Source organism: Choloepus didactylus, chromosome 14 (assembly GCF_015220235.1).
Source record: "Choloepus didactylus isolate mChoDid1 chromosome 14, mChoDid1.pri, whole genome shotgun sequence".
NCBI classification, from domain to species: Eukaryota; Metazoa; Chordata; class Mammalia; order Pilosa; family Megalonychidae; genus Choloepus; species Choloepus didactylus.
This window is the reverse complement of record NC_051320.1, coordinates 49,062,324-49,123,271: the sequence shown is the minus strand read 5'-3', so window position 1 is coordinate 49,123,271 and position 60,948 is coordinate 49,062,324. Positions and strand designations below refer to the sequence as shown.

Here is a 60,948-nt window from a genome sequence, read left to right as displayed (position 1 = left end):
AAATTTTTAGAGAATTTTTAATGGTTTATGACATTCCATGTGTGCTTTTAATGTTTCTTAGGCAATGTTCCACCAAATTACTAGCTTTCCAAAAGTTGTGGTACCATGTGTAATACTTCAGTGTGAGAGCAGTTTTTGTTTTAAAACTAGAATTCAGGTTGAATGTGACTTTTAAAAAGCAAAATGCATATTTGTAAAACAATACCATGGTGTCCCATTTCCTTGATTCTGTTTGATTACATTTTTGTTAAAAAGTAAATTTACAGAGCAAATGATGACACTTTAGCTTTTAGTAAAACTTTTTAAAAAAAGGACGCTTGTCTTTTTACTCGAGGCTTCACAAGAACAGAATTTGTATTAAACAGAATGACTATATAGGACCCCTTCTCATGATGAAAGCATGGCATCTTAACCTAAAAGAAGAAAAGTAGAATAGTTAGGTCTTTTGGTTTTTGTCATTCAATTACTATAGCAACCTGAAATAGGCACAGTGCATTAATATGAAATACTTTGAATTACATACCTTAAAAAAAATGAAACTTACACAAAAAGGTCACATACCACTACACAGAATGTTGAAATGACTGGTATGTAATAGTTTTTAATACCTTCATTATTGGTCAGCATACATTTTAATTATCTTTCCATTTTCAGGAACGTTTCACTTTGAGGTTTAATGTATCAAGCCAGTATAAGTTTTACAATTTAGTAATCCTGAATTGTCAGTCATTTTAAGATGGAAATGGAAAGCATACTTAAAACTAATTTTCTTCTTCTGTACCATCTAACTCTTCATCGTCATCATCATCATCATTTGCTTGTTGATCCTTTCTTAGTCGACAGGTGGATAACTGTTAGAAGATCATACATTTTTAAAAATTAAAAAAAAATACTAACTTAAAAAGTATTTTAGTTGCTTATCATCATTTTATATGTCCTTTCAGGAAGGGGCACAGAATATTTCAAAAAATGCCCATATGTAATAACTTTTAGTAATGAAAATTCCCAATGGACTTATATTTTAGGGTTGGAAATAGTTTTTTTTTTTTTAATTTATTTATCATATATTATCTTTTACATAAAATGTGCAGTTAACTATTTGATTCCAGTTGGATAGCCACCAATACTTCAAAATATAAAATACTATAAAATACTTCCAGAGAAAAGCGTAGTATCTTAGTATATTAAGAATGTCAGAAATTAATATTAAGCAATTCTTGGGTAAAAAACAAAACAAAAACAGGTATGTATTTGAATGAGAATCACCAAAGTGATGGCAGAAACTCAAGGATATTTCAACTTGGCAGAGAGACAAATACTGATTAAAAGTATTGTGATTTACATGAATGAGTTGAGGCTATGAATTTATCACTTGGTTTTAAGTGTGAAGTCCTGACTTGCCACTTGGGCCATCTTGCTTAAAACCTCTCTGAGGGTGATTATGTATTTCCCAGGGAGCTTTCGCAATGTCTGGAGGCACTGTCACAACTGGGGTGTGGGCGTGTGCTACTGGCATCTTCTGGGTAGAGGCCAGGGATGCTATTCAACATCTTTACAATGCACAGCAGCCCACTTCCCATCCCCAAACAGTTATCTGGCCCAAAATATTAACAGTGCTGAGGTTGAGAACCCCAGGATAATGTGCCATACAAATGTCAGCTAATTTAGGTAACACTGTTAGCTCTAAATAGTTAATCAAAACTCTATGTACTATAATACTAAATTTATGGAATCCATTTACTACTGGAATAAAAATATAGTTCAGTTTGGGGGTGAAATACGTACATATAAAAAGTAATTATTTAGAGGAGAATCATAGAGAAGGTATTGGGTCAAATTTACCCACAAGTTGTGTTTTGAAAATACTTTCTTTAGCTTTACATTGTGAAGGCCAGTATGAAAAGGACCACAGCTTTCTAGATCAGGGTTTGACAAGCTATGTCCCTTAGGCCAAATCCAGTCTATCTACTGTTTTCGTAAGACAGCCACACTATCTGCTTATGTATTGTTTGTGGCTACTCTTAGTTGCAACAGAGACCGTGTACCTTGCAAAGCTTAAAATATTTACTGTCTGGACCCTTACAGAAAGAGGTTGTCAACCCCTGCTCTAGATAACAGGTAACTCAGGCTCTCTGTATGTAGAAGAAATGAGAAAATTGGCTCTTCTGAACTTATGAATATGGTCCATGTAAAAGCCCTCTTGAAACCCTTTTGAGCTTTTCTGGGTAGAGCCAATTAGTTGTGAAAGAGATTTAAACAACTAAGTAGTCTGACTTCAAAATCTGTGCTCTTCGTTTTATACCAGATAACAAACGTAGATTAGTATTTTCTTGTCTTTTCCACCTGTGCTCTCAAGTGTTCTATTTTGGAGAGTAATATGTGATTATAATATAAAAGGTACTGAATATAAGAAATAACATACACTAGAGCGCATTTAATACAACCTTCCATTGTTTTACAGAAGAAATAAGCCCAGAGAGGATGTTACATGAGTTCAGATGGCTGAAGGGAAACATTTTTACTATTGAACAATTCAAAGGCATCAGCCCAGATTCCATTAAATTATGATTTGTAGCTCACCTGTCCTGTTCCAGACACACACTTTGCTGACAGTGATCTCTGAAGAGGTGACTTTGAATTTGCTCTTACAATATCTAAACGAGATGAATAGTCTGGTGGATACAGAGAGTTTCGGAAAACCTATTGCAATGATAAAGCATTTATTATAAGGTAGATACTAAACAGAAATTCAGAAAGCCAAATTAAATTTCTTTTAGCTAGTGTTTTTTTAAAGCAACCCCACCAAAATGGACAAAATTACACTTACTGTAAAGTTAAAGGAAAAAAATACAAAAATAGTTCAACTTGGAAAGATGAAAGCAAAAAAATTCTATTTAAACCATGTAAAACTGAATCAGAAATTAAATCAGGAAACAATCACTTGAGTGCTTTTACCAGGGAAATGCAAAGGGTAAATATGAGAGAATGTCTACTCCTCAAAGAGTTTGCAAGCTAGTAGGAAAGTTCTTATTCGTATCTTGGATTCTTTGTTCTGCCAGTTTTCAACTCATCAATTTACTTCATGGCAACAGAAAATCAAATAATAGTAAATTAGAGCCACTATAATTTTATGGATTCCTACCTCATCTGGAGCACAAATTACCACCTATCAATCCTCTTTCCTTAAAGCAGTGTTCCAAATCTTAGCACTCTCTTAAGGCTCCTTATCTCTTCTCGTCTCCCATTTTTCAAGCATATAGACTTAAATAGGTAAGGTTATCAGCCATGAGTTTCTTCAGCTTCCCTCCATTTTCTCTCAAACTCCTCACACCACCCTTCCCTCTTCTATTATTTTTTTTAAAAGTAAATGTCATTCTGATCCCTTCAAGGTCCATTTTCCCTTTGTGTAAAACTTGGACACCAAACCATACCAACAAACAAGCTTTCTTTTTCCACAGGTTCCCTTCCTCAGCCTACACAAAATCTTTTTTTTTTAAATTACCTCAAGGTATAAATTTACTCCTTAAAGCCTTCTCATTCATCCTCAACAAACTTAAATCTGGCCTTCACCTTTCAATGAAATTGCTCGTTAAAATCACCCAACTAATCTTCATTCTCACTGACCCTGTCCACCTTCAATATTTGAAAAGGGTTTCCCTCTTAGGCCACTTTTCTCCTTTTACATGTTCTCTGAAGATTTTACCCCTATGCACAGTGTTTAATGGCTACCCTTCAACCTCTGTCTACCATATACTCTCTTCTGATAGCCATATTCATGTTCCCAACTACCTTCTGTTCCCCTTGACCAGTACTGTCCAATAGAACTTCCTGAGATGATGGAAATGCTTGCTATTTTGTGCTGTACAAAAAGGTGGCCAATAGCCAAATGTAGTTACTGAGCACTTCAAATGTGGCATATGTGACCAAGGAACTGAATTTTTATTTTAATTAATTTAAACTACACAGCTACACATCCCTAAAGGCTTCTTTATTGGACAGTGCAGCTAGATTCACTTTTATTATTAAAGGCACTACTATACACCTACTAGACTGAACTAGAAGCCTGGGCATTCTACCTAAATTTCTCACCTGAGGAACTTCTGTTTTCATTTATTGACTTCACACACACATAGCTTTACTTAGAATTATCTTACTAAAGACCAAAAGCTGATGCTGTTTCTCTATTCACAAGCTTTTTGTGGTTCCCAATTACCCAGAATCCAAATGCCTTAGGTGACATACAAGGCTTAACATCACTCCAACCTACCCACCACTCTTCACTTATAGTCTCCATACCTATATGCAGAACTTCTGTGCCTTTGCAATGGTTGTTCTTTAGCCTAGAATTCCTGCAAACTTACCTATCTTTTAAAAGTCAAGACAAATACTGTCTTTCGCTAGCTGTTGCCGTTCTCTAGGCAGTAGCTCCTACTGTTCATACCCTAAGTACAGCTTTATCTCACTGTTTTGTAATTGATTACAACTGTCTCTACAATTAGTTTTATGTTTTAGAGCAAGGAGCTGTTTTACCTTGCAACTCTGCCCAGCTTAAGATAGTAATTTAGCAAGTTAATTAAATTCATGTTAGCTAAATGATGTTATTAACATGAACTTAATCCCCATGCTGGGGTAAATAAAAGGAGACTGAAACTGGGGTATGCCTGTGCACATTGCTTTAAACTTTAGAGAACTGCAGGACAAAATGGATCAAGGGACAAACTTGATTGACTCAAGAAGTGAGAGCTGTGTTTTAGGGCAATTCAGGGATGTTAATAGGTTAACAGGTTACTGAGGAACAAATTCTATTTTGGTGCCAGACATGGAACACCAGCATCCTAGTATGATAAAAAAAAAACTGGAAAACTCATTAGTTGAAGCAACTGATATTTGGAGGGATATGTTACTTTGGTTAGAAGACTATTCTTTTTTTTTTTTTTTTTCTGCTAGCAAAGATAAAGTTTGAAGTAGAAAACTGGAAGACAATCTATAATCCTTGGGTTAGAAGTCTAAACCAATTAAATATTTATTAAAATTAACCACTTCCTGCAAAACAGTGAGTTTACAGGAATATTAATTTATTGGCAATAGTGCATTTTCCAGCATGGTCCAAGATCTCTTCTAGGAATGAATCTGAAGATATGAGTATGCTCTAAAGCAGTTGCACAAAGGTGATCTTTTGAGGAGAAAATGGACCTTTTTATGTGAAGAACAAATAAGGTAAGATGGTCATGATATAACTAGGGTGCCTAACCAAAAGAAAAAAAAAAATTGGCTACTGCCTGAATAAATCTCAGCCATTCTCACAAAGCATGGACTACTTAGAAGGACAGCAAATTATTCCTCTGTTCCTCTGCATATTCTCTGTACTCATTCCCAGTAAGCCTTATGTTTACAGGCTCTCTCCTCCCCTTGGCACTTGTTTGATATAATTTTACTTCCCCTGGTCCCAAAATTCTCCCTAGACTGCTTTCCTCTATAGATTACTGTATAGTAAAATAGTAATAGTTTATGCTTACAGTTCATTGAACACTTGCTTTGTGGTTGGTCTGACTGCTTTGTATACATTTCTGTTCACAACAGTGTTGCCTCAAGACCTTAGTGTATCTATACCCTCTGTCTGAAAGTTTTTGCTGGGTGTCCTACTCAGCCCTCAACCCTCTACTTAAAAAATTCCTTGGTTCACCAGTCTTAAACTCACAGCATGCTATATACTTTTTCTTTATTGCACTGGTCACATAAAAATTATATAGTTATATTAGCACTTGTCTTTTAAATGCCTGAACTCCCTGGTCAATTTTTAAGCTTCTACTTTTGACAACTTGGATCATTTCTAAATTATAATGCTAAATCCTTGGCATTTAGAATAGTGCCTGGCATATAAAAGGTGCTCAATGAACAGTTATTAAATGACACGTTTTCAAGGAAGTACTATAAATATCTCAATTTTAGAGATGAGGAAGGTGAAGTGTGAAGAAGTTAACTTGCTCAATATTAGCCCATTAGAAAGTAGGGGAGCTGACATTCCAAAACATATCTACCAAACAGCTCTGAAACCTTTATTTTTCATGGATCTCTCCTACAAGCTACGTAGCTGGCTGATTAAGAACACTGGTAAGGGAAGTTGTTAAGTTAGTGGTGTGTCAAAAAAAAAAAAAAAAAAAAAAAAATCTTATCTAGGACCTTTGAAATGAACTGGGGGCCAATAGGCTGGAAGAAACTTTAGTATCAGCTAACAAACAGTCTGTCAAGGGTATCAGAAAAAAGAATGAAAAGACAAGTGGAGGTTCATTTTTGAACCTGCTACTCAATGCAGTGTTGTTTCTTGCAGGAAACTGTTCATGTCACTCATCTAAAAACATATTTCTGGCATTAGAATATAGCGAGGATACAAACACAGCGTCTGTACTCAGACTTCTGGGTTTGGATCCCAGCTCTGCTACTATGGGAACTTGGGAAAGTTTCTTAACCTCACTGCCTCAGTTTTCTCATCCACAGACATAAGGACAATATGTACTTTTATCAGAATTAATGGGAGGATTAAATAAATTAGTATAATTTAAATTCTTAGGTCAGTAGCTGGCCCAAAGAGCACTATATATGCATTTACTCTTATTATTATATAAATTATATTAATATAATTTTATTATATTACAAATGACAGATATAAGCTTGATAATTATTAAAAAACAACAGGACATGAAAAGGATTGAAAATAGCTTCAGTAATTGGAAGGAAAAGACACCTAGGAAGTCATCTGTTGACAAAGAGATAAATAATAAATATGATGTATGCATAATTGATAGAAAACTAAAATCAGATTTTGGCATTGGAAGCACATATACACAGACATGTACCTTTCATCATTTTAGAGTCAAGCTATTTTCTGGCTTTACTGAATTAAATTTCCTGGAATTAGCATAGTGGGAAGAGAAGACCCAAAGTATCTCTATGGATAGTTAGATTAAAAAAAAAAAAAAAAAAAAAAAGAATCTTCAAAATTGCTGAATGGCAGACACTCCTAAATTCTATCATTAATAGTACAGAATAATTCTGGTTACATTTGGAAGCCATGGCGATTTTCACTTACAATAGAGGTAATATGGACATAGTATTTCTTGCATAGTTTATCAATTCAACAAAAACTTTTGTGTCCCTTTTTCTCTTTTGGAAGGTAAGAGAGTTGGGTATGTACTCTTCAGAACTGCATACTGAAGACTAGGCTTTGATATTTAATTTCTCTAAGGTTAGCTGGCCAATCAGAATTATTTGCATTTAACCAAACCCCTATCAATACAAAACAAGCCTTACATATAAACCTACATTTATTTCATAGCTTAGTTATTAAGTCATGAAACCAGTTAGAATACTAGCTAAGTTACCACAGGTAAGTTTAAGTAAAGCCTTTAAGCCAGTTTCTGTAGTTGTAAAATAAGAATAACAGCAGCACCTACCCCACAGAATTGAGTGAGGATTGAATTCATGCAGGTAAAGCTTTGGGCATTGTGCATGGCATAAACACTCAAATGTTAGCTATTATTTTTAGCATACTTCAGTGAGCTTTTATCACTACAGAAATGATATACTACTTTATTTCATGTAATGGCTTTATATAGATTATATTTTACTAGCTATTAGTAAATTAACTATTGGAATTTTACCATGGTTAATGTGAAAATGTTAAAAATAAATAGGAAATCATAAAAGTTCAGCTATTTGGGACTGCACACAATTAACATATGAACCATGGGAGTGTTCTAATTTAAAATTTTTACCCACAAAACTAATGCTGTTTTTTAAACATTTCCATATTAACAGAAGAACTGAATTTACATAGTCTTACCTCTAAATCTTCTTCCTCATCAATCTTTTGTATATTTTGGTAGGCAGTAGTGTAGACCTCTAAAGCTTTGCCATGAAATAACATTTCAATAGTGATAAATTCTGAAAATATAGTCTAGAAAAAGATTTTAATTTAAACAATCATTTAAGTTGCTTTGTGAATTTAGTAAATTTATCTTCACTATAGTCTTGGCATTTTATGAAATATATAGGTATCTTTTTTTACAGGCTAATGAAGTACAAAAGATAACTGGAATAAAAATAGTTGCAAAAGCCTTTTTCAGCAAAACCTTCAAATTTTACAGATTATTTCCTACAATACCATATACCTCTTCCTTAATATTATTTTTAGTTAGTTCACTTACTTAATGCCTAGTAATTGACATTTATCATAAAGGAAATAACTAAAACGTATGCCATTATATACCTGATACCACATGTCTGTATTAATTAGTAAAGCAGTTTTCAAGCTGGTATTTTAGGAACTCCAAGTAATATTTAAATAAAAGAATACTGATTAGATAGAATTATATCCCATCATATTTCTGACTATAAGCTATGTGTATTCTTTAACCAGAAAAGAAATACTTTGTAATAATGATTTTATCACTAATAGAACTCCATACATTTGCATAAGCATTTTAGTTTAAAAATATATGACTTGCCCAATGTTGCTCAGTGCCACAATGTTGAGAATTGGACCTGATTTTTCTAAGGTAACAGTTCTTGCCCACTGCACGGGACAGTTATTGCTAGAAGCAATCATTTCCTTTACAAATAAACTATGGGAAAGCTAATATGAGCATGATGAAAACTTGTGCCAAGGAAGGTTATGTTTAAAGAGAATGAAAATATGTATGCTGATGTAGGTGGGGCTGAGATAATCAGTAGGCAGGAAAAGGATATAAATCAGACATGTCTTCAACAAAATAGGAGCTTATTCTTTCGTTATTTTAACGCCTTATCAAAAAATAAAAAAAGCATTACTGTAGAGAGAACTAGGCAGAAGAGAACAGCAGAAAATACCCAAGATACTTAAGCACTGTCCTTAAAGAGGTAAGATGGAAGAGATTGGTTAGACTAGAAGGCAATAGTTAAATGCCTATTTCCCTTCATCCCTGCTCTCCTGAAATAAACACCCAGATAGGAGTGATCCTGCACTTTGAAAGACAGCCATATAGATGGCCATCAGTTTTCTGTGATTCTTTTTTCCGACTCTGTTTTTTCCCTAAAGGATTAGAAAAAAAAAAGTTGTAAAGGTATGAACAGGTTTCTGCTGGCTAGTGAGTGGAAACAAATATGAGGTTGAAAGTATTCCTTCTGGACTGTCAAAGCACATATATCAGTCAGACTGAGAAGAGTAAATTTGACTAACAATGACCCTTATCGTCACTTCATATATGTCACTGCAGGTTCTGGTATACTGGACTAGCAACCAACTCTCTAATAAACACCATTATGCCAAGACACGATTTTGGATTTTATACCGAGAATCTCCCAATACCCAGGAATACTGTAGAGGTGGTATGGCTTCTAACCAGGGCTGGGACTCATTCTCTTAGTCGTCAGTCTCCTTAATGCGGTTGCTACCCAGAAAGGAATGAAGTGTCCTTTTGGAGTACTGAAACTCCTAGAGGAAAAACAGCAGAACTAGGATTCAATGGCCAGCCAAAACACTGAGGATCCCTGCTTGGTTCCTTGCAGCCCATTTTAGGTAACAAGAACTCTGAATCCGGCACAGCCTTACATCTTTCTTTCCCAATGTTAAATTCAGAGATCCTCTACATTTAGTGAATAAAGAACTGTACAGAAACTATACGATATTGGTTTGACTTTCTTTTTATTCAATGCTGGCATAGAAAATTGTGTTTTTCACTTACTTAGGCTTCAGAATACAATTATTGATAGTTCCTAAAACAGTGGCACCAAACAAGTCCCTCGACATGTTTCTTTTAAGGTGAACACAGGGAGGTGGGGAATACATATTTTAGAATATCAGATAGTCAACTCCCTGTTCTAGTTTTTCTTTCTTGGGCAGAGTATTAAGAAACTTATCTGCTTATCCTTGTGTGAAGGGAGAAGGGGAAGGTATTTGTTTTACCCCATGTGCCGGTTTGAAACTTAAGGACCCTAGAAAAGCCATTATCTTTCAATCCAATCTTATTGGGTGGAACGTTTTGACTGAATGTTTCCATGGAGATGTGACCTACCCAACCATAGGTGAGACATTCTGATTAGATAATTTCCATGGAGGTGTGACCCTGCCCATTCCAGCTGGGTCTTAATTAGATCACTGGAGTTCTTTAAGAGAGGTCACTGAGACAGGGACTCAGAGAAGCTGGGAGTCAACAGAGATGCTTAGAGATGGTTGGAGATGTGGAAAGATGGATGTTTGGAGATGCTAAGCTAAGGGATGAAGCCCAGAGTTTGCACCAGAGAAGCTAAGAGAGGACCCCCAGATGTTTAGAAATGACCTGAGAGAAGGAAGCGAAGCAAGGACACACAGAAGCTGAGAGAGAAGCTAAGACAGAAGCCCAGAGACATTTTGGAGAAAGCCAGTTTGAAAAGCAAGCCGGGACGGAAGCAAAGGACCAGCAGATGCCAGCCACATGCCTTGCCACTGAAGGTATCCTCTTGTTGATGTCTTAGTTTGGACACTTTTATGGCCTTATAACTGTAAAATTTGTAACTTAATAAATCCCCTTTATAAAAAAGCCAATCTGTTTCTGGTATTTTGCATATTGGCAGCTTTAGCAAACGAACACCCCATAAAAGTACTCAAGAAATAAGGTGGATAGCCTCAAGAGCGGGATTAAGTTTAAATCACTCAAGTGAGTTAGGTATTACTCCTATTACTAAACATTTCTACAAATGGATATTCTAAATTTTTAGGAGACTGTCACACTGTTTAATAATCAGTGAAGTCCATTTAAAACTTTATTAAAACTAAATCAGTAGGTTTAGGTTTAATTCAGATCTATTCTAATCTGGTAACTGGAATATGCAGTTTAATTTAAATTTTTTTCAAATATTTGAATATAGTTATTAAGTTCCTTATGTTTAAAATCTCTGAATCTGATGCTATCTCTGAACTAACATAGCTTTTAATACTAGCATTTTATAGGAGTTACATTCCCTTTGGCTGATGAGTAAGTCCTGAAAACTAGGTAGTTAATCCACTGAAAGAAGAATCTATTACATTCTCATTTTAAAAGTCAGTGATCAGGCCATTACCACAGAACCATCAATTACCGCGCAGGCCAAGTCAGCTCCTTCCATTTGGAACTTGCACACTTGGCGCGTTTAGGGGGTTTGATTCCTATGTGCCATGTGACTTTTAGGCTTCTGAGTAGTCTCGAGTCTGAAGGCCTGAGCCACCTGCTCTAGACTTACTTGATTGATTCTGGGAATCACATGTTTCAGAAGATCATACATATGTATAATCTGGAGAACTTATGTCTACAAAAAAGCTTGCTGGACCTCTGATTGAGATTGCAATGACCCCTTAGATCAGTGTGGAGAGAACCGACATCCTAACAAGGTTGAATCTTCTGATCCATGAACAAGACTGAATGTACCCTTTAACCTGCTTCCTGTGCCTTAAGGCAGCCTGCTCTGTAATAGATACAAATGGTGAACCAGGTGTGAGATGCTGCACTGCATACACAAAACTTCCAAGTCCCTACAAAAGGTCAGGATCTGGAGGTGACATCAACAACACTGTGACATAAGACATACCATGAAAAAGCCTCCCCAGAGATTCAGTGAATAAAAGGACAAATTCCACTTGCTTAGAACTCTGGAGGATGGTAGAGACTGGAGAAGGACTCCACAAATGCTGAATAGAAGAAACAGAAAAACATCAGGTAGGAAACATCCATCTCGGACCTGCTGGCCTGTTCCCCTCCCCTCACCTGCTCCTGTGCAACTTAGGAGTTGCTCAGAGGCAGCAGCCCGGGTCTCTCCCACTGTGGACACAGACTATAGAGACACTCAGCAGCGAGTTAGAACCATATGCATATCCAGGCATAGGGACTGAAGTCCGCAGACTCCAGGGTGGAACATAAGCTGTGAGGAGTGTGGCATACAAAAGAGTCCCTCTGTGTAGGAGGTGGTGGTGGTGAGACTGGTACAATGGTTGGCAAGAGGTGTTCTCACTCAATCCAGTTTCTGTTGGCTGGACCACCTAAATGCAAAACAGACTTTTCTGGAGTGACCCACTTTACTGGACCGATGCCATCTGGTTCCCCCAGGTGGGATACCACAATAGGGATGAAACCAGAGGCAGAAAAGCCTCACAGGAATAAAAAGGGTTTTAAGCTGAACTGCTATAAGACAGAACTTAAAAGTGTAAGGAAAACAGGGCACTGAGTGAGGAAAATAAATCATAGGCACTGGGGAGAAAATTCTGCACAAAAGCAAACAGATCAAGATTCTGGGAGAAGGAAAAGAGGAAAGGAAACTTTCCTGGAGGTGAAACAATTGCACAAAAAGTGCAATCTTAAAACATGTACCACATATCCAGGGCAAGAATCAGATCAAGAACTGAGAAAATCTGAACAGTTAAACACAGGCTATTCTAAAGGTCTAGAAAAAGTTGGACCAAGCATCAAAGAAGAGCCTTAAACAACACCAATCAACAATAAAACCCTGGACAAGGGGGAGAAATGGACCTTCAGAGTTAACTCATCAAGACAATCAGATGCCTAGACATCAGCAAAAAATTACAAGCCATACTAAGAAATGGGAAGGTATGGCTCAGTCAAGGGAACAAATTAAAACTTCAGAGAAGGCAGAATTTGGAACAACTAATCAAAAAAGTTCAAACAAATCTAAATTAATTGAAGGAGATGAAGGAAAATATGGCTAAAGAGATAAAGGATATAAAGACGACAATGTGTGAGCATAAAGAAGAATTTAGAAGTTTAAAAAGAAACTGACAAATTATGGGGATGAAAGGCACAATAGTAGAGATTAAAAATGCATTACAGGCATGTAACAGCAGATCTGAACAGACAGAAAAAAGAATCAGCAAAATAGAAGACAGGAAAATCGAAATCATAGAAGAACAGAGAAAGAATAGAAAAATTTGAGCAGTGTCTCAGGGATTTGACTGACAGTATTAAGTGCACAAACGTATGTGTCATGGGTGTCCCAGAAGAGAAAAGGAGGGAAAAATGATGGAATATTTAAGGAAATAATAGCAGAAAATTTCCCAACTCTTGTGAAAGACATAAATGTACGTGTCCAAGAAGTGCAATATACTCCAAACAGAATAAATTCTAATAGACACACTGTGAGGCACATACTAATCAGAATATCAAATGACAAAGATAAAGAGATAATTCTGAAAGCAACAAGAGGAAAATGATTCCTTACATACAAGGGATTGACAATAAGACTAAGTGCTGATTTCTCATCAGAAACCATGGAGGCAAGAAGGCAGTGGTATGATATATTTAAGGTACTGAAAAAAAAAACTGCCAGCCCCCCATTTTTTATCCAGCAAAACTGTCCTTCAAAAATGAGGGAGAGTGGTAAAATATTCACAGATAATTTGTCAAGAGAAGACCTGCCTTACAAGAATTTAAGGGATTTCTGCAGGCTGAAAGAGAAAGAAGACAGTAGCCTGGAGCAGTGGGAAGAAACGAGGATCATCAGTAAGCGTAACTAAAAAGGCAAATGCAACACCCTACAGTACCGTGTCCTCAATATACAACTCTACTCTTTAATTCCTATAAGAGTAAGAGTACAATTGGGCAAGAAAAAGGCATATTTCCTGATAATGGACGTGCAAAATATAAAGTGGTAAAGTGGGACAAAAACAACATGAAGGGGGAAACAGTGATATGGAAGCAGGGAATGTGTGAGCCATTGAAGCTAAGTTGATATCTTGTAGTTTATAGATGTTGGTTGTGTAATATAAACCCCAGGGTAAGTACAAAGAAAGTATTTTAAAAATATACAGAAACAGGAATGAGAAAAGGATCAGATGCTTCACAAAAGATCAACAATACTGAAAAGAAGGCTGCAATAAAGAGAGACAAAAAGAGACAAAAAAGAGAGGCAAAAAAGATATGACATATAAAAAACCAAAGGACAAAACAGCTGACGTAAGTACTGCCTTTACTATAATGACACTGAATGTTAATGGATTAAACTACCCAATCAAAAGTCACAGATTGGCAGAATATATAAAAATCCAAGATCCAACTATATGTTGTTTACAGGAGACTTATCTTAGATCCAAAGACACGAACAGGTTGAAAGTGAAAGGATGGAAAAAGATATTGCGTGCAAATAGTAACCAAAAAACAGCCGGGGTAGCTATACTAGTATCAGACAAAATGTACTTTAAGTGAAAAGCTGTTATAAGAGACGAGGAAGGACACTATATATTAATAAAAGGGGCAATCTACTTACCGCTCTCATCAATAGAACATCTAGACAGAAGATCAATAAGGAAATAGAGAACTTGAATACTATGATAAATGAACTAGGCTTAACAGACAAATATAGAGCACTGCACCCAAAACACTAGGATATAAATTCTTCTTAAGTGCACATGGATCACTCTCCAGGATGGAGCACATGTTGGGTCACAAAACAAGTCTCAATAGATTTAAAAAGATTTAAATTATACAACACACTTTCTCTGATGATAATGGAATAATGTTGGAGATCAGTAACAGGTGGAGAACTGGAAAATCCACAAATATATGGAAGGGAAATAAGACTCTTAAACAATCAGCAGGTCAAAGGAGAAACTGCAAGGAATATCAGTAAATATCTTGAGATGTAAGAAAATGAGAACACAAGATACCAAAACTTATGGGATGCAGTGAAGGGAAAATTTAGGGAAATTTATAGCCCTAAACACCTACATTAAAAAAGAAGAAAAAGCTAAAATCAAAGACCTAACTGCACACCCAGAGGAATGAGAAAAAGAACAGCAAACTAACCCCAAAGCAGGCAGAAGGAAAGAAGTTTCAAAGGTAGAAACAAATGAAATTGAGAATAATAAAAAAAGAAAAAAAAAAGAATCAACACAAAAGTTGGTCCTTTGAAAACATGAATAAAATTGACAAACCCTTCACTAGAATGACAAAGAAAAAAAGAGAGACGACATGAATAAATACAATCAGAAATAAGGAACATTACTACTGACCCCACAGAAATATAAAGGATCATAAGAGAATACTATGAGCAACTGTACGCCAACAAATTAAGACAACTTAGATGAAATGGGCAAATTCCTAGAAATACACGAACTATCTACACTGACTCTAGAAGAAATAGAAGACCCCAACAGACCAATTATAAGAGACTGAATCAGTCATCAAAAATCTCCCAATGAAGAAAAGCCCAGGACCAGATGACTTCACATGTGAATTCTACCAAACATTCAAGAATTAGTACTCATTCTGCTCAAACTCTTCAAAAAAATTGAAGAGGAGGTAAAGCTACCTAACTCATTCTCTGAAGCCAACATCACCCTAATACCAAAGCCAGACAAAGATATTAAAAGAAAATAAAATTGCAGATCTTTTTGATTATAGATGCAAAAATCCTCAAAAAAATCCTTTCAAATTGAATCCAACAGCACAATAAAAGAATTATATACCATGATCAGGTGGGTTTTATCCCAGATATGCAAGGGTGATTCAACATAAGAAAATCAATCAAATTAAAAAACTGAAGAACCACATAATCATCTCCATTGACAAAGAAAAGGCATTTGACAAAATACAGCATCCTTTCTTGATAAAAAACACTTAGAACACTAGGAATAGAAGGCAACTTCCTCAATATGATAAACGGCATTGTTCTAGTTTGCTTATGCTACTGGAATGCAAAACACCAGAAATGGATTGGCTTCTATAAAAGGGGGTTTATTTGGTTACACAGTTACAGTCTGAAGGCCATAAAGTGTCCAAGGTAACGCATGAACAATTGGGTACCTTCACTGAAGGATGGCAATGATGTCTGGAAAACCTCTGTTAGCTGGGAAGGCACGCGGCTGGACTCTGCTCCAAGTTCTGGTTTCAAAATGGCTGTCTCCCAGGATGTTCCTCTCTAGGCTGCAGTTCTTCAAAAATGTCACTCAGTTGCTCTTGGGGCATTTGCCCTCTCTTAACTTCTCCAGAGCAAAAGTCTGCTTTAAACAGCCATCTTCAAACTGTCTCTCAGCTGCAGCTACTCTCTCAGCTTCTGAGCATTGTTCAAATTGTCCCTCTCGGCTGTAGCTCTTCTTCAAAATGTCACTCTTGGCTGCACTTGGGGCATTTGTCCTCTCTTAGCTTCTCCGGAGCAAGAGTCTGCTTTTGATGGCCATCTTCAACTGCAGCTCCTCTCTCAGCTCCTGGGCATTCTTCAGAGTGTCCCTCTTGGCTGTGGCAAGCTCACTCCTTCTGTCTGAGCTTATATACTGCTCCAGTAATCAAGGCCCATGCTGAATGGGGGGGAGGGTCACAGCTCCATGGAAATTATCTCATCAGAGTTATCACCTACAGTTGGGTGGGTCACATCTCCATGGAAACACTCATAGGATTCCAATCTGATCAGCACCAAAATGTCTGCCCCACAAGACTGCATCAAAGAATATGGCTTTTTCTGGGGGACATAATACATTCAAACCAGCACATTCCACCCTCTGGACTGCAGAAAAACATATTCTTTCCAAATACAAAATACATTCATCCCACAACAATGTCACAGAAACAAATCATTTCAGTAACAATAGTTAAGTACAAGATCCCATCAAAATCAATTATAGGCATGGGAGGTCCTAAGGCATAATTCCCCTCTGACTGTGGACCAGTAAACTTAGAACAAGTTATGTGCTTCCAATATACAAAGGAGGGACATTCATAGGATAAACATTCCCATTGCCATAAGGAGAAATTGAAAGGAAAACAGGGTTCACAGGACCAAAACTGTTCTTAAACCCAGCAGGACAAACCCCACTAGATTTCCAAGTCTGAGAGTCATTTACAGAATGACGCTGCATCCTTGGGGCTTGAGCAAGCGGGAGTCTAACCCTTTCTAAGGGCCTTTTCGGCAGCCCTTTCCTCTCCAAACGCTGGGGTGAGTTCTCCAGCATATCCACACAATGTGGAGACCACCTTTTCGGCCCCACCCTCAAATACTGGGGCAGCACCTGATTCCCTTCCATCTCTGGGGCACATGCTCAACCCCTTCAGAACAGTGTGGTGGCAGCCAGGCTCTCCCCAATTCCCTGGGAATGTGCTCCACCCTCTTTGGGGCCTGGGGTAGTAAAACTCTACCGGAGCATCGAGGCGGAAGGTCCACCCTCGACCTCTGGGGCAAACTCACCCTTTCCATGCATGTGGGCCACTCCGCTCTCCCAGCCCAAGGTCTCTTGACTCCAGGTCTCAACCTCCATAGCTCTGTCTTTGAAGAAATTTTTCCTTCAATTTGTTCCTTGTCTGTCCCTTCCAGTACAGATTGGCAGTGGCTCCATCTATAAAGATCTTGCAAAAATTCTGTTGGCTTCACATGAAGCACACAGGAGTCAAAGCCATCAGACAATAGGACTTTCCACAAATCCTTTCTGCTTAACTCCTTTTCCAATCTTGGCTTGTACTGAAATGGCGGTCAGTTTCCATGTTTGGTTAAATCTTCACGTGGGGCTGTAACTTCCGTGGTTCCACCCCCTGGAAGCCTGGAATTTTCCAAACCATCAGTTTCTAGTTTCTTTGAAACCAAGAGTTCATTTTTCAGCTTATTGCTGTCCTCTCGCATTTTACTATAAGCTGCAAGTAAAAGCCAGGCTACTTCTATATTTTGCTTGGAGATCTCATCAGCTAAATATTCCAGGCCATCGCTTTCAAATTCTGCCTTCCATCCAACACCAGGACTCAATTTTGCCAAATTCTCTGCCAATTTAAAACAAAGATCACCTTTCTTCCAGTTCACAACAACAACTTCATCATTTCTCCTCAAGGCCTCATCAAAAGTATCTTTAGAGTCCATATTTCCACAAACAGTCTCTTCAAAGCAGTTTAGGCCTTTTCTATCAAGCTCCTCACAATTCTTCCAGAATCTTCCCCTTATTCATTTAAAAAGCCATTCCAACATATTTGGTATTTGCAAACACAGCAGCACCAGCACCCCACTTATCTGGTAACAAAATCTGTTCTAGTTTGCTAATGCTGCTAGAATGCAAAACACCAGAAATGGATTGCCTTCTACAAAAAGGGGGTTATTTGATTACACAGTTACAGTCTTAAGGCCATAAAGTGTCCTAGGTAACGCATGAACAATCGGGTACCTTCACTGAAGGATGGCAATGACGTCTGGAAAACCTGTTAGCTGGGAAGGCATGTGGCTAGACTCTGCTCCAAGTTCTGGTTTCAAAATGGCTGTCTCCCAGGATGTTCCTCTCTAGGCTGCAGTTCTTCAAAAATGTCACTCAGTTGCTCTTGGGGCATTTGCCCTCTCTTAACTTCTCCGGAGCAAAAGTCTGCTTTAAACAGCCATCTTCAAACTGTCTCTCAGCTGCAGCTACTCTCTCAGCTTCTGTGCATTGTTCAAATTGTCCCTCTGGGCTGTAGCTCCTCTTCAAAATGTCACTCTCAGCTGCACTTGGGGCATTTGTCCTCTCTTAGCTTCTCTGGAGCAAGAGTCTGCTTTTGATGGCCATCTTCAAACTGCAGCTCCTCTCTCAGCTCCTGGGCATTCTTCAGAGTGTCCCTCTTGGCTGTGGCAAGCTCACTCCTTCTGTCTGAGCTTATATACTGCTCCAGTAATCAAGGCCCATGCTGAATGGGGGGGGGGGGGTCACAGCTCCATGGAAATTATCTCATCAGAGTTATCACCTACAGTTGGGCGGGTCACATCTCTATGGAAACACTCATAGGATTCCAATCTAATCAGCACCAAAATATCTGCCCCACAAGACTGCATCAAAGAATATGGCTTTTTCTGGGGGACATAATACATTCAAACTGGCAAAGGCATATCTGAAAAATCCACAGCTAATGTCATACTCAGTGGTGAAAGACTGAAAGATTTCCCTCTAAGGTATGGAACAAGACACGGATGCCCACTGTTATCACTGTTATTCAAAATTGTACTGGAAGTTCTAGCCAGAGAAGTTAGGCAAGAAAAAGAAATAAAAGGTATCCAAATTGGAAAGGAAGAAGTAAAACTTGCACTATTTTCAGATGACATGATATTATATAAAGTCCCCCCAAAAAACTAAAGCAAAGTTACTAGAGCTAATAAATTCAGCAAAGTGGCTGGGTATAAGTTCAACATCCCCAAATCAGTAGTGTTTCTACATATTAGTAATGAGCAATCTGAGGAGGAAGTCAAGAAAAAAAATCTCATTTACAACAGCAACTAAAAGAATCAAATATCTAGGAAGAAATTTAATCAAGGATATAAAGGACTTACACACAGAAAACTACAAAGCATTACAAAAAGAAATAAAAGAAGACCTAAAAAAATGGAGGAAATGCCATGTTCATGGATTGGAAGCCTAAATATCATTAAGATGTCAGTTCTACCCAAATTGATCTACAGATTCAATGGAATCCCAATCAAAATTCTAACAGCCTTCTTTGCAGAAATAGAAAATTCAATAATCAAATTTATTTGGAAGGGTGAGAGGACCCAAATAGCCAAAAGCATCTTGAGAAAGAAGATGGAAGTTGGAGTACTCACACTTCCTGACTTTAAAGAATGTTAGAAAGCCACTGTGGTTAAAACAGTGTGGTGCTGTCACAAGGAAAGATATACTGACCAATGGAATTAAATGGAGAGTTCAGAAATAGATCCTTAAACCTATGGCCAACTGATTTTTGACAAGGCTGCCAAGTCTACTCAGTTTGGAAAGAATAGTCTCTTCAACAATTGGCACTGGGAAAATTAGATATCCATATGCAAAAGAATGAAAGAGGACTCCTACCTCATATCATATAAAAAAATTAACTCAAAATGGATCAAAGACCTAAATATAAGAGTCAGGACTATAAAACTACTAGAAGAGAATGCAGGGAATCACATTCAGGATCTTGTGTAAGGCAATGGTTTTTTTAGAATTACACTCAAAGCACAAGGATTGAACGAAAAAAGTAGATAAATGATACCTCTTCAAAATTAACAACTTTAAAGCATCAAAGGACTTTATCACAAAATTGAAAAGACAACATCCTCAATGGGAGAAAATATTTGGAAACTACGTATCTGAAAAGGGTTAATAACCAGAATGTATAAAAGAATCTAAAAGTCAATGATAAAAAGACAAGCAATCCAATTATAAATTGGGCAAAAGACTTGAAAAGACATTTCTCAATAAAACCATAAGGAGATCATTTCTAGAAATGTTTTTGAAAAAAATACCTTCAGTGAGTCACCAGAAGGGTGGTGGTTTCTCAGACCCAATTATATTTAGAAATAAATTTCAAGTAAACAGAACTGATATTCAATTATCTCAGGTAATCTGCTTATCTAGAATGGGTCAATATATACAGGGATACAGGCATTAACCAGTTCTTTTTTCCCCCTTTTCAATTTTATGTTGTGTGACTGCAAGGTCATTTGTAGACATACTTAATTTTTATGGGTAGGGGGTACTAATCTGAAAGTCTGTACATTGCCACTGGTAAGTATTCTGTAAGGCAGAATAGCATAATAGTTAAGAACATCATCTATGGATTAAGACAGACCAGTGTGTAAAACATGACTGATACATACCAGCTCTGTAACGTTAAGCAGCTTATTTATCTGCTCTTTGCCTCATTTTCCTCATCTGTACAATGGGAATAACAAAATATCAACCTCACAGATTTTGATTTAAGAATTACATGAAACAATCCAAGAAAAGTAACAGTATAGTAACTGGGAAGAGAGACTAATCAACAAATCTTGGGCTATCTGTATTGCTCAAGAAGCAAACCAGCTTAAGAAAATGTTCTTTATCCACTACTTTTAAAGCTTCCATCTGGTTTGGTTAGTAAGCAAGATTCCTTAACAAGAAAATTACAGAGAAGGTCTCGTTACCATTTTGGCAAATACTGGTAGAGTTCAATAAATGATGTTAGGAGAACATCCTATCCATTTGGAAATAGTAAAATTAGATCTCTACCTCATACCATATGCAAAAAAGAATACAAAACAAACATTTGCCATATAAATAAATGTTTAAATATTTAAAATCTAAAAAAAAACATACAAAAATTCTTTAGTATAAGCAAATATTTCTATAATCTTGGGGATGAAAACTTTCTAAGCATGATGTCAAAGGCAGAAACCAAAAAGGAGACCAACAGATATTACAACTAAAATAAAACTTAACGGTGGCAAAATCTTATCATAAGCAGCAAAATGGAAAAATATACTTGTAACATATCTTCTCTTTAACATAAAGGGTTAATTTTCTCAATGTATAAGGAATTTTAAAAATCAGAAAGAAAAATGCCAACACGCAATAGAAATATAGGCTAATGACAAGTTTAAGTAATTTACTAAAGTGATAAAATTTGTCATTAAATATATTTTTAAATGTTCTACCTCAACAGTAATAACAATGCAAATTTTTTGACTTATCATAATGGCTTTTATTAAAAATATTTACTATTGTTGCACTGGAGCACTCAATGAAGGTTTAGAAGGAATATAAATTGTTTCAACCTTTGTGGAGAGTTTAAATATAGGTCGAAATTTAACTTGTATATGCTCTTTGAACCAGAAACTACAGTTCAGGCAATTTATCCCAAGAGAATAACTGGACAAGCACAAAGGCTGGTGATTAAGGATGTTTAAGGATGCAATGGTATCTTTAATTGCAAAAATAACCTAGATGTCCACCAATTAGGACTGGTTAAACAAATGCATATATCCATATAGCGAATCTCATACTACTGGTATGAGATTTCTGCCTCCCTCGTTATCATAAAAGATCCTAAATGAGACCTGCTTAAAGAAGACACAATTTGACAGCGAGGAGGAAAGAGGGACAGATAAGAGATTCAAAACCCTAACAGACTCTGTGGTATTGATTTCTGGAGCTCACATTTCTGGGTGTTTGCTAGAGTCCCAGGGGTAGGCATTAAAAGTGTAGGTTGTTGTAGATGACATGATCTTATATGTAGAAAACCCTAAGGAGTTGTCTGAAAAACTATTAGAATAAATGAGTTCAGCAAGGTTGCAGGATATATGATCAATGTATAAAAATCAACTGTATTTCTATACACTTGAAATGAACAGTCTGAACTGAAATTAAGAAACAGTCCCATTTATAGTAGCATGAAAAAGAATAAAACACTTAAGAATAAATTAAAAAAAGAAGTGCAAAATGTAAACTTTGAAAACTATTGTTAAAAGAAATTAAAGAAGACCTAAATAAATGGGAAAACATCCCATTCATGGATTAGAAGACAGCCTTATTAAGATGGCAATACTTCTCAAATTGATATACAGATTCAATGCAATCTTTACCAGAATCCCAGTTGGCTTCTTTATAGAAATTCACAAACTGATTCCAAATTTCATAGGGAACTTCCAGGGATCCAGAATATCCAAAACAATCTTGAAAAATAAAATGTAGAAGGACTCACATGTCCCGATTTCAAACCTTACTTCTAAGCAGTAATAATCAAGATGGTGCAGTATTGCCATGTATTTATGATCAACTTATTTTTGACAAGGGTGCTGAGATCATTCAATAGGGAAAGAATAGTCTCTTCAACAAATGGTGCTAAGACAACTGATTAGCCACCTGCAAAAGAATGAAGCTGGACCCTTATTTCACATCCTATTCAAAAATTACCTCTAAATACATCAAAGACGTAAATGTAAGAACTCAAACTATAAAACTGTTGGAAGAAAACACAAGGGTGAATCTTCATGACCTAGGATTTGGCAATGGATTCTCAGATATAACACCAAAAGCACAAGTAACAAAAGAAACATTAGATAAAACTTCATCAAAATTAAAAACTTTTGTGCTTCAAAGAACACCATCAAGAAAGTGAAAAGACAATTCACAGAATGAGAGCAAAGTTTTGCAAATCATCTGATAAGAGACTTGTATCCAGGATAAATAAACAACTCTTAAAACTCAATAAGAAAGACAAATAATCCAATTAAAAAATAGGAAAGGATGTGAATAGACATTTCTTCAAGGAAGATTAAAAACTGGCCAATAAGAACATGAAAAGATTTGATATCATTAGTTATCCGGGAAATACAAATCAAAACCATATATGAGATAACCCCCAAGAATGGCTAGCATCAGAAAGTCTGATAAGCAACAAATGTTGGCAAATATATGGAGAAACTGGCACTCTCATATACTGCCAGTGGGCATGTAAAATGATGGTAATGACACAGAAGAAATTATATTTGGTGGCTCATCATTTTGCCTGTCAAAAGTTCCCCTTTTATGTGACCACCTCAGTTAGCCCCTGCCCCCTGCATAACCACAACTAGTAAGGCATTCATCTCCTTATGGTTTGGATGATAAGAGCCACCCCCAGCTTCTCCAAATGGCCCCTGCTGCTTCAACTTTTCATGCCCTGTAGTTTAAAATGGCCAATCCTCAGTATCCACAGGAAGTCCTATCCCTCCCTTATAGGTCACAATAAAGACAAGAGCCCGGGACCCACATATGCTCCTATTCTCCGCCCCCTCCACAGATCCTCACAGGAGGCCAGGTTAGGTAAGCCCAGTTCCCTCTGCTACCTCATTCTCTCCCCATCCAGGTCCTTTGATCTAACAAAACTATCGTTTCATACATTCTCAATTGGTTGGCTATATGCATTTGTACCTCATCACCCAAAGAACTTCTGAATAACATCCAAAACAAGGTGCAAATACTTAGGAAAACAGTCTGGTAGTTCCTCAAATGCTTAAATACAGAGTTCCCACATGACCCAGCAATTCCACTTCTAGGTACATACCCAAGAGAAATGAAAACATGTCCATGCAAGAACTTGTACACAAATGCGTAGAGCAGTATTATCCACAACTGCCAAAAGATGGACACTATCCAAGTGCCCATCAACTGATGAATGGATAAACAGAATGTGTATATATCCATACAATGGAATATTATTTGATCATAAAAAGAATGAAGTCCTGATACATGCAACAGTATAGGTGAAACTTGAAAACTATACGCTGAGTGAAAGGAGCCAGTCACAAACGATCACATATTAAACTATTCCATTCATATGAAACATCTAGAAAAGGGAAATCTAGAGAGACAGAAAGCAGATTAGTGGTTACTTAGGGACGGGGAAAATAGGGATGTAGGGGTGCGCTAGCTAAGGTGTACAGGGGTTTCTTTTTGAGGTAATGAAAATGTTCTAAAATTGACTGTGGTGATGGTGCACACATATCAGTGAATATACTAATAACTATTTAAATGGGTAAATTGTATGGTATGTGAATTATATATCAGTTTTTAAAAACGTAGATTGCTTCCTGTCTTTCCTTTTTTTGTGGCAATCAGGAGACTTCTCTCCTCTGGGGGCAGGATACAGCAGATAAGGAGAGAATTTTGGGAATCCTTTTCTTCTCTTTGCACCCTCCAATGTGCCACCTCTTACTCCACCTCTTTTTGCTACAGGAAATCCCAGGTAGTAGGAACCGTAGTTTGGAATTCTATACTCAATCTCTCAATCCCAGGTTTCTTTGTTTTGTTTTTTTTTTTTCTTTGATATTCAGGAAAATAAAAATGTCTATGTAAGTAGCTGTAATGCAAGTGGTATACAGAAGTGAGCCGAAAGATCACAGAGTGGAGATAAACTGTCCTAAAGAAAAGAAAATTTAGCAGGCATCAGTAAGAGCACTGGAGTAAGGAATCAGGCTTCCATTACTACAGAAGCCCCTTAGGAGGCAAAGGAATCAGGTATACCTGCACAAGACTCCATATTCATTTTTCAGGTTTAAGCTATCTCATCATCCTTCTTCCTCCCTCCCTCAATCTCAGAGATGTCGGCAATTATAAAACTTTATATCCTGCCCACATTCTCCCAGCTTGGCAAGGAGGTTTGTTTCAAGACAGCTTCTTGAGATGCTCTTCTGTGAGTAGCAATCTATTATAGTGCAGGGTCTCTGAATTAATAGATACTTTTTTTTTTCTCCCTTTGTCTTTAGGAACAAATTAGTCCTGGGATCTCCGAGCCTGGCTATTGGAAAAGTCAAAGTTTTGAAATCCTTTGACACTGTGATAGGAAATTAAAAGAAAAAAAAAAAGGTGCAAACAATGTTGTTTCATGGATTTTAGAGAATTATAATTAAGTGGCAAGATAATGCTTATTTTATTGATAAGAGCATATCAGGAGAGCAGAAAGTTTTCTTTGTCAATAGTAGTAAACTTTACCTTTAAAGGTTGTTACAGATAATGTGCAGCGAGTCAAAAAAGACATCCTTTGATGAGTTGTTTTAAAGGATATAAGATGGTAATAACAATCCTCCAAAATCTTTCGAAGATACGTATGCATTCCATGATACCAAAGAAGGTTTCATATCTACTGATTTGTTATAATGAAATAAGGCAAACTCTTGTGATTTTTTTTCACTAAGACAATATATCATGGTAAATGTAAGTTTATGTGGTTGACTATTACCCTGTTTACTTATATGCTAATATTAGTTATTAGAACGCTCTATGCTATTCAAATCAATGAAAATATATCATAATGGAAAGCACAGATTTTAACAATACATAATTGGTTTACATCTAAGATTTTCAGCTATGGTAAATTGGGTAAGTCACTTTATATCTCTGAGATCTGATTTCTTAATTTATAGTATGTGGATAAGATCACCTAATTCTCATAGGGTTGTTCTGAAGATTAAAAGATAATTTATGTAAAGTGGCTGAAACAATACCTGATACATAAAAGCTTAATAAATGTTAGTTCTCTTTGGTTAAATAGTGTTTGTGATAAAGAATTGATTTTCTAGCCTCTAGTTGGGAATGTAACCCCTCTCTATACCATTTTTCCATAAAAATAACATTTGATATATTTTGATTTATATCTTTTAAACAAAGGACTATTTTGTGTTAAAAAATTCAGAATACTTTAAAATTTTCATAAATTTAAATAAAACAAAAATAAAGTTAGAAGAACATATTTGAACCTTAACAATGACTTTATTACCTTTATATCTTTTATTTTCTGCTTTTCAAAATTGTCAATAGTTTCCTCTAGATGACGAGTTGTTCGGGTAGCATCGATTGTAGCTCTCTGTAATTCAGTTTCTGCCTACAAAGTATTCCCCAATCAAAGATAAAAAAATAAAATCAGAATCCATTTAATTGAGTGTATTAGTAAACGCTACCATTGGAGTACTAGCTTTTTGACATAAGACTGTAATTGTTTAATATTGTATTTTAACACATATAATAAAATTATCTATTGTAATAATAAACACAGGCAGAATAAAGAACTTTGAATCTGTTAAGCAACATGATTCATGATCTAAAAGCAAAAAACAAAAAAAACAAAAAACAAAAATAAACCTTCCATTTCTATGAAATCATCTTTTTCCTATATTTCCCTTGAATGATTTACTGTAAAACTATTTTTTATTTTCTACTCTTCTCACTTATTTCACTGCTTGTGCCATTTATTATTCTATCCTTTTTCTTCTTACTTTTTCTCTTTCCTTTAATCCATTTCCCCCAGAAAAGAAGGGACTAGTGACTACTAGCAAATATTTTCAATTCTCTCAAACTTTGTCTCTTAATCTGTAAAGACAGTAATTAATATTTCTCATAGAACTGTTATTTGACTTAAATAATCTTTTTAAAGAACTAAGGAGAGTGCTTGGCAAAAAGAAAAACCTACAGTTATGACAATTTCCACAACTGACAGTCCTTGGTTATTATGTTACCATTACAACACTGAAGTATACTGGGCTAGCAAGCATATAACTGAAGTCTATTGTTACCACCTGCTTACATTTACTAGTTCTCTAAATGCATGAAATACTTTAAATTCTATAATACAGAAGTAGAATATAAACAAACTACTAATTTTTATTATTTCAGCATGGAATTTCTACCTTCTTATAAGCTAACAATATTTCTACTGTTAGTTTCTATTTGATTAACGCTTATTACAAAAATATATGCATTAGTAACTAATAGATTAGATGGCAATTCTAATGTGTCGCTTTACTCTACTGACAAGTACTGATACTATGTGGATCTGCATTGTACAATATGGTGTCCACTAGTCACATGTAGCTATCTATATTTCAATTAATTAAAATTAAGTAAAATTAAAAAAAATTGGCTCCTAGTTACTCTAGCTGCATTTCAAGAGCTCAACAGGCACATGTAGGTAGGGGCTATAGTATTGTAAAGTACAGAACATTCCCATTCTAATCATGTATTTCTCTTAAAAAGGCATCTCTTCCTTTAAAGGACAATAGTTGCCCCAAAGCATTTAAAATAGTTTCTGAGACAGTAACAAAGATTTTAAAAACCATATCTCAAATCTCTTGATTAAATTCTTCCCAGTAAAATTCAATTTCCTATATAGTATTGTATCTTATTTACTTAAAATTATCATGTCATCATTTAATATTTAATCACTGGAAAATTTGCATTTGTCATCAGAGTTTTGTGACATATAATATTCTGACATTTAAGCCCTTTTTCTTTTTCAAGAAAATGCGTAAAATTGAAACAATTGAAAGGGATTTACTATAAGGATCCATCTCTTGACACACCTGTGACTGAAAGTTTTCATAAAGGAAAAAATACATTTCAAAGAGAATATAACAATTCTTTCAATAAATTAAAACCATATACTATTATATAATTATATACTCTTGTAATTAGGTTACAGATTAAATATAACTGCATTAATTATATACTCTTGTAATTAGGTTAATTCAAGTACACAATTTCAAGATGTTAAGCGCTTAAAAATATATTCATTTATACCTTGCTTAAGCTGTTACCATATCTATCTATACATTTGCCATATAGGGTGTAAAGTTTTTAAAAACTATACAAACTTTCAACTTTTAATCATAATCAGTAATAAAAATAATTCTCTATATTACTGGGCTTGGGATTCTTCGAAATATAACCTCTTCACAGAAAGTTAAAAAGAAAAATAAAGCTCTTTTGAAGATTTATTAATATGAAAAAATGCCTAATGGTTATTTGATGCATGTTAACCTTTTGCTAATGGGTATATATTCAAGCAAACTAGACTGACACAATTATTTATTTGTGACCAATTCCTTTGATTCATGTCTTTCCCTTCTCCATTTAATGATATTTTATTTTAATATCTGAAAGAATAGGTAGAGTTAGCTAAACTATGATAAAGAGTGGGGAAGCAGAAACGGTAACTGGGACATCTGTATGTTAATCATCTATCACCCTCTAGCAACCACTACTATGCATTTCAGAAAGTCTAAAATCCATTTACTCAAGCAGAGCAACTCACTCAAATTTACATAGCTGTTTTTATCAAAGTAAAAGAGAGATTATAGATTTTTAATATTTCTTCCTTTCCTTGACTATTGATTCAAAATCCCCAAATATACCAATTTGAGCAGGAAATGCTCTTGATAAAAATACTATGATACAACTTCATGTCAAGAGTATAAAATTATTTATAAATGGGAGGGCTAGATAGGTGTTTTTCAAACAGTGTTATAGGAAACTTGTTCAGAGGCTACCTGGGGCCTTGGGGGTGGAGCAGCTAGAGCCCTGGGATTCTTCTTTACCCATTCTCTTCTACCAGAGTGACTGTTATTTTACATACTGAATGTTGCATATTTCTTTTGAATAGAGTCAGATGAATTTTAGGAGTCTTTCCCAGTAAAAATTCTATGCCACAAGTAAATATATTTATATTTATTTTGAATACATTTATATATAGACGGTCCTTTATTTCCTAGTCTTATGTTGTCAAAATCCACTGGAGTCATGGCTCTTTCCCAGTGAGCCTATCAATTTACCTTAGCAAAAATCTATTTAGTTGTTGCATTTATTTTTTCTCCAATGTGAATCCACAGACCTGCTTCATCTATACTCTGAGACCACCTCCTCCACAGCAGTTTTTACAGAACATCTAATCAGAAAAATCTTTGTCTTAGGAATAGATTCATTTCCAGGTTGAATGCCGATACCAACACCCCTAATCTCTGACTCAGCCTTGCCAACCCCTCAGGATCCTAGATGTTACATATTCCCTGTCTTCATGTATCTTCGCTCCCCCAAAAAACAAAACAAATTTTGATCTCTGGCTTAATTCTTAAACACTGGTGGTACTCATGGGCTTCTGCCTTGATCTTGCCAGTAAAGAATTTTTCAGCATTCTCTGGTTTGCCTGACTTCCTTAAAACATAAATTCTGTGTAAGTTCTAGTCCACAGATCTTAAGCTACCACTACCATTTAGACCTTCCCCTTTCCACTCCCCCAGCCTCCAAAGGACAGGCCAAGCCTATGGCTGCCCACTTCTGTTTTGTACAAGGTTGGGCTTAAGTACCTTTGGTCCAAAAGAAGAAGGACCAGGCAATCGTCCTTAGCCCCAAATCACTGCTCAAGGGACTCCCCTCAGGAATGGAGGTGTTCTAGAGGCTCAAAACATCCCTGCATTTAAAGTCTATTTTATCTGAGATTAATATTGCTACACCTGCTTTCTTTGGGCTATAGCTTGCATGAAATACTTTTTTCCATCCTTTCACTTTCACTTTCTTTGTGTCCCTGTGTCTAAGATGAGTCTCTTGTATGCAACATATTGATGGTTCATTTTTTTTGATCCATTCTGCGAATCTATATCTTTTAATTGGGGAGTTTAATCCATTTACATTCAACGTTATAACCGTGAATGCATTTCTTGAATCAGCCATCTTATCCTTTGGTTTATGTTTGTCATATTTTTCCCCTCTCTCTATTAATATCCTTAATTGTACCCACACCGAATCTCTTTAGTACTGAACCTTTCTCCAAGTCTCTCTGTCCTGTCTTTGTTTCTCTGTCTGTAGGGCTCCCTTGAGTATCTCCAGTAGGGCAGGTCTCTTGTTAGCAAATTCTCTCAGCATTTGTCTGTCTGTGAAAAATTTAAGCTCTCCCTCAAATTTGAAGGAGAGCTTTGCTGGATAAAGTATTTTTGGTTGGAAATTTTTCTCACTCAGAATTTTAAATATATCATGCCACTGCCTTCTCGCCTCCATGGTGGCTGCTGAGTAGTCACTACTTAGTCTTATGCTGTTTCCTTTGTATGTGGTGAATTGCTTTTCTCTTGCTGCTTTCAGAACTTGCTCCTTCTCTTCCGTGTTTGACAGTGTGATCAGAATATGTCTCGGAGTGGATTTATTTGGATTTATTCTATTTGGAGTTCGCTGAGCATTTATGATTTGTGTATTTATGTTGTTTAGAAGATTTGGGAAGTTTTCCCCAACAATTTCTTTGAATACTCTTCCTAGACCTTTACCCTTTTCTTCCCCTTCTGGAACACCAATGAGTCTTATATTCGGACGTTTCATATTATCTATCATATCCCTGAGGTCCGTTTTGATTTTTTCAATTTTTTTCCCCATTCTTTCTTTTATGCTTTCATTTTCCATTCTGTCATCTTCGAGGTCACTGATTCGTTGTTCAGCTTCCTCTAGTCTTGTACTATGAGTGTCCAGAATCTTTTTAATTTGGTCAACAGTTTCTTTAATTTCCATAAGATCGTCTATTTTTTTATTTAGTCTTGCAATGTCTTCTTTATGCTCTTCTAGGGTCTTCTTGATATCCTTTGTATCCTGTACTATGATCTCATTGTTCATATTTAGTTCTTTGAGTAGCTGCTCTAGGTGCTGTGTCTCTTCTGATCTTTTGATTTGGGTGCTTGGGCTTGGGTTGTCCATATTGTCTGTTTTTTTCATATGCTTTATAATTTTCTGTTGTTTTTGGCCTCTTGGCTTTTGCTGAACTTGATAGGGTTCTTTTAGGATTTGTAGACCAATTGAAGTCCTTATCTCTAATTTATCAGATCTACAGCTTCGTGGAGTACACTTTGTCTAACTAACCAGCAGGTGGCGTCCACGAGCCACCTGTTCTCCACAAGCCAGTTCTCCCCTGCTTAGTCTTTGTGGTGAGTGGGGGAGTGAGTCTTGTGGGGTCCAATTGGTGTACCAAGCTTGCATGTGTAGTTGGTGTTGCCCGCCCTGTATATGGGGCGTATTTCTGGGCAGTCAGGGAGGGGGGGTGGCTCTAATAATCAAATTTCCCTGGTGATCCTGGAGTTTTAAAGCTGCTGCAATAGTCTAATCCTTCAGTTCAGTCCTGCCACAGTTTGTCTCTGCCACTGACCCACAAGTCCTTGGTACTGGCATATGGCTCCTGAGACTTGCAATTGGGCCCCTCTTCCAGGCCGTGCACCCCCTGGTCCTCTGTTGAGGGATGACTGTGCTATGTCACAGGTGAGTACCGTCCCCCCAGGGCAGTTCTGGGCTGCTGGGCTGTGTAGGGAGGCTCCCAGTCTGCTGAAATGATGGCTGAATGGGGCTTTGTTAATTCACACTGCTCTACCTTCCCAACTCTGGGACAATCAGCTGAGGTTGCAGGGAAGGCTAATGTCCACGCCCAGTTTTGTGGTGTGTGCCTGTTATTTGAAGCACTTCCGTCACACTGGGTTGTGTGGGGCAGCTCTGGGCTATGGGGCTGGCGATGGGCAGGAGTGTTTCCTGTCCACCAGGATGATGGCTGTGAGCGGACACCCCCCTTTTCTTAGGAAGTTGTGGTGTTTAGTGAATTTTGTCAGCCACTGGATTATTGCCTTTTGTCTCAGAGCTCTTTTAGTTCTGTTCTTGTCTTGACCTGCCCAAATTGCAAGTCTTTGAAGCTTTCTGTATTGGGCTTCTTAGAGTAATTGTTTTACAAAAAGAAAAAAGGATTAAAAAAAAAAAAAAAGGCCCTCCTCAGAGATCTAATGGGTTATTGAAATGCTAAGAGACAAAGCAATTAGGGCCATTAAGGAAAGGTCCACAGGGCAGAGAGATCAGCTTTTCTTTGGGATTTGCATATGAGCCTCAGGGCCTGAGCTCTGCCCTTCCCCTTTCTATGTTCACCAGAACTCCAAAAGTCCTCCGCTTTTATTTTGGAGTTTTTCGTGTTGTTTTTTTCTATGCCTGTCTCCTCTCTGCTGGGCTGGCTGCTCTCAGATTCTCTGGTGTCTGGTCTCAGTCTATCTATGGTTGGAGTTTGGATCAGTAGAATGAGTTTCCGATAAGGGCTGCCACTGCAGTTCTCCCTTCTCCTTCCCGGAGCTGACAGCCCCTCCTCCCACGGGACTGAGCCTGGCAGGGAGGGGTGTGGGTCCCCTGGCCACAAAAACTTACAGATTTTGCTGATCTCAGCAGTTCGACGTTTTCATGAGTGTTGTATGAAGTATGCCCAAAGTCAGATTGCTCTGTGGTGTCCAGTCCACGCAGTTCCTGGCTTTCTATCTACTTTCCTGGAGGAGTAACTAAAACATACAGCTCACCAGTCTGCCATCTTGCCCTGCCTCTCTAGAAGCTCAAATGCCTCTAAAGAGCCACTCCTCATGTGGTTTCTGGCTGAGCTGGGCAGTGAGAACCTTGAGGAAGTAGGAAGGAGACATACATAAAGAGGAATGGGAAAGAGGAAGCAGGGATAAGTCAGTGTTTTCCACACAGTTCCACCTACCCCAGGTGCTGGCAATTAGCCAGGCACTATTTTCTATTCTTTTGTTTAGTCATGAACAAGACATACTGAATTTAACAAATAGTCATGCTTATTAAAAGAACCTTGTTACAGTGGTCTCTGCTATCTAGATTCTTGGGTCCAGCTGTGGATCTTAATTATACTGTTAAATCTCCTGAGGATCTTTGGCTGGAAGTCACAATTGTGGTTTCAAATAGTCGGTTTTTTTTTAAAGGATGAAGGGAACTATGATGGGTAAAAATTATTTTCTTTCCTCTTCTTAAAAGTGAGGCAGAGAGTGCACTGATATATTAAAGATAGATCTTTAAGTTAATTTTATAATATTTAAGAGTCATCATCACCATGTGGAAAAACTGCAGAATTTTGAATTTATTCTTTACAAAAGAACACCTGCATTTATGAGATTTTTTTTTTTAATGTCTATTGTGGGAAACAATATAAGAGGAATGAATTAAGTGGTATAATCTTTTTAAAATGAGCTAATTTCTATAGTGAAAATTCCTAAATGCATTGCTCCCTTTTAACCTTTATATTAAAATTCCCTTCACATTTACTTTTTCACTGCCTACCTTACAAAACATATTTCAAAGACCAAAATTCAAAGGATACAATAACATGTCGATCAGATGGGTTTCGCTGACGTGTCCTTTCTAACTGAGTCAACTGCTTGGCTTCTCGATTCCTTGCTGTTAATGTTGCTTTAAGGTCATCCTGTAGATACATAATTTTTGTTAATTATAAATTTCTGATTTCAGAAACAAAATACATACATTATGTTTTAAGAATGAGAGAAAGCTCCTTGTTTGATCCAGATACCATTACTACAAGATTTACGAGTACTGCGTTATTAGTTTGTGTCTATGTATGTGTGTGATTGTGCATGTGTGTGTGTTTCTTTAATGTCCTCTCAAAATAATGACATAGACAAGAAGACCATGCAAAACTATAACCATAAATATATACATAATCTTGATTGTGGTGGTAGTGTACGTGGGCCTACACATTTATCAAAACTCAACAATCACTTAAAATGGGAGAATTTTATTGCATGTGAATTATACCTCAATAAGTCGATTTAAAAAATAGAATGCTGTCATCCTCATTTTAAAGCCTAAATGTTATTGCCTGCTTTAAAACAAAAATATAAACACATACATTTAGTAAAATAATTTCTGTCCATATATTCTTCATGAATACAAATATTAAAATACATTAGTTTTCATAATATACACAATAATACAGTAGTATACTTAGTAGGCTCAACTAAAAATATTTCATTATTCTCAAAGTTCTATGAACTGAACTTTCAGAGTGAAAAAAAATGACTAAACACTACTTTGTACTTTTATTAAAAGAATAATTATTGGAAACCTCATACCCTTTTATAGAAGACCTAATAAAAGGAGAAAAAAAAAATAGATTTACTTACCCGTTTCATTTTTACAATGGTTCCATAAGCTTTCAAAGGTTCAACTACTTTGGCTTCAAGTCTTTCAACCTATTGAAAATTATTATAAAATATAACTGAAAAGAAATATATAAACATATCAAAATTTAAATTTTGAAATTTGTGCTGTTTAAGCTGAACACAACTACTACATATTTTCAAAAATTTAAATTTCTTTAAATTATCTTTATAAATAAAAGTATTATCACCTGAAATCTGTAAGACTGAAATTCTAAACTCAAACGCATTAAAAACTGTTAAGCTGTAGAGTACCAGTGAAAGCACAAAAGCACCTGCTGTGCAATATGACAAGAAAATATCTCAGGTTTCTGAGGCGCTCACCGCTGCCACACCATCATATCTGCGATACTTTTTCTACCTTAAAGTAGGAGCTTTTGGGGGCAAGTTCTAAGACGTCTCAAATTTTAATACTGCTACCATTTTCAATGTGTTTAGTACAGTACTAGGTACTTAACATACATTATCTCCAAAATGTAAGTTTTGGAGTTAAGAAAATTGAAATTGAGAGATACAGCTTATTGGGGACATTTACAGTTATTCACAACTCTCAAAAGCAAAAAAGCTTAGGGACCACTGTATTAGTGGCAATTTTTCTGAGATGCCATCTGTGAATTATCAAAACCTGGAGAACAAGATAAGCGGTCTCAGTGTTCTATGCTATTAAACTGGATGGCTGATTTCTCTTCTCCTTGTACACATTAATTCCCTCTTTTATTTAGAATTAGTTTTTCTTAAACATTACAATTTTTAATCACATTTTGAATAGTTTCTTTTACTAACAGCACTAGTGTAAAGCACTAAAGAAACATTAAAAAAAAAAGACCAGTATATAAATATAGCACAAGAAAAATAACTCTCGGACATTGAAGTGTTCTCTCAGAATGGATAATCAAGATGACACACATTTACTTGTTAAAAATGAATGTGTATTATTTTTAAAGCAGGGAAAGGCTTTTTTTTTTTTTGATGATACATGTATAATCAATGAATACATTTCATTTCATACTAATTTTTCTTTAGTTCTTGTAAACAAAACATATATGAATGTTTCATTTTCAAAGATTTTAGGAAAAGAAAAAAAAAAACTCAAGTTCCCATCAAACGTAATTAGTAATCCTAAAATCAAAACCATGACTATTAAAAGGATAGTCTATACTATTTCTAATAATCCAAAGACTGAGAATTCAGTTTAAGGATTATCCAAGTCTTTTTTCTGTTCTCCTTTTTGTTGCCTACCTTTTGTTCATTTCATTGTTCATTAGCACCTCCACCATTTGGTAAGCAAGGGAAATAAAAGGAGAACAAATGTAAATCAACTCACTTTGCTATTTGATAAATAGCATAAAGATTTTCTAGAAAAGGACACTGAACATACTGGTTAAAATTGGATTTTAGGATTATTTGTATGAATTTTTGAAACATTAAGCCCCCAGTTATCAAGTATAACTGAGAAGTGCTTGTTTATTACAGAAGAAATATCATGACAAGAACTCAACATTTTTCCGAAAATACTTTTCAAACATAATTTCTACTCAAATTTCTGAGTTTCTCTATTTCTGAACTGGCAGCAATAATAGGTTCAAAAATTATTACCCATTTTATTTCTTTTGATAATTTAACTTTGTTCTAGGCTTTAAAAAAGGACCAAATGCACTGATGAGAAAGGTATTACAAAAAAGAAAAGCAGGTCTAACTGAGCAACTTCTGACAAGTTAACTTGCCTCTTGAAACTTAAATAAATATAAGTAAAAGTTCTTATTCATTATTAAAGGGGGAAATCATGGGCTTTAGAAGAAAAGTTTTTACCTCTATTCCTTTCCCCTTCCCGCAAAAAAGCAAAATACACAAACAAGGCCTTATTAACCCCTGGTTTGCATCCATGACATAATCAGCGCTTTTGTTGTTGTTCAACTTTTCAGAGCCTGGAAGCAGCAATGATCTCTTGCCCATTTATGATTTATTCATGCACATTGCCATTTCCAATGTCTTCCACCTCCAATCATATATATATGCACAGGAGACACAAATCATGCTTCTTTTCTTCCCGTGGGCACTTCGTATACTACCCCTATAAAGAACCACTTCTTGGCCCCAAACTGGCAAATGAAGTGAGAAAATTCAAGACTTCAAGACACCCTAAAGTGTGGTGTGAAAACGGGAAAAGAAATCACAGAAAGCTTTCCTTTAATAGACTCACACAACTGTTATAGACATGAAAATCTGTACATTTATCATCAAGTGTGTGTTCACCACTGAGGTTAGAAAGTCTTCATGGTTCCTTCATCCACTACTTCATGAGTCATTCTTAATAATGCTGTGACCTCGCTCCATACCTCTGCTTGTCGATAATCCTGAAGTTTGGCAAACTCATCAGCAAAGTTTTTCAGGCCCTGCTTTAAATTTGGGGTCTCTGTAGAGGCGTACCCGTTGATTTCATTCACCAGGAGGTCTGCTTTGTCTCGCAGTCTGGCAGTTTTCCGCACATAAGCAGCAAAGATTTGGCACAGCTCTCCAAAATGCTTCTCCACATTTGTGACAGCATCTTGCAGTTGTCTAGTTTGAGCGTCCCTAGAGAAAAAGGTGACACAAAAAGCAAAACATTCTTGTTAGAGATGAGATGGATTCACTCACGTTTATTCAGTATGCAAACATTCCCAGAGCACTTTGCAGCTTTGAAGGCGTTTTGCCATCAACAATCCCACCATCTCCCGGGGCAGATTCTCCTCCTCCAGGACCTCATTCCTCGCCTGGCTGTTTCGGGCCAATGTAGCCGCACGGCGAAGCAGGGTCTGGATCATCTACCAGCTGCGGGGTGCGGGCTATGCAGGCTGCGAAAGCAGCTCCGCGCCACGCCGCCCGGGCTCTGGATGAGGTGCGGGCAGCCGGCTGCCTCCCAGGCTTCAGCTCCTCTGGGACCCCCGCCCACCCCCTGGGTTCCCTTTAGACCCTGGGGCTCGTTCCAGAGCAGACAGATAGGCCTCTGGGCGCAGAGGCGGCGGCGGTCGGGCCTCCGGCCCAAGGCCAGAATTAGGCACGGAGGCCCTACAGAGAAAGGCTCCGCTTCCCCCACCCGAGCCCTCGCGTGTGGTAGGACCTAGGCAGCTGGGTCCCAGAGCCGTTACCGGTTTTCCAGGCTGCGCCTTAACATCTTGCCTTGTGCCCGACCGAGAACCCTGGGCTAGGGCCCAAAGACAAGGGTTCTGAGGCGCCCGAGCGCGCGCTAAGGCGCGAGCAGACGTCGCAGCGAGCGGGAGATCCCGCCCCGCGCACCTCGGCGTCGGTCTGGACGTTTCTATGGAAACGCAGGGCGCGCGCCGGCGCTCGACCCTAGCGCCAGCCGAAGTTCAGCTGGGACTGCAGGAGCGCTGTGCGGGAAAGTGAGGGAACCCGCACGCTCACCCCTGCAGATCCGCCCTGGCCGTCGGCCCCGGGTGCTACTCCGCGCGAAGTGCCGCCGGCTGGAGCTTTCTTGCCGCGCTTGAAAGAAGAGTCCCATTTACCCAAATGCCCAGTGGTCTCCGAGTCCTTCCAGGTTAGACGGTGAGCAAAAGAGAGAAAAAGACAACCAAGCAATAACCAGGAGGAAGACGTATAACTAAAGTGAACCAAAGGCCCGTGTATGTTCATCTTACAGTTAGTCACATATGATTAACTTGTCTGGTTTTCCGTGTCAAATCCGAAAATGTGGGCTCTTGGAGGCTGCTTTTGTAAGAGGAGCGGTGCTTACCGCCTCATCTTTAAATTTTCATTTATTCAGCAGATATTTATTGAGTTCCAACTTTGGGGGCAAAGATTGTGGTAGACCTTGGGAATAATACAAAGATAAAAAGGGGTCCCTGCCTTGGAGGGCTTCAGAGTTTAATGAGACAATAGACAATCCATAACCATACCCTTAGATGAATAACAGGAGACGTTTCTTTCTCCTTTGAACACTCAAGTCGGCCTTTGCTTGTATTTTCTCTTTCAAATAAACACCTATTTAGCTTTAGGACTAAATTCAAGCTTTATCTACCTCCAGAAGGCTTCCGTGAACCCTCCCACCTTTCCCTAATCAAGTCAGCTCGTGGGACCCCTTCCTCTGTAGTATACTTTATTGGTTTTGTACTGTCTCCTGTTCACTTGACTTTGAACTTTTTGAGGCAGAAAAATATAGTCTTGGTTTTACATTCCTCAGTGCTTTGTGCTGCTCAATACAGGATTTTTTTTTTTGATGGGGACAGATTAATGCCCCTAGTCCCTTTTTACCTTCCTTGTGGAACCTTATTCTCTCCTGTCACAGTGTGTACCTGTCTTCTGCCCTTGTATTCATTTAGCAAGTTATCTGTTGAATGGTGCGTTCCAGGTATTGTGCTCGAGTGTGCAGTGATGAGCAAAAAAGTGAAATAGTCTTTGCCCTTATAGAGTGCACAGTGGAGGGAGGAGGAGGAAGAAGAGGTAGACAATTTGTTTAATCAAACAATTAAATACTTGTAAAATAGCAACTAAGTTTTGTGCTACTGTATCCGTTTTTGCCGTGAGACAAACCACCACAAATTTAGGGACTTAAAATGATCCTTTATCTAGCTCGGGATTCTAAGATCACTGGATGGTTCTACCGTGGGTCTGCTCAGCCTGCTCTTTTGCCTTTCTGCTCGGCTGGCAGGTCTGGTGGTAGCTGAATGATCTAGGCTGGCTTAACACAGGTGTCTGGAGGTTGGCAGGCTGTCAGCAGGGAAAACAAGGGCATTGTGTTTCTCATTCTCCAGCAGGCTAGCTAAGCTGCTTCACATGGTTGCGGGGTTCCAAAATAGCTGGAGAGGACAAACCCCACTGTGTAAGTATCTTTCGAGTCTCTGCTTGTGTCACATTTACTGATGTCCTGTTGATCAAAGCAAGTCACAAGATAGCAAAGTGCCTAGTCTCATGGAGAATATATTCTAGTCATGGAAGAGAGAAATAGCATATAAACAAACAGGTTAAACTTGGCCAAGGTCACAGGATGAGATAGGAGGGTGGAATTAAAACCATTGTCTTCCCTCTCCCACCTACTTTCCACTGTACCAGGATCTCATCTCATCTCATGTCTCTCTCTCTCTCTCTCCCTCTCTCTCCCTCTCTCTCTCTCTCTCTCTCTCTCTCTCTCCCCTGCTAGCTCTCTCTCTATCTCAAAAATCATGAATTTTTGCAAAGTTCTTAAACAAATATAAATATAAATTACTTTGATAAATGAATGCCATTCAGTACTTTTGGAGGAAGGAGGTTATATGTCAATCATTGTGTATAGTATTCTAAAAATCTCTGGAAATTATTGTTGCAGGTTATGTGCAGTTTATGCACTGACCTTTCTTAAACTGTTGTGTCATATTTGTATATTTGTTGTGGAACAGCAGAATCTTATTTTACATAAAATTGAATTCCATTTTATTTAGGATGCTTTAAGAGGTCCAGTGGAGGCAAAGACTTACATTATTCCACTCTCTCATTTATTCAGTAATCACTTACTGAGAACTTGTCATGTACCAGGTGCTGGATTTACCATTTCTGTCCTCAAGTGCTTTGAATAAGGTGGTAGGTCACAGGTAAACACGCAATGGCAAATTGTTTGAAGTCTTTACTTCTTTGGGACTTCTTTGATTTGATATAGTTTAGATTAGATTATTTTAATTTAAATTATATTATAATTTAGTCCAAGCTCCCACTCCCACAAATTTAGAAATGAAGAAAGATATTAAATGACCTAACAGTGTATTATACATCTGTACTGAGTTCATGCCTAAACAAAATAACTTCAAATGTAGCTGTTCCAAGTAACTTAAGCAAATTGTTTTTATGATTATACATAGAAATAATTCTTCTCTCTAACAAAAGATTTAGTTTTTTGTTTGGTTTTGCTAACTTTTTGCTCTTTAAAGATTCAGTATTTGAAGGGATGTAGGGACTCCCTCTAGTGGTTAATTTAGTACTTGAAATTATTTGGTCAAACTCTAGTAAGTAAAGGAGATAGAATGAAACTGGCCCTAGATGCCTGTTTCTTTTATGGCTGTTTGAAAGTTTAACTTGTTTTCCTCTTGGTGTAATAGGGAGGGAGTATAATAAAGTAATTAAGCACATGGGCTTTGATGGCCTCCTGTGTTCACAACCTGGATTTAAAGCCTGGTCTCATCACTGTTTCAAGCTTTATCATGCATCAGAATCACCTGGAAGGCCTGTTAAACTACTGATCCCCTGGGCTCAAGCACCAGAGTTTTTGATTCAGGAGGTCTGGAATGAGGTCCAAGAATGTGCATTTTTTAAGTCAAATTTTCAGGTGATATTGATACCACTTTGAGGACCACTGCCCTAGACTCCTAGAGTAGTGAAAGTAAGCTTCATATTTTTCATGGTTTCGCCCAATTTATCTCATAGGGTAGTTGTCAGAATTAAATTGAATACTAGATGGTAAGTTCTTGGCATGGTACCTGATATAGTAAGTGCTCCACAAAGCTTAGCCCCTATTAATGTAATAGTAGAGCTGTCAGTATTTTTTAATTTGGAAAATTCAACAAATAAGGTAGAATTTTAAAGACTATTTTTGTTGAGTAGTAAGATAGCTAAGTTATATCAGTAATTATACTTATTGATGTCTTTGTGCTTGACACTGTACTAAGTGCTATTAAAATGTCTATTAATACCTCTATTAATACTTAATATTTTTACATATTGTATTTTTTAAAAAAAAATCTATGCAAAACCAAATAAAACCAAAAACACTCAAATTTATGGAAGTATTTCAAAGGGACACAGGACTCAATTGAAAGAGCTCCCAATGGCCAAAGCTGGAAAAATTAAATTTTAGCAACAAAATAAATAAAACATACTGGATAATAACCCAAAATATAAAATAAATAAATATGAGTCAAAACTGATATAAATAAGTGTTTGAATAAATAAATAAATGGGGGAGAAGAGACAAATTTGCTGGTAGAAGAATACCAAATAATTTATGTAGATACTCTACCCTCAAGAAGGTTGAACATTTAACTTCCACTTGTTAAGTGTGTGCTCTGCATCATGATTTCTTTCCAAAGGGTAAAGTATGGAAGTGGCGAAACCTGACACACATTACCACAGCCAAGGATTAGGGTCAACGTCAACAGTTATAAGTCATGATGATAGTATATACATTTTTTTTTCTGATCTACTTTTATTGAAAGATTTTATTTGCTAATCCTCCAAAAAGCAAAATTCAAAAAATAGCCACCTATTGCAAGAACAGTTCTATAATGAAACATTTAAAACCATCCTTTGCTTTCTTCCCAAGGTGTGCTCTTTTATGTATATTACATTTTAGAGCAGACTGATGCCCAGAAATACTGTGTGAAGAACTTGTAGGATCACCCACTTTCTGGTACATCTTTTTTTCTGTAGCTCTCCCTTTTGATAGAAATTTATTGCAAAATTTTCTTTTCTTTATAGCAAAATATTTTAAAAATCTCTTCTCTCACCCTTTCCACTTGGGATGGTAAAGTATAGAATTAACCCCCCACCCCCCCAGCTGTGGTTAAAACACTGAATGTTTAAGATTATCTGGATTACTCTACATTCTTGGGTTATATATGTAGACATTTACATAGAAAGGTGAATCTAAAGTTCTGTTACTCCCCAAAATGGCTAACACAAGAGAGGCTTTGATTAGGACATCTGGAAAGCTGGGCTATTCTATGATGGAGCAAAACACAAACCCTGAAATGAGATTCCAGCTCCAAATAGAGCATATATTTCAGAAAGAGCCAGCAGAATGCTGAGATGTAGGAACAGAACAGAGAGCTGGTGACAGCACAGAGTAATGAATCCCCTAAAAATTTTAAGCGTCATTTTCATTTAATAAGCCAGTAGTGTAGCAACTTAAAGACCTTGGCTGTGATCACACTTGGATGTTTTTATGGGATTGCTGCTGCAGAAAAACATGATTGGCAGGTAGCAAACTTGGGCTCACTGTGCTCAGCGAGCAACTCCAGCACCAACTTCCTGGAGACAAGGCTGGGGAGTGTGGCGGAGGTATTTCTTGCCAGATGGGAGCCCTTTGGTGAAGACTCCTTTAGGGGAAATTTTTTTTGCTTCTTCTTCAGGGATGGTTGGAAGGACCATCAAACTGCCTCCATCCTTTCAATCATCCGGGGTAGCAACCCTCCTTTCTGGGGTCAGCTGGAGAGAGATACCTACTCTGAGAATCTCGTCAAAGTTTCTTCCAGTGTTAGCTGGATAGAGAATAGACAGCTTCAGTTTCTTACCAGGATCAAAAATAAGCACCACACGAGCCATCACAGGCATGTCCTTTTCATCTTCTCTGCTGGGTCCGGCATTCCCAACAGGATGGCAAGGTCCCGATTCCTATCATCGATGATGGGAAAGGTAATGTTTCTGTGGGCTCATCACCATTGTATGCACTGATATCTTGGCTCCAGACAAGAAGGTCCTCAGCACTGCCTATTGAAAGGGCAGCCAACTTAACATTCCTCTTGGCAAATTCTGGTGCCAGTTTTGCAGCTCTGCCAAGCTCCGTGGTGCACACTGGCGTAAAGTCCCAAGGATGGGAGAAGAGAATGCCCCATGAATCTCCCAGATAGTCATGGAAACTGAGGCGGCCCATGGTGGTATTGGCCTCAAAATTGGCCTTGTCCCGGAGAAGCAGACCTGCGGGCATGGCGGCAGCCATGACGCGGGAGGGTGAGGGGACGCTGCTGTCATAGCCAGTAGCCGGCTGGCTCTGGCAAAGAATGGTAGTATATACTTTTGATATGATGTGATCACCTAAACTCTGTGATCTTCCTCCACAAAACTTATAACCCCAGTCTATTCATGGGAAAAATATCAGGCAAATCCCAACAGAGGGAATTCTACAAAATATCTGAGCAGTAATCTTCAAAGCTTCCAAGGTCATCAAAAACAAGGAAAGTCTGAGAAATTGTCATAGCCAAGAATAGCCAAAAGAGACATGAAAGTAAATGTAATATGGTATCCTTAATGGGGGCCTGGAACAGGAAAGGGACTTTAGGTAAAAACTGAGGAAATTTGAAAAAAGTATGGAAAAATATAAAGCTAAGCTCTTTGACTTACAGAAAAAAATTTGGTATATACTGATTATTAAAAGTTCCATCAGTATAAAGAAGCACAATTGTTGTTTGATGTGTACATGTTTATGATTATTATAACTCCTAGATGAATTTTTTTCAGTATATAATGTTCTTCTTTGTCTTTTGTAACAGTTTTTGACTTAAAGTCTATTTCGTCTTATATTAGCATAGCTTTTCCAACTTTCTTTCGGTTACCATGTTCATGGAAAATTTTTTTCCAACCTCTCACTTTCAACCTTTGGCTCTAAAGCAAGTCTCTAATAGACAGTTGGATCATGTTTTTATATCCATTCTGCCAATCTTTCTCTTCTAATTGGTGGTTTTAATCTATTAATGTTTAAAGTTAAGGAAAGGCTTGCTTCTACCATTTATCTATTTGTTTTCTATATGTCATATCTTTTTTGTATCCCAGTTCCTCCAAAAAGCCTTCTTTTGTGTTTGATTTTTTTCTAGTACGCCATTCTTAGTCTCTCCTCATTTCTTTCCTATATATTTTAAGTTATTTTCTTAATGGACATCTTGGGAATTACAATTTAATATCCTAAATTTACAATAATCTAGTTTGAATCAATACCAACTTGGCTTCAATAGCATACAAAAACTGCTGCTATATTTTTCCTTCTCTCTGCCCCTTTATGTTGTTACTGTCACAAATTTCATCTTTGTATATGTGTTCCCATTAACATAGATTCATATTTATTGTTTTATGCATTAGTCTTTTAAATTATACAGGAAACAAAAAGAAGAGTTACAAACAAAAAATGCAATAATATTGGCCTTTGTATTTTCCTTTGTGGTTACCTTTACTGGTGTTCTTTATTACTTTGAATGGCTTTTAGCTACTATCTAGTGTTCTGCATTTCAGCCTGAAGGGCTCCCTTTAGCATTTCTTGAGGGATATGTCTATTAGTAACAAACCACCTCAGCTTTTGTTTATCTGGGAATTACCCAATTTCTCCTTCATTTTTGAAGGACAGTTGTACCAGATATAGAATTTTTGGTTAACAGGTTTTTTTCTTTCAGCACTTTAAATATGTCATCACATGTGTTCTATATTAAAAATTATCATGTATGAATATGGAGACAGTCATCATTATTTGGGATGTTATCTGAAAGTTCTTTGGGTAATGAGGTACAAACACAGAAAGCCAAACAGCCGAGAATACATGAAAGGACAGCTCTGTTAGATCAAAGACCCTGGAGGGGTTGACGGGAGAATGAGGGTGGATAAAAACACACGTGGAGTCCTGGCTCTTGCCTTTATTGGGACCCAGAGGGGAGGGGTAGGGCTTTCCCACAGTTACTGGGGATTGAAAGTTTCAGACTATGTGGCATGAAAAACAGATGGCAAGGGCTGTTTTAGAGAAGCCAAGGGCAGCTTTTTATCATCCAAGCCCTGTGGAGATACAGGCCTTAATGGTAAATTATGTGGCACGAAAGGGCAAGTGGCCATGTTCGGAGAAGCAGCAGCAGGGACTGTTCAGAAGAGCTAGGGGTAGCTCTTATCATCCTTACTAATTGCTGTTATGCACTAAGCCAGGCAGGACAATGAGGCACCAAATATAATTTCTTTTATGCCATTACAGACATGCTCTTCTCATGATCCATTCATTTCATTTCATGGTCTTATTTATTTTTTAAAAAAATAAAATTAGAGATGTCTGACAGAAATTTAAAAACATTCAAACTACAATAATTTGGCTTTATTTATTTTTATTTTTTTTTAATTCAGTTTTATTGAAATATATTCACAAACCATACAGTCATCCATGGTATAAAATCAACTGTTCACAGTATGATCATATAGTTATGCGTTCATCACCACAATCTATTTCTGAACATTTTCCTTACATCAGAAAGAATCAGAATAAGAATAAAAAATAAAAGTGAAAAGAGAATACCCAAACCATCCCCCCATCCCACCCTATTTGTCATTTAGTTTTTACTCCCATTTTTCTACTGATTTTTTTTTCAATTTTTTAACTTTGTTTATCAAAAAATTAAAAACAAACAGGCAAACAACAACCAAAAAAACCCCACAACATTTCAAACAAAGCAATGGATTAAGGAAAACAAATAACCTAAAATAACTACTTTGCTTCCAATATGTTCCTACCATACCCCAAGAAAATTAATAAACCATGTCCAAACAGAGGAGTAAGAAAAACAAATAATCTAAAATAACTACATTGCTTCCAACATGTTCCTACCATACCCCAAGAAAATTAACAACCCCTAAGAAAACAAAGGAATAAGAGAAAAAAAAACCTAAAATAACTCTATTGCTTCCAACATTATCTTACTATATCCAAGAAAGTTTACAAACCATAATCATTCCTGAGCATTCCCATAACATTGAGATTACCCTCCATAGTTTATCTGTTCTTATTAGATTATCATTCCCCCTCCACTAATTGGTATCTCTAGGTCCCCTACATTCTACAGTATAAAACATTGTACATTTTTCACAGAATTCACATTAGTGGTAACATACAATATCTCTCTTTTTGTGCCTGGCTTATTTTGCTCAGCATTATGTCTTTTTTTTTTTTTTTTTTTTTTTTTTAATCTTCATTTTATTGAGATATATTCATATAGCACGCAGTCATACAAAACAAACCGTACTTTCGATTGTTCACAGTACCATTACATAGTTGTACATTCATCACCCAAATCAATCCCTGACACCTTCATTAGCACACACACAAGAATAACAAGAATAATAATTACAGTGAAAAAGAGCAATTGAAGTAAAAAAGAACACTGGGTACCTTTGTCTGTTCTGTTTGTTTGTTTCCTTCCCCTATTTTTCTACTCATCCATCCATAAACTAGACAAAGTGGAGTGTGGTCCTTATGGCTTTCCCAATCTCCTTGTCACCCCTCATAAGCTACATTTTTATACAACTGTCTTTGAGATTCATGGGTTCTGGGTTGTAGTTTGATAGTTTCAGGTATCCACCACCAGCTACCCCAATTCTTTAGAACCTAAAAAGGGTTGTCTAAAGTGTGCGTAAGAGTGCCCACCAGAGTGACCTCTCGGCTCCTTTTGGATTCTCTCTGCCACTGAAGCTTATTTCATTTCCTTTCACATCCCCCTTTTGGTCAAGAAGATGTTCTCCGTCCCACGATGCCAGGTCTACATTCCTCCCCGGGAGTCATATTCCACGTTGCCAGGGAGATTCACTCCCCTGGGTGTCTGATCCCACGTAGTGGGGAGGGCAGTGATTTCACCTTTCAAGTTGGCTGAGCTAGAGAGAGAGGGCCACATCTGAGCAACAAAGAGGCATTCGGGAGGAGGCTCTTAGGCACAACCATAGGGAGGCCTAGTCTCTCCTTTGCAGCAACCATCTTCCCAAGGGTAAAACCTGTGGTAGAGGGCTCAACCCATCAAACCACCAGTCCCCTATGTCTGTGGTCATGTTAGCAACTATGGAGGTGGGGTAGGCGAATACCCCTGCATTCTCCACAGGCTCCTCAAGGGGGCACTGCATCTTTTTTTTTTTTTCCTTGTTTTTCTTTTCTTTTTTTTTTTTAACTTTCCCTTCTTTTTTAAATCAACTGTATGAAAAAAAGTTAAAAAGAAAACAAACATACAATAAAAGAACATTTCAAAGAGACCATAACAAGGGAGTAAGAAAAAGACAACTAACCTAAGATAACTGCTTAACTTCCAACATGTTCCTGCTTTACCCCAAGAAAGTTACCTAATATAGCAACATTTCTGTGAACTTGCTCCTACTATATCCATCAGAAATTAACAGACCATAGTCATTCCTGGGCATCCCCAGAACGTTAAATAGCTTATCTGTTCTTCTTGGATTATTGTTCCCCCTTCCTTAATTGCTCTCTATTGCTAGTTCCCCTACATTCTACATTAGAAGCCATTTGTTTTACATTTTTCAAAGTTCACATTAGTGGTAGCATATAATATTTCTCTTTTTGTGCCTGGCTTATTTCGCTTAGCATTATGTCTTCAAGGTTCATCCATGTTGTCATATGTTTCACGAGATCGTTCCTTCTTACTGCCGCGTAGTATTCCATCGTGTGTATATACCGCATTTTATTTATCCACTCATCTGTTGAAGGACATTTGGGTTGTTTCCATCTTTTGGCAATTGTGAATAATGCTGCTATGAACACTGGCGTGCAGATATCTGTTCGTGTCACTGCTTTCCGATCTTCCGGGTATATACCGAGAAGTGCAATCGCTGGATCGAATGGTAACTCTATATCTAGTTTTCTAAGGAACTGCCAGACTGACTTCCAGAGTGGCTGAACCATTATACAGTCCCACCAACAGTGAATAAGAGTTCCAATTTCTCCACATCCCCTCCAGCATTTGTAGTTTCCTGTTTGTTTAATGGCAGCCATTCTAATCGGTGTTAGATGGTATCTCATTGTGGTCTTAATTTGCATCTCTCTAATAGCTAGTGAAGCTGAACATTTTTTCATGTGTTTCTTGGCCATTTGTATTTCCTCTTCAGAGAACTGTCTTTTCATATCTTTTGCCCATTTTATAATTGGGCTGTCTGTCCTATTGTCATTGAGTTGTAGGATTTCTTTATATATGCAAGATATCAGTCTTTTGTCAGATACATGGTTTCCAAAAATTTTTTCCCATTGAGTTGGCTGCCTCTTTACCTTTTTGAGAAATTCCTTTGAGGTGCAGAAACTTCTAAGCTTGAGGAGTTCCCATTTATCTATTTTCTCTTTTGTTGCTTGTGTTTTGGGTGTCAAGTCTAGGAAGTGGCCGCCTAATACAAGGTCTTGAAGATGTTTTCCTACATTATCTTCTAGGAGTTTTATGGTACTTTCTTTTATATTGAGATCTTTGGTCCATTTTGAGTTAATTTTTGTGTAGGGGGTGAGGTAGGGGTCCTCTTTCATTCTTTTGGATATGGATATCCAACTCTCCCAGCCCCATTTGTTGAAAAGACCATTATGACTCAGTTCAGTGACTTTGGGGGCCTTATCAAAGATCAGTCGGCCATAGATCTGAGGGTCTATCTCTGAATTCTCAATTCAATTCCATTGATCTATATGTCTATCTTTGTGCCAGTACCATGCTGTTTTGGCAACTGTGGCTTTATAATAAGCTTCAAAGTCAGGGAGTGTAAGTCCTCCCACTTCGTTTTTCTTTTTTAGAGTGTCTTTAGCAATTCGAGGCATCTTCCCTTTCCAAATAAATTTGATAACTAGCTTTTCCAAGTCTGCAAAGTAGGTTGTTGGAATTTTGATTGGGATTGCATTGAATCCGTAGATGAGTTTGGGTAGAATTGACATCTTAATGACATTTAGTCTTCCTATCCATGAACATGGAATATTTTTCCATCTTTTAAGGTCCCCTTCTATTTCTTTTAGTAGAGTTATGTAGTTTTCTTTGTATAGGTCTTTTACATCTTTGGTTAAATTTATTCCTAGGTACTTGATTTTTTTAGTTGCTATTGAAAATGGTATCTTTTTCTTGAGTGTCTCTTCAGTTTGTTCATTTCTAGCATATAGAAACATTACTGACTTATGTGCATTAACCTTGTATCCCGCTACTTTGCTAAATTTGTTTATTAGCTCTAGTAGCTGTATCGTCGATTTCTCAGGGTTTTCTAGATATAAGATCATATCATCTGCAAACAATGACAGTTTTACTTCTTCTTTTCCAATTTGGATGCCTTTTATTTCTTTGTCTTGCCGGATTGCCCTGGCTAGCACTTCCAGCACAATGTTGAATAATAGTGGTGATAGCGGGCATCCTTGTCTTGTTCCTGGTCTTAGAGGGAAGGCTTTCAGTCTCTCACCATTGAGTACTATGCTGGCTGTGGGTTTTTCATATATGGTCTTTATCATGTTGAGGAAGTTTCCTTCAATTCCTACCTTTTGAAGTGTTTTTATCAAAAAGGGATGTTGGATTTTGTCAAATGCTTTTCAGCATCTATTGAGATGATCAATTGATTTTTCCCTTTTGACTTGTTAATGTGTTGTAATACATTGATTGATTTTCTTATGTTGAACCATCCTTGCATGCCTGGAATAAACCCCACTTGGTCATGGTGTATGATTTTTTTAATGTGTCTTTGGATTCGATTTGCAAGTATTTTGTGGAGGATTTTTGCATCTATATTCATTAGGGAGATTGGCCGGTAGTTTTCCTTTTTTGTAACATCTTTGCCTGGTTTTGGTATTAGATTGATGTTAGCTTCATAAAATGAGTTAGGTAGTGTTCCATTTTCTTCAATGTTTTGAAAGAGTTTGAGTAAGATTGGTGTCAGTTCTTTCTGGAAAGTTTGGTAGAATTCCCCTGTGAAGCCATCTGGCCCTGGGCATTTATTTGTGGGAAGATTTTTGATGACTGATTGGATCTCTTTGCTTGTGATGGGTTGGTTGAGGTCTTCTATTTCTTCTCTGGTCAGTCTAGGTTGTTCATATGTTTCCAGGAAATTGTCCATTTCCTCTACATTCTCCAGTTTGTTGCCATACAGTTGTTCATAGTATCCTCTTATAATTTTTTTAGTTTCTTCAGGATCTGCAGTTATGTCACCTTTTTCATTCATTATTTTGTTTATATGGGTCTTCTCTCTTTTTGATTTTGTCAGTCTAGCTAGGGGCTTGTCAGTCTTGTTGATCTTCTCAAAGAACCAACTTTTGGTCATATTTATCCTCTCTATTGTTTTTTTGTTCTCTATGTCATTTATTTCTGCTTTAATCCTTGTTATTTCTTTTCTTGTATTTGGTTTAGGATTGGTTTGCTGTTCATTTTCTAGCTTCTTCAGTTGATCCATTAGTTCTTTGATTTTGGCTCTTTCTTCCTTTTTAATATATGCGTTTAGTGCTATAAATTTCCCCCTTAGCACTGCTTTTGCTGCATCCCATAGGTTTTGGTATGTTGTGTTCTCATTTTCATTCATCTGTATATATTTAGCAATTTCTCTTGCTATTTCTTCTTTAACCCACTGATTGTTTAGGAGTGTGTTGTTTAACCTCCAGGTATTTGTGAATTTTCTAAGTCTCTGATGGTTATTGACTTCTAATTGTATTCCATTGTGGTCAGAGAATGTGCTTTGAATAATTTCAATCTTTTTAAATTTATTGAGGCTTGTTTTATGTCCCAGCATATGATCTATTCTGGAGAAAGTTCCATGAGCACTAGAAAAGTATGTGTATCCTGGTGATTTGGGATGTAATGTCCTGTATATGTCTGTTAAATCTAATTCATTTATCAGATTGTTTAGGTTTTCAATTTCCTTATTGGTCTTCTGTCTGGTTGATCTATCTATAGGAGAGAGTGATGTGTTGAAGTCTCCCACAATTATTGTGGAAACATCAATTGCTTCCTTTAATTTTGCCAGTGTTTCTCTCATGTATTTTGTGGCACCTTGGTTGGGTGCATAGACATTTACGATTGTTATTTCTTCTTGCTGAATTGCCCCTTTTATTAGTATGTAGTGGCCTTCTTTGTCTCTCAAAACATCCCTGCATTTGAAGTCTATTTTATCTGAGATTAATATTGCTACACCTGCTTTCTTTTGGCTGTAGCTTGCATGAAATATTTTTTTCCATCCTTTCACTTTCAGTTTCTTAGTGTCCCTGTGTCTAAGATGAGTCTCTTGTATGCAACATATTGATGGTTCATTTTTTTTGATCCATTCTGCGAATCTGTATCTTTTAATTGGGGAGTTTAATCCATTTACATTCAACGTTATAACCGTGAATGCATTTCTTGAATCAGCCATCTTATCCTTTGGTTTATGTTTGTCATATTTTTCCCCTCTGTCTATTAATATCCTTTATTGTACCCATACCGAATCTCTTTAGTACTGAACCTTTCTCCAAGTCTCTCTGTCCTTTCTTTGTTTCTCTGTCTGTAGGGCTCCCTTGAGTATCTCCAGTAGGGCAGGTCTCTTGTTAGCAAATTCTCTCAGCATTTGTTTGTCTGTGAAAAATTTAAGCTCTCCCTCAAATTTGAAGGAGAGCTTTGCTGGATAAAGTATTCTTGGCTGGAAATTTTTCTCACTCAGAATTTTAAATATATCATGCCACTGCCTTCTCGCCTCCATGGTGGCTGCTGAGTAGTCACTACTTAGTCTTATGCTGTTTCCTTTGTATGTGGTGAATTGCTTTTCTCTTGCTGCTTTCAGAACTTGCTCCTTCTCTTCTGTGTTTGATAGTGTGATCAGTATATGTCTCAGAGTGGATTTATTTGAATTTATTCTATTTGGGGTTCGCTGAGCATTTATGATTTGTGTATTTATGTTGTTTAGAAGATTTGGGAAGTTTTCCCCAACAATTTCTTTGAATACTCTTCCTAGACCTTTACCCTTTTCTTCCCCTTCTGGGACACCAATGAGTCTTATATTTGGATGTTTCATATTATCTATCATATCCCTGAGGTCCGTTTTGATTTTTTCAATTTTTTTCCCCATTCTTTCTTTTATGCTTTCATTTTCCATTCTGTCATCTTCGAGGTCACTGATTCGTTGTTCAACTTCCTCTAGTCTTGTACTATGAGTGTCCAGAATCTTTTTAATTTGGTCAACAGTTTCTTTAATTTCCATAAGATCATCCATTTTTTAATTTAGTCTTGCAATGTCTTCTTTATGCTCTTCTAGGGTCTTCTTGATTTCCTTTATCTCCCGTACTATGGTCTCATTGTTCATGTTTAGTTCTTTGAGTAGCTGCACTAGGTGCTGTGTCTCTTCTGGTCTTTTGATTTGGGTGCTTGGGCTTGGGTTATCCATATCGTCTGGTTTTTTCATATGCTTTATAATTTTCTGTTGTTTTTGGCCTCGTGGCATTTGCTGAACTTGATAGGGTTCTTTTAGGATGTGTAGACCAATTGAAGTCCTTATCTCTAATTTATCAGATCTACAGCTTCGTGGAGTACACTTTCTCTAACTAACCAGCAGGTGGCGTCCATGAGCCACCTGTTCTCCACAAGCCAGTTCTCCCCTGCTTAGCCTTTTTGGTGAGTGGGGGAGTGAGTCTTGTGGGGTCCAATCGGTGTACCAAGCTTGCGTGTGTAGTTGGTGTTGCCTGCCCTGTATATTGGGCATGTTTCTGGGCAGTCAGGGAGGGGGGGGGTGGCTCTAACAATCAAATCTCCCTGGTGATCCTAGAGTTTTAAAGCTGCTGCAATAGTCTCATCCTTCAGTTCAGTCCTGCCATAGTTTGTCTCTGCCACTGACCCACAAGTCCTTGGTATTGGCGTATGGCTCCTGAGACTTGCAAGTGGGCCCCTCTTCCAGGCCGTGCACCCCGGGTCCTCTGTTGAGGGATGACTATGCTATGTCACAGGTGAGTGCCGTCCCCCCAGGGCAGTTCTGGGCTGCTGGGCTGTGTAGGGAGGCTCCCAGTCTGCTGAAATGATTTCTGAATGGGGCTTTGTTAATTCACACTGCTCTACCTTCCCAACTCTGGGACAATCAGCTGAGGTTGCAGGGAAGGCTAATGTCCACGCCCAGTTTTGTGGTGTGTGCCTGTTATTTGAAGCACTTCCGTCACACTGGGTTGTCTGGGGCAGTTCTGGGCTATGGGGCTGGCGATGGGCAGGAGTGTTTCCTGTCCACCAGGATGATGGCTGTGAGCGGACACCCCCCTTTTCTTGGGAAGTTGTGGTGTTTAGTGAATTTTCTCAGCCACTGGATTATTGCGTTTTGTCTCAGAGCTCTCCTAGTTCTGCTCTTGACTTGACCTGCCCAAATAGTAAGTCTTTGAAGCTTTCTGTATTGGGCTTCTTAGAGTAATTGTTTTAGAAAAAGAAAAAAGGATTAAAAAAAAAAAAAAAAAAAGGGCCCTCCTCAGAGATCTAATGGGTTATTGAAATGCTAAGAGACAAAGCAACCAGGGCCATTAAGGAAAGGTCCACAGGGCAGAGAGATCAGCTTTTCTTCGGGATTTGCATATGCGCCTCAAGGCCTGAGCTCCGCCCTTCCCCTTTCTGTGTTCACCAGAACTCCAAAAATCCTCTGCTTTTATTTTGGAGTTTTTCGTGTTGTTTTTTTCTATGCCTGTCTCCTCTCTGCTGGGCTGGCTGCTCTCAGATTCTCTGGTGTCTGGTCTCAGTCTATCTATGGTTGGAGTTTGGATGAGTAGAATGAGTTTCCGATAAGGGCTGCCACTGCAGTTCTCCCTTCTCCTTCCCGGAGTTGACAGCCCCTCCTCCCCCGGGACTGAGCCTGGCAGGGAGGGGCGCAGGTCCCCTGGCCGCAAAAACTTACAGATTTTGCTGATCTCAGCAGTTCCACGTTTTCATGAGTGTTGTATGAAGTATGCCCAAAGTCAGATTGCTCTGTGGTGTCCAGTCCACGCAGTTCCTGGCTTTCTACCTACTTTCCTGGAGGAGTAACTAAAACATACAGCTCACCAGTCTGCCATCTTGCCGTGCCTCCGGCTTTATTTTTATGACATTTAATTTTTGAACTGAAGACAGGAAGATTATCACTTTCTCAACTGGAAAAACATGCTTCACATTTTAGCTTTATTGTTCTGGCCATAAGGATTTTTTTCTTTATTGTTTTCAGGGTTGGTGTGAGTTTTTTCTTTTTCTGAGTCTGCACAGATATTTTCAGTGAGCAGTTGGATTTTTACTTAGTCAATGTATTTCAACCAATTGCAGCCATTATTCGTATAAGAAGCTCCAATTATCCAGATTTGGTTAGTGGGAACCCTTCCAGCTGGCTTCTGTTTTTGACATGTTGTTGGTGGTTTTAAATGCTTTCTGTGTTCTGGCACAATATGTCCCAGGCTCACCTTGTACCTTCTCTTTTCCAGCCTTGAAATCAGCCAGTTCTTCAAGAATAGCTAGGCATCATTTTAAATGGAAAGCTTTAAATTCCTTATTAAAACCTTCTCTTGAGACTGTTTTGGGAGTACCTAACCTGCTGAGTACGGAGTTGAAAGCATCTATTTTGACTGTAGCTGTAGTGGTTTCTGAAACAATATGTTTGTCTTTTCAACAATAGAATATCACAGTCAAAAATATGGATTAAATAAATCATAGCTGGTTGTGCTCTTAAAGCAGCAAAATTCTCAAATAGTGTCTTTGAGATAATACATTTTATTTGTACCAAAGAAGCCTTTAGGCAGTTTAACACACTCACAAGTTTAGCCTAATGGGAAGAAAGAGTAATGTTTTTTCAGATCACCAGTTTATGGAAATACTTCTCATTCTGACAGTTAACAGAGCCAAACAGACTGTTTATATGGTAAATACAATGAAGTGAAAATTTCAGTTATTTATCAGAATGTGGCCAGATCTATAAGCTGGAAGTAACTGAAGCATTTATATAATTTTCAGAAACATTTTCTATTTATCTAGATGATGTTATCATTGAGGAAGAAATATATATTTTCATTGTTAGAAAATGAGTATACTGACAATCTGTATTATCTTTAAAAATTCCAATATATTTATTGCTTTTTGATTACTAGAAAAGTTATAATACTTTTTTTTCAAGATAACCTGGAAAATGTAGACCCACTGTTAATCACTCTCTTGATACCTTTTTCTTCTCTATAGCATTGATCACAATTGTAAGTAAATACATGATTGGGTAATGAGTACTGTTCATATCTATCTTTCTTTCTAGGGTATAGATTCCACATGTGCAGGCAATGTGGCACTAGGACAGTAACTCTTGGGTTGCTTCTATCTTTTGGCAATTGTGAATAATGCCATTATGAACATCGGTGTGCAAGTATCTGTTTAAATCCCTGCTTTCAAAATCTTTTGGTTATATACTTAGTAGTGGGATTGCTGGGTCATATGGTAATTTTATGCTTAACTTTCTGAGGAACTGCCAAACTGTTTCCCACAAGAGCTGCATCATTTTACATTCCCACCAATAATGAACAAGTGTTCCTATTTCTGCATATCTTTTCCAACACTTGTCACTTTCCAGTTTTTTATTAGTAGCCATTCTAGTGGGTGTGAAATGGTATCTTATTGTGGTTTGACTTTGCATTTCCCTAATGGCTAATGTTGAGCATCTTTTCTTGTGCTTTATGGCCAGTTGCACATCTTCTGTGGTGAAATGTTTTTTCAAGCCTTCTGCCTAATTTTTAAATTGGATGCCTTTTTGTTGTTGAGTTGTAGGATTTCTTTATATATTCAGGATATGAAATCCTTATTGGATATGTGGATTCCAAATGTTTCCTCCCATTCTGTAGGTTGTCTTTTTACTTTGATGATGAAATCCTTTGATGTATGAAGTTTTAAATTTTGATGAGGTCACATTTATATATTTTATCTTTTATTGCTTATGCTTTTAGTGTAAAGTCTAAGAAACCATTGCCTAACACAGCATCCTGAAGATGCTTCCCCATGTTGTCTTCTAGGAGTTTTACAATTTTGGTTCTTTTATTTTGGTCTTTGATCCATTTTGAGTTAATTTTTGTATGTGGTCTGAGTTTTCTATGTACATGTTGTTTACATCCTTGGTTAAATTTATTTCTAGATATTTGATTCTTTTAGTTGCTGTTATAAATGGAATTTTTTTTTCTTTATTTCCTCTTCAGTTTCCTTTAAGAGTGTATGGAAACACTACTGATTTTTGGGTGTTGAGCTTGTACCCTGCTGCTTTGTTGAATTCATTTATTAGCTTTTGTTCTGGTTTGCTAAAGCTTCACTCATGAAAGGCTGTTGGCATCTGGAACACCTCTGTTAGCTGGGAAGGCACATAGCTGGCATCTACTGGTCCTTTGCCCCCTGGTTGCACTGCTTTCAGCTTCTGATTCCAGTGGCCTTCTCTGTAAGTGTCTGTGGGTTCTCAATTAGCTTCTCTGGGGCAAACTCTAGACTTTGTCTCTTAGCTTAGCATCTCCAAACGTCTGGTTTCAATGGCTGTCTCCAAAATGTATCTGGGTGTTTTTTCTCTAAGCATCTCTCTTAAGGACTCCAGTAAACTAATCAAGACCCACCCTGAATGTGTGGGTCACATCTCTATGGAAATAATCTAATTAAAAGGTCCCACCAAACAATAAGTCTGCCCCCCAAAAGATTTATTAAAAGAACATGGCTTTTTATGGGATACGTAATAGATTCAAACTGTCATGGCTTTAGCAGTTTTGTTGTGTTTTTTTTTCCCCCAGATTTTTCTGTGTATCGGATCATGTTATCTACAAATAGGGAAAGCTTTACTTCTTCTTTTACAATTTGGATGCCTTTTATTTCTTTTCTTGCCTAACTGCTCCTGCTAAAGCTTCCAGTACAAAGGTGAATAACTGTGGTGATAGTGGGCATCCTTGTCTCGTTTCTGATCTTAGAGAGAAAGCTTTCAGTCTTTCATCACTGAGGATGATGTTAGCTGTGGGTTTTACATGTATGACTTTTATCCTGTTGAGGAAGTTTCCTTCTAATTTTTCTAAGTGCCTTTTTAAAGAAGAGGTGCTGGATTTTGTCAAATGCCTTTTCTGTGTCAATTGAGGTGATCATGTGTGTTTTTTTTCCTCTTCATTCTATTAATGTGGACAATTACATTAATCAATTTTCTTATGTTAAACCACCATTCACACCTGGGAGAAATCTTCTTGATTGTGATTGTAATTCTTTTAATGTGCTGTTGGATTCAGTCTGCAAGTTTTTTGTTAAGGATTTTTGCATCTGTATTCATAAGAGACATTGGTCTGTAATTTTCTTTTCTTGTGGTATCTTTATTTGTTTTTGATGTTTAGCCTCATTAGAATGAGTTAGGAAGTGTTTCCTCTTCTTCAATTTTTTAGAAGCGTTTGAGCAATATTGGCATTAATTCTTCTTTGAGTGTTTGGTAAAATTCACCAGTGAAGCCATCTGGCCCTGGGATTTCATTTGTTGGGAATTTTTTGATGACTGATTCTATCTCAGTAGAAATCTTCTTATTGAATGAATGTAGGTAGTTGGTGTGTTTCTTGGAATTTGTCCATTTCAGCTGTTACCTAATTTGTTGGCAAACAGTTGTCCATAGTATTCTTTTATAACCATTTTTATTTCTGTGGGGTTGGTAGTAATGACCTCCCTTTTATTTCTGATTTTAGTTATTTGCATCCTCTTTCTTTTTTTCTATGTCAGCTAAAGGTTTATTGATGTTATTAATCTGTAAAAACAATCAACTTTTGATGCTTTTCTCTATTGTTTTTTATTCTCTATCATTTACCTCTGCTCTCAACTTTGTCATTTCCTTCATTCTGATCACTTTGGGTTTAGTTTGCTCTTTTTTTCTCTAGTTTTTCCAGTTGTGAGGTTATATCTCTGATTTATCTTTCTTCTTTCTTATTGTAAGCATTTAAAGCTGCAATTTCCCTGTCAGCACTGCCTTTATTGCATCCCATAAATTTTGGTATGTTTTGTTTTTGTTTTCATTTGCCTGAAGATATTTCCTAATTTCTCTTGTGATTTCTTTTTTGACTCATTGGTTGTTTAAGAGTGTGCCTGTTTAATTTCCACATACTTCTGAATGAAATCCAATTCTGCCTCTTTTTTTTTTTTTTTTTTTTTTTGATTTCTATCTTCATTCCATTGGGGCCAAAGAAGATGCCTTGTATGATTTCAATATTTATAAATTTTATGAGACTTCTTTTATGATCTAATATATGGTTTTTCTGAAGAGTGACTCATGCACTTGAGAAGAATGTGTATTCTGTTTTTGTTGTGTGATGTGTTCTATATATGTATGTTAGGTCTAGTTGGTTTATTGTATTGTTCCAGTGTTCTATTTTCTTATTGATCCTCTGTCTAGTAGCACTATCCATTATTGAAAAATGTTGTACTGTAGTCTCCTCCTATTAATGTAGAACTGTCTATTTCTCCCTTCAAATCTGTCAATATTTGCTTCATATTTTTTGAGGTTATACTATTGGGTACATATATATTTATAATTGTTATGTCTTCTGATTTATTCCTCTAGCTATCTGTTCCTTAATTTTGTATCCAGCTAGTGATATTACAGAGATTTCCTTAAGTGCCAAGAGCTAATAAAAACAAACAAACCAAAGCCAAAAAAAACACCTTTCATAGTCTTTGCATCTTGGCTATGCATTGGCTGGTACTGTCCTTCAGAGTTTAGTCTTCCTCTCAGGAAGAACAGCTAAAGGTGAAAGTGTGGGTCTTATCAGTCTTCTCTGGGCCTGAGTCTTGTCCTGGGTTTGCCTTAGAAATTTCCTCATTTATAAGAATCTACATGTTTCCTCTACTCCTTATGAAGTAGACACTCCTGCCTCCACTCTACCAATCCCTACCCCATCCTGGTGATTTATTGTATATTTTACAACTGTTAATTCTTTGCTGTAGGCTGCTTTGATGTAATCATTTCTTACACTGCCTTAGCTGTCCATAAACTGCTTCCGCCTGCAGAGAAATGCAGGCTAGCCAGAGATGAGTGTCCTTGTTTCATCTTTCAGACAGTATTGGTACTGACATAAGGGCACCTCAGTATGAGCATAGGGGTTGCTGTGCTCTCTCCAGAACAGGGCCTGGGACCCACAGTGGGACACAGTTCAGCTCTACACTGCACCAGGGAGGAAATAGGGATGGGGTCAGCAAAGGCACCTTGAGCTTCTCCTTTCGTTTTTTTATGGTGCATTTTCTTGATTTGGCACTTGATTTGGCACCCAGTTTATGCAACTGTTTTCTGGAATTTTGAGGAAGGTGACTGCCAGTTTTTTATTGGCTCAAAGATTCTGTGGGGGAACATAACCGTTGAGCATCTTACATAGACATCTTGGTTGACCTTTCCATTGCAATTTAATTTTGTATTTTGGAAGCCCTTCATCAGCTTGAGATCAGTTAAATAATCACCTCTTTTCCCCTATAGATTTTATGAGGTTTCATTTTATATAATTAGCTTTTTTATGCATCTAAAATTTATTTTGTTTGTAAGTTGTGAGGAAACAGTAATATATGATAGCCATTTTACTTAGTTATGTTAGTTTGACACTGTTATGGATCCCAGAAGAGCCAGGATCATTTTTTCCAATTTTGTTGGGCGGAACCTTTTGATTAGGTTGTTTCCATGGAGATGTGACCCACCCAATTGTGAGTGGGAACCCTGATTATATTATTTCCATAGAGGTGTGAACCTGCCCATTCAGGATGGGTCTTAATTGGAGCACTGGAGTCTTTTAAGAGAGCTCATGGAGAGAAGAAGCTCAGAGAAGCTGAGAGAGGCATTTTGGAGACAGGCTAAGATATGTAATCCAGAGTTTGCACCCGGGAGAAGGTAAGAGCCAACACAGACCCAGACACTTGGAGATGCAGACAGAAAGATGTTTGGAGATGCTAATCTAAGAGATGAAGTCTGGAGTTTACCCCGGAGAAGCTAGGAGAGGACTCCCAGATGCTTAGGGAGAAATGCCCCAGGAGAATCAAGCAGAGAGCTGAGAGAAGCTAAGATAGACAGAAGCCCAGAGATATTTTGGAGAAAGCCAGGTTAAAAAGCAACCCAGGAGCAAAGGACCAGCAGACACAGCTATGTGCCTTCCCAGCTGACAGAGGTGTTCCAGATGCCATTGGCCTTTCTTGGGGGATGGTATCCTCTTGTTGATGCCTTAGTTTGGACACTTCTTTGGCCTTAGAACTGTAAATTTGTAACTTAATAAATCCCCTTTATAAAAGCCCATTTCTGGTATTTTGCATAATGGCAGCTTTAGCAAACTGGAACACTAGTACCATTGATTTAATAATCTATACTTTCCCTGACAAATTGGGACTCCATCTATTTCTTTTCTCCTTAGTAGTCTAAAGAGAGTTCTCTAAAGCATGTTCCCAGAAATGGAAACAGAATCCTAAATCACAAAAGTATTCTTGGTCTTATCCCTACTTCCCTTTACCTTGTACATTTTGTTCTAAGAATGCTGAATTTGTTCGGAACAGTGGTAACAGTGACTAAGCTTTTGGACAAGTTTGCATACCCAGCTAGCACTGTATTGCTAAGCCTGCCATGAGAAAACACTTCCAATTTTTTTTTTATTTTTTTTTATTTTTTTATTTTTTTTATTATTTTTTTTATTATTTTTTTTAATCATCATTTTGTTGAGATATATTCACATACCACGCAGTCATACAAAACAAATTGTACTTTTGATTGTTTACAGTACCATTACATAGTTGTACATTCATCACCTAAATCAATCCCTGACACCTTCATTAGCACACACACAAAAATAACAAGAATAATAATTAGAGTGAAAAAGAGCAATTGAAGTAAAAAAGAACACTGGGGTACCTTTGTCTGTTTGTTTGCTTCCCCTACTTTTCTACACATCCATCCATAAACTAGACAAAGTGGAGTTTGGTCCTTATGGCATTCCCAATCCCACTGTCACCCCTCATAAGCTACATTTTTATACAACTGTCTTCGAGATTCATGGGTTCTGGGTTGTAGTTTAATAGTTTCAGGTATCCACCACCAGCTACCCCAATTCTTTAGAACCTAAAAAAGGTTGTCTAAAGTGTGCGTAAGAGTGCCCACCAGAGTGATCTCTCGGCTCGTTTTGGAATCTCTCTGCCACTGAAGCTTATTTCATTTCCTTTCACATCCCCCTTTTGGTCAAGAAGATGTTCTCCATCCCACGATGCCGGGTCTACATTCCTCCCCGGGAGTCATATTCCACGTTGCCAGGGAGATTCACTTCCCTGGGTGTCTGATCCCACGTAGGGGGGAGGGCAGTGATTTCACCTTTCAAGTTGGCTTAGCCAGAGAGAGAGGGCCACATCTGAGCAACAAAGAGGCATTCAGGAGGAGACTCTTAGGCACAAATACAGGGAGGCCTAGCCTCTCCTTTGCAGCAACCGTCTTCCCAAGGGTAAAACTTATGGTAGAGGGCTCAACCCATCAAACCACCAGTCCCCTATGTCTGTGGTCATGTTAGCAACCATGGAGGTGGGGTAGGCGAATACC

General features: G+C 37.4%; 1 protein-coding gene and 1 pseudogene across 1 annotated transcript; both read right to left on the bottom strand.

Annotated features, from left to right (window-relative positions):
* Positions 1 to 293: 293 nt before the first annotated feature.
* On the bottom strand, positions 294 to 37,249 carry CIBAR1 (CBY1 interacting BAR domain containing 1). Its single transcript, XM_037802686.1, has 10 exons — positions 37,116 to 37,249; positions 36,327 to 36,561; positions 33,955 to 34,023; positions 33,135 to 33,236; positions 27,559 to 27,564; positions 25,980 to 26,084; positions 7,841 to 7,954; positions 2,581 to 2,700; positions 756 to 851; positions 294 to 413 (listed from the first exon to the last, which is right to left on the bottom strand). Exons 1-9 carry the CDS (start codon positions 37,139 to 37,141, stop codon positions 762 to 764), a joined length of 867 nt encoding a protein of 288 aa, XP_037658614.1. The 5' UTR covers positions 37,142 to 37,249; the 3' UTR covers positions 294 to 413; positions 756 to 761.
* Positions 37,250 to 41,952: 4,703 nt separating this feature from the next.
* On the bottom strand, positions 41,953 to 42,655 carry LOC119508844 (annotated as a pseudogene).
* Between the last annotated feature and the right edge of the window lie 18,293 nt (positions 42,656 to 60,948).

Excerpts from the sequence above, each read along its gene's own strand:
- CIBAR1 (XM_037802686.1), bottom strand. The coding sequence starts at position 37,141 with ATGTTAAGGCGCAGCCTGGAAAACCG. Across the intron at positions 34,024-36,326 it reads AGGATTATCGACAAGCAGAG|GTTGAAAGACTTGAAGCCAA; the intron begins GTATGGAGCGAG and ends AATTTTCAATAG. Across the intron at positions 852-2,580 it reads GTGTGTCTGGAACAGGACAG|TTATCCACCTGTCGACTAAG; the intron begins GTGAGCTACAAA and ends ATCTTCTAACAG.